General features: G+C 41.9%; 6 protein-coding genes across 10 annotated transcripts in view; 5 read left to right on the forward strand and 1 right to left on the reverse strand.

The window, feature by feature from the left end:
- The first annotated feature begins 7,772 nt into the window (after window positions 1-7,772).
- Window positions 7,773-11,233, forward strand: LOC143109890 (alpha-1,6-mannosyl-glycoprotein 2-beta-N-acetylglucosaminyltransferase). Its single transcript, XM_076272697.1, has 2 exons — window positions 7,773-7,873; window positions 7,991-11,233. The coding sequence occupies exon 2, from the start codon at window positions 8,213-8,215 to the stop codon at window positions 9,479-9,481; it is 1,269 nt and encodes a 422-aa protein (XP_076128812.1). The 5' UTR covers window positions 7,773-7,873; window positions 7,991-8,212; the 3' UTR covers window positions 9,482-11,233.
- Window positions 11,234-12,125: 892 nt separating this feature from the next.
- Window positions 12,126-21,774, forward strand: rnf8 (ring finger protein 8, E3 ubiquitin protein ligase). 5 transcript variants are annotated; one of them, XR_012983993.1, is made up of 10 exons: window positions 12,126-12,331; window positions 12,910-13,038; window positions 13,157-13,882; window positions 14,612-14,674; window positions 15,189-15,269; window positions 15,368-15,475; window positions 17,605-17,809; window positions 18,412-18,716; window positions 18,847-18,886; window positions 21,323-21,773. XR_012983993.1 is itself a non-coding variant. In XM_076272683.1 (9 exons), the coding sequence occupies exons 1-8, from the start codon at window positions 12,158-12,160 to the stop codon at window positions 18,696-18,698; spliced, it is 1,773 nt and encodes a 590-aa protein (XP_076128798.1). In that variant the 5' UTR covers window positions 12,126-12,157; the 3' UTR covers window positions 18,699-18,716; window positions 18,847-19,140. The 5 variants fall into 5 exon arrangements, 3 of the variants coding, with proteins under 3 accessions (XP_076128798.1, XP_076128797.1, XP_076128800.1); XR_012983992.1 differs by having other exon boundaries at window positions 18,412-18,886; window positions 21,323-21,774; XM_076272683.1 differs by lacking the exon at window positions 21,323-21,773 and having other exon boundaries at window positions 18,847-19,140.
- Window positions 21,775-24,494: 2,720 nt separating this feature from the next.
- On the forward strand, window positions 24,495-29,725 carry drc5 (dynein regulatory complex subunit 5). The gene is made up of 4 exons (XM_076272693.1): window positions 24,495-24,934; window positions 26,066-26,634; window positions 27,499-27,948; window positions 29,510-29,725. Exons 1-4 carry the CDS (start codon window positions 24,763-24,765, stop codon window positions 29,675-29,677), a joined length of 1,359 nt encoding a protein of 452 aa, XP_076128808.1. The 5' UTR covers window positions 24,495-24,762; the 3' UTR covers window positions 29,678-29,725.
- Window positions 29,726-35,308: 5,583 nt separating this feature from the next.
- LOC143109884 (transmembrane protein 151B-like) lies at window positions 35,309-43,153 on the reverse strand. The gene is made up of 3 exons (XM_076272691.1): window positions 43,070-43,153; window positions 35,516-36,868; window positions 35,309-35,452 (listed from the first exon to the last, which is right to left on the reverse strand). Exons 1-3 carry the CDS (start codon window positions 43,151-43,153, stop codon window positions 35,309-35,311), a joined length of 1,581 nt encoding a protein of 526 aa, XP_076128806.1.
- A 10,431-nt stretch (window positions 43,154-53,584) lies between these two features.
- Window positions 53,585-64,405, forward strand: nfkbie (nuclear factor of kappa light polypeptide gene enhancer in B-cells inhibitor, epsilon). The gene is made up of 6 exons (XM_076272698.1): window positions 53,585-54,322; window positions 56,532-56,634; window positions 59,218-59,428; window positions 61,463-61,551; window positions 62,696-62,944; window positions 63,472-64,405. The coding sequence occupies exons 1-6, from the start codon at window positions 53,976-53,978 to the stop codon at window positions 63,538-63,540; spliced, it is 1,068 nt and encodes a 355-aa protein (XP_076128813.1). The 5' UTR covers window positions 53,585-53,975; the 3' UTR covers window positions 63,541-64,405.
- Window positions 64,406-66,825: 2,420 nt separating this feature from the next.
- Window positions 66,826-70,896, forward strand: part of LOC143109888 (adenosine 3'-phospho 5'-phosphosulfate transporter 1-like) — an 8,222-nt gene continuing 4,151 nt past the window's right edge. The window contains exons 1-3 of the mRNA XM_076272694.1: window positions 66,826-67,067; window positions 68,700-68,884; window positions 68,983-69,143. Coding sequence (XP_076128809.1) covers window positions 67,048-67,067; window positions 68,700-68,884; window positions 68,983-69,143 — 366 coding nt within the window. The 5' untranslated portion in view covers window positions 66,826-67,047. The remainder of the gene's footprint in view (window positions 67,068-68,699; window positions 68,885-68,982; window positions 69,144-70,896) is intronic.

Below are 70,896 nucleotides of genomic sequence, written 5' to 3' on the forward strand. Positions count from 1 at the left end.
AATGGACATGGGTGAACAACTAACATGAGAGGCCAAGGACAACAGACCCCCCCCCCCCCACCACCACCACCACCACCTGCTGTAATCCCACACAGGCATACACACTTGACAGATTATACGTCTCCTCTCTGCTCAGAGACTTGCTCTCGGACATTCTCGTTTGTGTGCTGGAAGGAGCCAGCATGTCCTTTACAAAGCCAGCTGCTTCCTGAAGGCATGCTCCATCATCTGCTTCTGTTGATACCACGAGAGACATCTGGCCTCTGGGGTCTATCCTGTTGTGTGAGAAAGCAAATCAAGTGAAGTGCACAAAGGCACTCACAATAAGGTAAACACAATAATTTATCTGATTGTGCAGTGTGAAAAAGCACATGTGTATGAGCCAACACCACAACAAGCAGCCTATTGTGATCCTAAAAATTCAAATTTTGACGTGGGTGATGCTTTTTATTATTACATGCTTCTGTAAATTAATTTCCAAGTCATAAAACAAGGTTTCTGAGTAAAGCATATCATGCACATTTTACAATGTAACACTGCAATCAGGAAGACTGCAAAAAACTGCACTTTTATGATGACTGGAAATTCAACAGATCTGGTAGCAATCAGACAAAATGGCTGCCAGTAGGCTTTGGCAAACCCCTAAATGTATTCTACTGCTTGTCTTTAGTGAAATGAAGGGGGTGCGCTCCTGCGTGAAAAATCTATATGCTCACAAACTCCCTGTGTCAGTCCGAGCATATCATCTTATGGAATGCTACTCCCACGGTTATATTTTAAGATCTCCCCCGTTTACATGCTTGTGCATTCCAATGTCTGGCAAATGCATATGCTACTTGTTTTTTTGACATTGCTATGAGAAGTGATAACAACACCTACTCTGTTTTAAAAACAAGCAAAGTTATTACTTGTTTTGTGTATTTGTTTTTTGTTTGTTTAAATCTTTGTAAACATATCCCTTAGGACTGGCGTTTTGGCTCAGAGACTCATGTTAGGGAGCTAGCGTAGCCAGTGAACCTGTGGTCGTTCATCTGCACAGTGACAGTTTGAGGGTACTCCAGGGCCATGCTGTCTGCCTCTCGCCTCGGTGATCGAAACAGCAGAGAGCAAGTTCTTTTTCTAATTGGCCAAACACCCTCAGCGCGTGCTATTGGGTGCGTGTGTTGTAGCCTACATGGTCTCCCCAAAATGCAAGAGGAATGCGAGAGATAAACATTGGCAGGGAGACAAAAAAGCAGAAGTTTGCACTGTTGAAATGATGATGAATGCTGCCTCATACTGGTTTCATTCAAAAACACGAACAATCTGTGAACACGTTTTTCTTGTCTCTTTCCTCTGTCATATAACAACACACATATATGATACCAACCCATGTACAGATCTTTCATCTGACTCATTTAAAAATATATATATATATTAAAAACTCCCTGTGCCATTCTGGGAAGGTTTCCCTCTAAATACGATGGGGCAGTGAGAGAGAAAGGACATCCAAATTGAGCTGGGTCCAGTTGCAACAACAGAAAACCACATGCAGCCCGTAACATTGTGTGCCTCAGTATGTTCCAGCATGTGCTCGGATCTCTGGAGGCAAATTAATCACGCATGTGTCAGCAACAGAGCAGTGTATACAGAGCTGAAGTTTAAAAAGTGACAAGAATTAAGAATGGGGTTGGAACTAAATCTGATGTCCCAAGTCAATAATAGCTGTTGAATTGACTTGGGACATCTCTTGGAGATTACAGCTGTCCTAAAAGAACGTCCTCCTGCTCTAGTGGTTTCTTCTGAAGGAGTTTTCAACAAACTGCCTTCAGTCAATGAAGTCCAACTTTGTAACTGTTTCCAGACCTACTATGAGCTTTGACACTCTTCTTCTTCAGTGCCAGTGTCACTGGCATGGTGTATTGCAAAATAGTGCCTGAGAGCGTCCACAGACCAGACTCTGGTTCATTTTTGTCACCTTATACTACACTACGATTCTGTAAGATGATACTGTAAGCTGCTCTAAATGAAACCATGCCCCAAACCATTGCCACACATTACCACCTGTATTTCTGGTATTTCTCCTTCTCTCTCTTACGGTCTCTTTACATTATGTCAAATGTGTTTAAGGGTGGCTTAAATGTAAAATAAAATAAAAATGAAAAATGAAATAAAGAAAATGAAACATAGAAAATAAAGAATGGGCATTATGAATGCATTAAACACACCCAGGAGATGCAGGTATTAAATGTGGTTTGATTTTGCCCATTTCCTTTTGAGGGGAACGGTATTTCACTGAATGTTTGTGTGGGTTGTGGGCAGCTTTGGGGTTAATATTTTCCCTCACGCATATTTTTGTCCCGGACAGATATCCACACCCAGGCACTAACTCTGCACGGAGACATACTCCTCCCTTGCGTGCTCATACTCACTCTCACTCACACTCACACAAGTGTCTTGTTCTTGTGTAAGTGTCACAGGAGCATGATCGCATAGCTCTGTGCAACACATTCATCTGCATTCAATTGCAGCTGAGGTGACCGAGTCATCATCCTGACGTACGTTCAGCGCCTTTTCGCCGGCTGCCCATGTTTTTTTGTTTTTTTTTGCCCCTGCATTTTTTTTTTTCTTTGAAAGAGGATGTATGACTGTCAAGGCATAGCCTGGGTGTGCTGATTGGAAACAGCTGTCAGAGATGTCGGTGCTGTACCGTTACTTAGCATGAGGTAATATGTAATTACAAGGAGCCTGGTGGAGACATTGTTGCATGTAAGATGATCCGAATAGCTAAGAGTCACATGTCAGAAACAGCATGTTTAACTCCCCAACCAACTCCCCAACCAACCTTCACACTTCGCATTAAAAACGTCATGATGTATGTGTAGTTACACATGCATGGATACAAATGTGTTTTTATAAATATTGTGCTCCCGAAAAACAATAACATTGCTGTTTACGAAAACCAGCCCTACCCAACACAAGCCTTTAGCTTGTGCCAACCAAACTGTCTACAGGCCAAGGATTATTTCACGCCACTGTAACTCACTATGCAATCCGTAGAGACTCTGAGTGATGTGTCGGCCTTTCAAAAGGATCATTTTAGCATTACAGATAAACAAAACAACGCGATGAAATCATGAGGATTAATTTTGAGCATATTATGCTGAGGCGAGGCAGCTCCTCAGGTTTTCCATTTGCTAACTTTACACTTTGTTGGATTGAAGGATGGCTTTGGAACTTTTACAGGAAAGGTTTCACAATGGTAGGATTGGTTGAAGTCTTTTTTCTTTTTTCCCAAGTTCATGTTCTTCATTCTTTCATAGATCTATAAATGCTCTTGAAGCTGCACTAAACATGTGACTCATTTGCTTAAGATCCTTGTGTATATATTGAGTGTCCAAATAAAACAGAGCTATTTAGTGAGCTGGGCTGTGGAAGCTAAGTACAGAGATCTAGGTGAAAAACAATGGCCTGAACTAAGTTCTAAGCTAAACAACTGACTCAAAACTATGCTGGGAAGAGGACAATTCAACATAAAAATATATTAGAATATCGTATGTTGGTGTGTGGCTGAGAGAGAGTAAAGAGAAGAAGAGAATAGAGAGGGAGACAGAGAGATAGAGAGGGAGAGAAGACGGAGTATGCAGTTCATTTGGAATATTCAAAACAATGACTCAGCCATGAGTTATTTCTAGCTGTGTATACAGTGATCTGACACATGCAAAAATGATAAGGCTTTGTTGTTAAAGTCAAGCCTAACATTGCTATTATTATAAAGGGTGTTTTAAAACATAATTATTCAACTTATCCAACATTAAAGGGGTATTACATTTGACAGATTGGTCTCCAGTCTCTTATCGTAGCCAAGTAACCTGGGCCTATCACACACCCATTCTCCCCTGTCTCTGGGTGGAACAACATACTGTTTAGTGCAATCACATTCTGAATTTGTACGTTATTCCAAACACCGTTAAAGACGTAAGATAAATATTTCTGTACAGCTAAGAGAGTTTAGTTCAAGTATACTTGGATGCTTGTGACCTAAAAGGGAAAAAAATGTCTGCTTTCTTCCTCTTGGTAACGAATCCATTGTTTTCAAACATGGACATATGAATTCACTTACATAATCTATTGGGTACTGAGCATGTAGGCTTAAATGAGTTACACTAGGATGGAAGAAATATTACAGAATGCAAACTGAAGTATAAATGAAACATCTGGATCAATCAATTGCAATGGAGGTGGTGATTGTGGAGTCTTGACTTTCCTTCTTTGACTCTCTTAGTAGCACTGAGTCATTTTGTTTTTTCTCTTTCATTCAATTTTATTTGAACGGTGCCATACACAGCCATGTCCTCTAGATCCTGGCTTGACATCAGGGGTTATACACTAGAACTGAACACATAGGACAACTTAACTCTTTGATGAGATGAACAGTTTTTTCCTAAAAACAGCTGCCAGAGTAGAGAACAGGGCTACACTTTAAAGAGAGTCATTATTTTCTCTGTGAAAATGTCCTCCAGTTTCTTCTCCAGACAGTTTACAATATGATTTGTTGCATCACATGCTACAAGTGACTGTCTGGTTAGGGAGGCAGCATACGAGAGGTGCAGACACATCCTTAAGCTGTGGGCCTGAAGCTGCCATTATTCTTGTGGACCCGGGGAAAAGAGGCACTGATTAGATTTTATTGCAACACATTATTCCCTGAAGTATATTGGCTCGCATGAAACACTGCACATGTCAAAATGTTCCAATAAAAATAGAGAATTTTAATCCTATCAGGGAGTTTTCCCACCTTATTTTGTTTAATATGATCTTTTTTTCTTTATTTGCTGCGGTTGGATTTACAGGCCTATACTTTTTCTTTTTTTTTTTGGATTTTTAACTTCATATCTGATATCAAATGTATTTAATACATGCTTTGGCAGTAAAAATGTGTTACTTAATCCATATAAAAATGCATGAATGGATCATATTCACTTGTCCAGGGAGTTGGGATATTTTAAATATGTCTCACTGAGTGCAAACACAATCATAAAATATGATAACATAATTTATTGACTGAGTATGACTTTGAGCTTAAGTTGACATGACTTTTATGTTGTCTGTTTGCAATATGATTCAAAATATCAATATTTAGACTGAACTCTGTTATCAGACAAAACATGTTATAGGAACTATATAAAGAATTTAAAGCATTTTTTGCATCATGATTATCATCACATGCAGAATTCCGGCTTAAATATGCAAAAACAACAACTGAACTAAACAAACTAAAATGATCTTTTCCTCTTAAATAATGTACTTTCTATGGAACAATATCTGATTTGACAAAGAGCACAATCATATTTCACATTGTTCATGTTACAGATTATTGTTACATTGTTACAGATAATTTTAAGCCATATCAGTCAAGATTTAAAACAAATATATATTTAGCTACATTTTAATCAGACTCAATTATACTCCATTCACAGAGGAATAAAAATGGATGCAAGTCTGCACATATGCATGTATTGTATAGGCAACATATGAGAGTGACGTTGATGAAACTTTGAATAGATGTTCCTTTGCTTTTCTTTTACTATGTTTGCACATAAACAAATTGGAGTCAAACAATTAACTCATATTATGATCATGTTTTAGGTGAACTGGATGAAGGTCTTGTTTTGGACCAAATAACTATCAAATATACTGGAATGATATAGCTGGCATCTGTGTACATGGAACAAAATTAATTTGTCAGCCTCCAGTGGTATCAAGATCAAATGATAGTCACTGTCACTTGGCCAACACATTGGCACCTTTATCTGTCATGAAATCAAATCTTTGTGTGCTTATTTGAGTAATTTGTGCTTCCTTTTTGCAAGTCTGTTACAGACATGTTCACATGCTCAAGTGAAGTGTGCTGTTGCCTCAGCAAAGCAAAAGCATGACTGAGGATGCAAAGCCTTGTGCCTACTATGGGACTACTGGGTCTTTATCTCTAGAATATTTGAATTAGGAGTTACAGCAGAAAGCCACCATCATGAATTCAAATGTCATATATTTCTTTAAAAAGTGTTAATTCAGTATTTCATGAAGATATCTTGTAATTATTGCAAATGTCACTGAGCTCACATATGGAGGGGATTTTTTGTTTCGATGTCGAGTTCCAAAGCACTTCCAGTTGAATCATTACTGCTAATTTACTTCAGTCACAGATAAATAAATTGTGTTGAGGCTAAATTTTGTGTCACTATAAGTAAGCTATTCCTTTAGGCCTAGTAGAAATAAACATTTTGGCTGCTCTTGTACACTGATCTTAAAAACTTCAGACACTCAAATGTTTCAAATTTTGCAGTTTAATCTTCAAAATTATCATGTGATCACGTCCAGTTAGTTCAACTCCATACCTGAACAGATCCCTGAAAGAATTATACATTTAATTCTTATTTTTTTATCGACAGCGGTTTTGTTATAGGCTAAGAAAGCTTTTTATCATGTTTGTGACAAACTGCAAAAAACGCTGCTGGAGCACATGTGTTTGTCATTACTGAATCACATTGATCCAGACCGTAAATCATCATAGGGGAAGCAGATCCGAAATATTTTATGTGTGCGCTGAGCAACAAGGCATGCACCTCCTCCAGAGGAAACAGTTCAAGATGGCCTGGAACAACCAGCGACTCCATTCAGCTATGGAAACAGGAACAGTTCATTGTGGCATATTATTATGTAGCCTATGTCATGAGTGGCTCTGCATAAGTGTGACTTCCCCCCCTCATTGTTAGCCACAAGCATGGGGGAGCTATTAGGCTGTTTTTACCTCACTGTTGAGTAACATTTAAGGTGCCAGAGGAAAAAATCACCTCTCAAAATGCTACATTGTCTTTATCTGGCATTTATCACAAATAGTTGGTGCAAATTATGATTTATGATGTGTTTAGGTTGTAATTGCACCCAAGTGCATAGCCTACCACATTTTTTTTGGTCTGATATCAGAGTGTCCTGTACTTGTGACCTACTCTTGCCACCTAGAGGGTAAAAGACGAAGTGCTGTTACCCTCATATACTAGTAGGACATTGTTAGGCCAGATTAGACCAAAAAGAATGATTTGCTATGGCTATTTTCTCTCAAAGGATAAAAAAAACTGCATATATTGGATAATTGTGATGGGATAACTTTCTTATTAATAACTTCATTTTATTATTTGGGGACACAAAGTAGAAGTAACAGTGCAGCTGCATAATAGAATGACTGTAATACGTTCTTTAATTTTTCACATTAAGATCTAGGCTAGCCTACTGTAATCTTTTGTGTCATTATAGGGGAACAGTGCAGAATAGGGTGGTGACAACATGGCCCCGTGGTTGGAGGGCCCATTATTAACTCTCGTGGGAAGCAAGATTTAATTAAATGGGGCCTGGAATAATATCCTTGCAAGCAGAACAGAATTCCTTCCCTTAACCCTTTGAAAGGGTATCGAAGTCTAACTTTGTAACGAGTTGACGGAATATTTAGATAGGCTACAACTGGTTACTTTTGCTTTGTTTCCGCCAAAAATGAGAGCGCCGCGTAAGAGCAGGCATAGACCTATACTTCACTTCAGTGTCCCGAACAGTTTTGAGACGAAAAAAACTTGCAGCCTAGTCGATGGGTTGGGCTGAAACTTCTCTTCCTCGTTCTCTGTAGGCCTATAGACCTCCTGAACGATTCGCGATATCCCTTCTCAAATTACAAGCGCATAGGTAGGTCACTGATTCGTCAACTTTGAGTTTTGTCTGCTCCCGTTGGCTGTAGTTTGTAGTACACGTCAGCAGTCAATTTCTAGTCATCCCCTTGTACACGAACTGTCTTTTTCCTCTTCCTGCTTTTTAGTTTTTTATGACACATGACAATTTCTATAAGGTGAGTGAACTTTAAGATTGTATAGCTACTACAACATAGAAGTAATACGAGTGTTGTACTTTCAAAGTTTGAAATTAAACGGCCTAACGGTGGTTTATTTGTGTTGTTTCATCTCAGGTGCTGCTATACCTAAATGAACGTTAAGCAAATGTCATAGTCTACTTTGACACAAGCGCCGATGATCTCGTCTACAGAACAATGTGTTGAATGCGTATTTGAAGACTTTCTGCAGAAACGGAGTGCGTAATCTAAAACGGACAAGTTTAATAACGCACTTCTAAACCATGAACACGAATGTTTGTCTGTGCTCCCATCTGTAGCCTGCAAGCGAATTCATGAATGTCTGTAGCTCAATGTGACAAAATGAGATTCAGACTTCTCCGACGAAACCTAATTGCCTTCCTGCTCGTCTCCCTAGTTGTGCTAATTTTAATATATACAAAATTAGCTATAGTCTCAGAGAAACCTCCCGAGACCCCACCTCAGGACCCCAACACCCAAGCCACTGTCATAAGCAAGTTTCAGTATGGATCAGTCATGGACATGCGCACATCAGTTTATGACAGTAACTTCAAACAGGTTATTCAGAATGATGACAAGTTCCCAGGTGACCCCGAAGTGGTCATTGTTGTGCAAGTTCACAACAGACCAGCTTACCTCAAGATGTTAATTCAGTCATTGGGAAATGCTGCAGATATTCACAAGTTTTTGATCATCTTCAGTCATGACTATTTTTCCCAGGAAATGGCCGATATAGTTCAAGGGATAACTTTCTGCAAGGTTTTGCAAATTTATTTCCCTTACAGCCGACAGCTCTATCCAAACGAGTTTCCTGGACAGGATCCAAAGGACTGTCCACGGGATATAGCCAAGGCTGAGGCCATCAAATCAGGATGCCTCAATGCTGAGCACCCAGACTCCTATGGTCATTACCGGGAGGCGTCTATCACACAGACTAAACACCATTGGTGGTGGAAACTTCATTTTGTGTGGGAGCGGGTACATGCTCTTCAGGGATTCAGCGGTTTCACCATCTTCATTGAGGAGGACAACTACATCCTCCCTGACTTTTATCAGTTCTTCAAGGGCATGTTGGAGCACAAGAAGTCCGACTGCCCGGACTGCGATATACTGGCCCTTGGCAACCACGATGGTCTTGGCCGCTTTCAGGAATTGTCAGGCAAGCTGGAGACAGCGAGCTGGCTGTCAACGAAACATAACATTGGCATGGGCATCTCCAGGGAGGTCTACTACAAGATGATGGGCTGCAACACCGAGTACTGCACCTACGACGACTACAACTGGGACTGGACCCTGCAGAACCTTTCTGGGACGTGCATCTCCAAACCCCTGAAGGTGCTTTTGGCACGTGGCTCCAGGGTCCTGCATACTGGCGACTGTGGCATGCACAAGAAGGAGGCCTGCCGCCCTGAACAGGCCCAGGTGAAGGTGCAAGAGTCGCTCCAGCTAGCAAAGTCAGCCCTCTTTCCACAGACTCTCGCCGTGACAGACCACGGCTCTGCACAGCACCAGCCGCACATGAAAAATGGGGGGTGGGGGGACATCCGGGACCATGCACTATGCAAAAACTATGCCAAACGTCTCTAAACACCTTTATTGTTTCCCCAAAAAATGTTTGGGGGGTTTTAAAAGTGCCATTAAGATCATTAGAGCAAGAAGTTGCTGGAAAAATATTTTATTTACTGTAATTTACAGTGTCTTCCAAAGATGCACATGGGCAAAAAGAGATAACACGCATCACTTTTTCAGGAATGTAAATTTTAATTTCTCTAAAAAAAATATGATGTGATAAATGTACTTAAATGGTAAGATTTTGCCTGTAATCTCTGAGTAGGTTTGCTTTCCAACCATATAACTGTGGTATTATTGTTCATTATGTGTTTTTTTTTGTATACAGCTTTCTTTTCGGCCATGACTACAAAACAAAAGTGTATTGTGAAGCTAAATCATGGCTGCAAAAGACCATCCAAGTGCCATATTAATTTCTATAATCCGTCCCAGTCTTTCACATTTCAACTTCTGTGAGGACTCTTTGAGCTTCCATTCTATGAATCCATAAACTATTCTGTGACGGAGAGCAAATGCATTCCATATAAGTAGCCTTCCTAAACGTGTAAAGCCTTATTTCTAATTGAGACACATTTTAATCAAGTTAGTGTAAAAAGAATGAATGTCCACCTTTATTCAGGGTCTTTCCATGTGTGCTTTGTTTTATTTTATTTTGAATAAGGGTCAATGTAGTGTTAGTTTGATCATGGTTATCTGGTATCTGTCCGCCATCATTTGCATGGGTGTTTACACAGTTCTGATGGAGGAAACCACATGGAAAACAACTGTTGCTTCACATGCTAGCAAGTTTGGTTCCACAATGTTATATCTCCATTTTAAAAACAATAAATCATATTATTTAATAGTGTATCTCAGGTAATATCAATCCAATTGCAGTTGTGTTGTTTTGATTGAGTAAAGATAAATCAAATAACAATACTCAATGACAGTTCTACTGAAATTACTGGAGAATCAAAATGTAAAAATTCATGAAAATGGAGGATGTAGCATTTTGGAACCAAACTCTTCAATTGTTTTGCTTTTATGGGCATTTCTTGAAATATTGATGACACAACAGGACATTTATTTTTAAATAACAGTGGAAGGAGGCTTTAGTTTAGGCTTATCTGCTCTGCAGTTGTTTCAAAGGTCCCTGTTGTGTTTGTCTTTCTTTGTGAAATGTTGGTTTTGCTGAGCTGGACATCTGTGCTTTCCTCCATGCTGACCTTTGTTCTACAGGAAGGTGTGTTTCCTCTTGGTTAGCGCCTACGAGGTTGCACTATCGCCAGCACCTACCACTGTGATCACACTACTGTTGCAAGTCCTCTAGCTATCACACTGATGTACTGTACGTCATACTTAAAGCATTATCTTTCTTACAAAGAGTGCATGGGGCAAAGTGGGCAGGTTCTCTTTTGTCACACCACTTCTGTTGCCTTAAAGAGATTTGTTTTTTAATCCAGGAGAAATGGGCCAAGGAAATGTTACATATCTGAACACCTCTTCCTTTCCTATAGCTTCCAGACCAATTCAGTAATGAAAGCCATAATCTGAACTCCCTGTGTTTCTATGCATGTCCTATTGTTGTGTTCATTTGGATGTTTTGTATGCGTTTTGACTGTAAAATCCAAAGATGAGTCAGTGGTGGAGGGATAGCAAGACCTAAATGTAAATAATCTTTCGAAAAATATTTAGAGATATTCTAAATGAAGACAGCTGTGGAATATGTGGACAGTGATTTCTCAGACTGCCACTGACTGTAAATAAACATGAAAAATTCCCAGTGCCCTACATTTTCAGTTGATCTGACATTTATTTGAATGGTTATGACAGGAAGAGCATCCATGCGGTAGCCTATTTATAACAACGTTATGCTGCAACATCGATATAAAAAATGTATGTTGAGATTTGGTAGATGTTTAGTTTTCTAGTTCCCCATAGTAGTTTCATGATTCTTCAAAAGTATTTTCACTCACCTTTTAGACCAGGGGTGTCAAACTAGGTAGTGGGTCGGATTTGTTGGAATGAGACCTCGTGGTGGGCCGTCATGGTCATTATCTTTTTCTGCATGGGTTTCAGAGTGTTATTTGATGATATCACTTATGAGCAAACAAGTGGGCCTACAAATAATGTACTGCTGTCATACTGCTCTTTCTCTCGCCCGACTTCCATGTTAGTTTTTCCGCTTCTTCCTTCCTGAGGACGGTTTGTAGTGTTATCAGTTTATGATATCATAGAGATATTTCTTATTACACATTGTTGTAGACAACTGGACCTTTTTTTTTATTTCCCTTCCTACCTAAAACATCTGGGGGGCCGTATAAAACCTGCTGGCGGGCCTGATCTGGCCCCCGGGCCTTATGTTTGACACCCCTGTTTTAGACAAAAGCGCTTATATATTTGGGTTAGCAGAAGTCTGATAATATTGCTCCCCTTGAGGTTAACGAAAATCGTGAAAATGTCTCTGGTTGGCAAATATGGTAAAATATTATTATATATATTAAATATGTAATGATTATTCATAATAACCAAGTAGCCTAGCCTAAACAAAATATTTAATCAAGGATGAAAAAGTTTTGTAGTGAAGAATTATGGGAAATGCGCTCAGTTGAACATCATTGGATCGATCAAAGACGGTGTTCTGTTGACTTTGATTGGACCATTGCCTTGTCTGTCAGTTTGATTGTTAGCGCTGTAACGTTAGCTGGAAACTTCATGCTAAAGAGAAACTCGAAGCCAGCCCTAAATGGCAGATTAGTAATGGAGAGTTCCGCAAATTGTATCTCCCCCTCCACAGAGGACGAGGACGATGTCGCTGATGATGAAATATGGTGTTTACAACGAGTTGGGAGAGAAACAGATTGGCTCCGTTTATTCGAAAATGCGGAGGTAAAGTTAGCAGACTATGATAGCTAGCTTGGACGCCTAGCTCTATGTCAATTAGCTTGGCTAGTGCTTTCGTTTGTTAGGTAAGGTTTATTGGATAGCAACAATTGGTCAGCAACAGTTAGGACATTAAGTGTGTGATTCTGCACACTTAATAGGAATAAGAGGAATTCATACGCATTGTCGTTTAACCCTCAGTCAAGATCAAAACACCTTTCTGGCACAACTTCATACCATACCATAGCATTTAGCTGCATGTTTGCTAAGAAGATGCTAGGTTAACGTTAGTCTGTACAGGAGTCCTCTCTGTTGCTATCAGATTGCTAACGTTAGCAGCTACTAACTCACGCAAACTAATTGTTCCTTCATGTCTTAAGATGAACTAGCCGTAGCTTTCGAAATGGGTTAAGAATAAGAAATAATTAACGTTAGCTTATCATGTCAATTAATGTCGTTAACGCACCATGTTTATCGTTAACGTCATCTAGAAAACTGGTAAGGGACCTGATGTTAGCCAACTGTTAATGTTATCTTATTTGTTTTGACCTCTCGCTGTCACTGTTACTGTTGTGTTCTTACAGGTTACCATTGGACGTGGTATGGATGTTACTCATCGGTTATTATCCGTGACATGTCCTCTCATGATATCTAGGAAGCACTGTATTTTCAAACAAACCACCAGTGGTCAATGGACAGTAACTGACAATATGGTATCTATCTCTTTCTTGTGTTATGTCATCAAGCTGATTTCATCTTAAGTTTCTTTTTTCGTGTATGTTATGCAATGCAATAGGTTCCCTCATTCCGTTCTCTGTGTCTCCCTTGCAGAGTGTAAATGGTGTGTGGGTGAATAAGGAGCGAATACCTGCTGGAGTAGCTCATGTTGTGGAGGAGGGCAACACCATTTGGATTGGGGTGCCCTTGAGTGACTCCCCAGTAGAATATGAATACACGCTGGTTCGCCGGAGCCTGCAGGAGGTGGAAGGCTGCCTGGCCAAGCCACTCTGCCCCGGCATGTACTCTTACAAGGTCATTAAGCACAAAATTGCCAAACGGAAACGTCCCGTGGACGAATCTGAGGTGTGCGCCTCGCCCAGCTCCAAATCGAAGCTGCAACGCAGCTGCGCTTCCAACCAGTCCCCTGCCCAGCGCTCCCCTCTACAGCCCCTGCTGCACCCAGAGAGGACTTCCTGCCCCGCCGGGGCTTCCCAGGAGGCTGGGCCCAGCGAGGTGGCCTCCGCCCCGGGCAAGACTCTTGCAGGGGGTGGCCCAAGCAGCCCCCTGGTCCCGGAGGTGGGCAGCCAGGAGCTGGAGAGCAGCGTGCGGCACTACAGCCATATGCAGGCGCTGAAGGAGCAGGTGGAGGACACGCAGAAGCAGGTGCACGCCCTGGAGGGCCGGCTGCAGCAGGACTCCCAGAGGGAGCAGGAGGTGAGCGGGCTGCGCGCCCAGTTAGAGGTGCTCAGGGGCCAGCTGCGCTGCCAGCAGGAGCAGGCCCTCAGCCGCATGAAGAGCCTGGAGAAGACCTATTGCGACGAGGAGAGGAGACTGGAGGTGAGCCTGTGCTGCCGCAACTCGCTTGCTTGCTTATGCTAGACAGATAAATGGCCAAATTCAGCAGCCGCTCAATTATTAATCATTATGTTTTGTCTAAAATCTACCAGCCACTTTCATATACAGTTAAGAACAAAATGATTCATACCCCTGGCCAATATTGATTTAATGTTGATTTTCTCTTGACCAATGTTTGTTCTGACTGAAAATGACACTGTCACATGCCAAATGCTTGTAAGACAATGTTTTACAGAACTTGGAATCAAAATTTTATCTTTTTTAACATTTTTATGAAAAATGGCTAAGTTATTCAAACCCTTTTTAAACAGTCCCTGGAAACATCTTTATTGGCCATCACAGCTCTCAAAATGGTTCCTACCAATATCTACCAAGCCTCTTCATGTCTCCACAATCATTCTAGACTGCACCTTTTTAGCAGCAATCCAGGTTTTGAGGCAGGAACGATAATTTTCCATCACTCTGGCCTTGTGCTCACTTTTTTTGATGGATTGAGGTCTGGACTCTGGCTCTACCACTCTAAAATGTTGATATTGTATTCTGTTAACCATTTCTTGCCTTGTTTGGCTTTATGTTTTGGATCATTCTGTGGTTTAATGGTCAAACCCGCCTATTGGGACCGGTCTCTCTTGGCACACTGCCTGATATTTTCCTCCGTCTTTTATTTTCTTCTGGGTCTGATTTTTTTCTTTCTTTTATTTTTTGTGGCAGTTGGAAAAAGCCCAGCAGCAGGAGGACGGCTTGCGGAAGCAACTGGAACAAGCTTTACAAGAGGTAAGAGACCTTTAAAATGTGTCCTGTCTGTTTGGGAAAAACATAAATTGTGCCAAACTTTTACATTTATGTGTTTTACTTTTATATTGAACCCAAAGGCATGTTCACTATTCTTAGACCATGTGTATATATACGTAACAGGGTATTTTTAAAACTGATATTTCCCCTCAGTTTAAAAAAATAATAATAATAATTCCGTTCACACCTATGCTAAAACGGCTGGGGAAGGGTGACACGAACCCCTCAAGTGGCCAATCAGAGATTTCAAACAAACGAGGGAACAACATGTCACAATGCAAAAACACTGTTTTCCCCATTTACATGTAATCGTGAAACCAGAGTTTTTTCAAATCTCCACTTTGGCCAGAGTTTTCAGAAATAATCGTTGTACGTGTAAATGGGGCCTTAGACTGCCCGTCACTGCTTCCTGCTGCTATTGTTTGTGTTCAAGTTAGATGCCAGTGAGTGCAGTCATTGAGCTGGTTTTAATCCATTCTTTAATGTTTCATTACAGCACCGAAGAGTCATTGAAGAACTGAAAAACTCTTGCCAAGGTTTCGAGGAGATTCTACAGGCCAAAGACAAAGAGCTAGAGGTACCTTATGATCTGCCTGGGGAAAAAGATGTTTGTCATAAAATTTAATAAAATAAAATTGAAATGAGATGACTGGAGGTGTTTCTGGTTTCTGGCAGGAAGAGAAAGAGAAAGCCAAGGCTCAGAAGGAGGAGGTGGTAACCCAGATGACTGAAGTGCTGGAGAGTGAACTGCAATGCATCATCTGTTCTGAGCTCTTCATCAAGGTGGGACCTTCAGCTTGAGAAATGTTCCCAACATGATGACCCAACTCCATACAGTATTATGTGTAATATATAGCCCCAGTAGGGATGTAACGGTATGAAAATTTAACCTCACGGTGACCAAAATTATCACGGTTTTCGGTATTATCACAGTATTTCTAAAAGTGTGTTCAGAAAGCACTGATAGGCCTACACAAGCTGAAATAGTTTCAAAAAGTGTCCCATTCACTTTTTTCTTCATGTTTAATTGGCTATGTGCTTATAGCTTAACTTACCCTACCATAACTTGGATTTTGCTATTTCTGTTATTTGGATGCAATGAGTGAGACCAAAGTAAGCGTTCAAAATAAAACTTTAGGCTACTGTATTCTCCTGATAACGTGAGGGGAATGGATTTAATGTGGACGCGAACATAAAAAGACGCAGAGTGGCTACATGATACAGTGCACATTTTGCGGTGAAAAAGTTCCGCCTTTTAAAATCAGGAGTAGCCTAATACGAATCGTAGTTAAAACCATCAATTAGACAACAGAATCAGTAGGGTACCAGTTTTGTTTCATTGTACCAGGCCTACTGTATGTCAAAAGCAGGCTCGGATAGGTAGATAGATGATGATGAGATGGATACTTTATTGATCCCCAAGGGGAAATTCAAGGATGAAGCTGGGAAGGATTAAACACAAGGTTTCCACACCGCGGTAATCAACCGTGATAATCATGATATTTGAAATGAAAACGGTCATTGTTATCGTCAACATTTCTATCGCGGTTTACCATTATACCGGTAATCGTTACATCCCTAAGCCCCAGTTACACTTGAAGCGCTTACTAGAGTCAACATTAAGGCGAGGCTTGGTTGTCTTGTTTTTTGGTCAAGTTGAATACGATTTTGCAGTAGGGGTTAGATTTTTCAGCAACATGTGACGCACGCCACAGGAAGTTCGTCATATGCCAGGCGAGCCGCCAATCAGCTGTATCAACAATGGGACCTCAATCGCAATTATAAGGCTTCAAATTTCACACGTAGGAATGAAAACATTTTCTGTATCTCCGATATGATTAATCCATCTTGTGAATCATGATGTCCCTTTGTTAACTGGTGATTGCGTTATCGTTGGATGGGCAGGGTATGCACCTTTTGGTGAGGCACACTTCCTGTGACGTGCGTCACAGGTCGCTGAAAGATCTAACCCCCTCTTTGATTTTGGCCATAGCTGTGCTCACAGTGCATGACTGTACACTGCACACGACAAAAAATTCTGACGTGCCAGAATTTCACTCTGATCGGACCGTAGCTGAAAGGTTGATTTTTTTTTTTTTACCGTATGTCACAGGTCGCTGAAAGATCTAACCCCCTCTTTGATTTTGGCCATAGCTGTGCTCACAGTGCATGACTACACTGCACATGACAAAAAATTCTGACGTGCCAGAATTTCACTCTGATCGGACCGTAGCTGAAAAGGTTGATATTTTTATTTTTTTTTATTTTTTTTACCCTCTAATGGGACATTGTGTGCCTGCTCAAAATAGACAACAGATTGGACAAGAATGTTGGATCTGACTGATTTGTGGCTAAAAGCACGTCAAACAACACGCAGTGCCTGCTTGGCATAAGGGGAACCCATCTGCGTGATGTTGTACAGGTAGTGATGGATGGTGGGGTTGCTGGATGTGCAGATGGGAAGGAAGATTAGGAGAAGCAAGTGGTAATCATTAGAACAGACCAGTGACTGTTTCAGGAAGCAGTTATTTGAAATTTGGTGGGATCTGTTGACATGAAGGAAAAGACAGCCAAGCATAATGTTCCAAATTTCAGGGAGTGGTTGCATTCCTGGCACGTATGAAATGTACTTTGTGTTTGTCTTGTGATGATCTCATGGGGAATTGGGAATGTGTCTATTGTCTTACAGTAATTCATACTGATATGTTTTGTTATATACAGTGTATATATATATATATATATATATATATATATATATGCAGTCTACCTGAGAAATAACGTTTCAGAAGACTTACATTTTCTGATCACTTACCATGTGTGGGGAAAAAATGATGAACTGCTCCTGCCTCCTTTAGCCTCCAGTCCTTTCTGCTGTCCAGTCAACAGTTTCCTCTCACCTTGTCCTCTGACAGGCGGTGACTCTGAACTGCGCCCACAGCTTCTGTCTGCACTGCATCCGTTCGTGGCGGCAGCGCAAGGACGAGTGTCCCATCTGTCGGCAGGCCATCAGCTCCGAGGCACGCTCTCTGGTGCTGGACAACTGCATCGACCGCATGGTGGAACAGCTGAGTGCCGACATGAAACAGCGCCGCCTTGAACTCGTCGCCCAGAGGAAAGGTGAGAGGTGCGTGCTGATGCTGATTTGGACTAAGATAAGACAACTTTATAGCACACACACACTCAAACACATAATATAGTGGACCGTACGTTTTGTGGCAGGACCTTTAATAACGATTGTGTTATTCCCAGTGCCTGTGTGTTTAATATCAGCAATGTTGTCGGTGAATGTTAACTGTTAGGCTATAAGTTAACATTCAAAATCAATGTGTTTACACATAATGTTGCTGCTAGCTCACATTACCTGCATGTTACCTTGTGTGTTTTCCTTGTTTTTGATGAGCATCACAATTCAAATGAAATTATTTTGTTTCCTGATGTTTACCAATCTGTAAAAGTAAAGTTGAGGAAGATCAATAGGCAAACATATGTGACCCTCCACAGTAAAACCAGTCATAAGTCGCAAAGTGCTGTTATGAGATGGAATTTTATTTTGGCATAGTTTCACATTATAGTGTCTGCACTTTCATATTGTGAATGAATTTTGCAGAATTCATACCTTATACCTTATCATTTAAAAATGCCTTTATTGTGTGTGTGTGTGTGTGTGTGTGTGTGTGTGTGTGTGTGTGTGTGTGTGTGTGTGTGTGTGTGTTGAGCAGCCCGCACTCCAGCAACTCCTCCCCGGCGGTCGAAGAACCGCCACAGCAGCCCCCACCACGGCAGCCAGCGCCTCAGCAGCGACGACCCCGACAGCGGCGACGATAGCAGCATCAGCAGCGTCAACAGCAGCATCGGCTTCCCGTTCTTCGGCGCGGAGGACAGCTGGGACAGCAGCCTGTCCTCCTCCTCCTCCTCCTCCTCATCTGGCAGGAGCAGCAGAGACAGCACCTCCTCCCCCATCTTCTCCTCAGATGAGGAGGAGGACGAGGACCGGGATTTGTTTTAACACTTCATTTCCACAACGGTGGGGTTCTTCTGGCACGACTTTACCTCATGATTTTTTGTTTGTATGTTTGTTTGGTTGTTTGTTTGTTTGGTTGTTTGTTTGTTTGGTATGTTTTTCTGTTTTATTTTTGCTTTTTTTTTGTCTCCAGAGTTTTTCTCTGAGAGGACGAATGTTAGCTGAAGCAGAAGGTAAGCCTCAATGAGGAAGAACACATGCATTCAAAACTCATGCATTCACATACAAGTTGAGTATGTGTTGAGTATGTATGCATTCACATACAAGTTGCTTTGAGACCTGTTTTTTTTTTTTTTTTATGTTGATTATTTTCTTATTACAGTGTTAGATTGTCATAAAGATTTTATTTTGGTTGTATGTGTTCATATCACGTTGAATATTGTGTTAGCCGAATAAAGCTACTTATTTATGCCGCTAACTGAGTACAGTATGGTTATGGTTATATGATATAGTGTAACGGATGCCAGCTAGCTTAGCTGTGCTTGTGGAACGTTGGTAAACCTCACTCCCCGACGCCTCAAGAGTGCTGCTGGCATGCGAGCCAGTAGCCTGGGCTATTGGCTCAATTGTTAGCGTGCTCGCCTCCCGATCTGAGGTGCTGCTGTTCGCGGGTTCGAGTCCGGGAGTGTGCAGGGCTGAATCGCGCAGGTTCAACACAACGCAGGTTACAATAGCATATGCTTTTGTCCAAAGCGACTTACAAATAAAAACAATGCAATACTTAAAAATTAACAGTGAACAGTTTTAAAAAGTTGGTAAGACTATAGCAATAATAAACAATAAGGTCAATGTAATATCAATATCAAAAGCAATAGCCTAATGAAAGTAAACAAACACCATAATATACAAACCATAACTCGTAAGAACCACTTAAACAATTAAGTGTATGATGAACAGATATGTCTTAAGGCCCCTCTTGACTCAAAAGACCCAAAAATACCACAGGAACGGAGAGTACTGGGCAACTCATTCCACCAACGAGGAACCACTGCGGAAAAAGAGTATGAGATAAGAATGGGCCTCAAAGGCCACTGTTGAGGTTATTATAGGTTGCTTGACCGTTGCTTGACATTTACTTAGCAGAGATGTGTAGTTGTTGCTGTATAGTACCTCATGCATCAATAACTAAATGAATAGTGTGTCATCTTTGTAATAAACCACAGAGTATTCTTGAGAGTTGCTTGTCCACGGATTTTAGGAAATTTATCCTTATAATCCCAGCAGGGTTGCAAATGTTGAGAGATTGGTGGCGCACAAGGCTGTTTCCAATTACAGCAGTGCAGAACAGGACTGGCTGGATCGTGTTACATAGGTTTGTTTCTTAGAATTTCACAGTGAGGCAATGTTGGACGTGGTCCCCTCTGACATAAATATAGTGAATGTTTCATATGTGGGCAAACAAGCTTTTATATTGGTCTCCTTAGCATCCTGCTTTTAGAAGATACTGAAACTACATGGCATGGGTAACTTGAATGTTGGTGTGTGTTTTGGTATTGGTGATTCTGGTGTTCAAGAGGTCCCCTACTGCTCAAACAACAATTACCTGAATGCTGGAAGAGCTAAAGCCTTATACATTTTTAAGAGTCACATATTTGCACTGTTAGCCTAAATCTATGAAATATTATATTCATTTCAAATTTTCGATTTAGCCAATTGTCTCAAAGTGTTGGTTGTTTGATTACTCAATATGATATGATGGGTCTTTTTTAGGGAAAATAGCATGTACTACACATGGACAGAGGGTGGCACTAAAATCAAACAAATCCCCTTCGTGACAACTACCGGTAAATGCTCTCTAGGCCTGTGCTTTGTATTGTCCTAAAGTCAAATTTATTTGTATAGCACATTATCATACACAATCATCATTGTATGTGCTTTACATAGACAGAACAACATGGAAATGGTCATTACTGCCTGCAGGCTCAACTTAAAGGCCACTATTCCTCTGGCCTTTTTGTTTCTATTTATGTTGAATAGATAGATAGATAGATAGATACTTTATTGATAATACTGTGGCCAAGTACAGTTTACATCCCAAATTATACGTTATTTCTTTAAAAAAAAAAAAAGAAATATCATTAATATAGCTTAAATATCTGAACACATTTCTGGAACATGAAAGGAGTGAATCTCACAGGAAGATGGGTGTTATTGGTTGGGTTTTGGGTGTAGTTGTTTTTACAAAGTGTTACTCAGCATCAAGTGCATGGCATTGCTGTGTTATGTCACGTGCATCTGGTTCCATAGGTTAAAAAGATCCACACGTGATTCTGTAACTTTCAGTACAGACTCCACCCTGAACTTACAGGAACAAAAAAAGAACATCCTTGTGCTGGAATGAAACTCATCTTGTTTCCTGTTGCTGGGTGATTGAAACCACACAGTACATACACATACCTTCCTGGAAGGGATCCTGTTCTCAAAACAACTATTTCTATCATACTTATTGTGTTTACAGGTTCTTATTTTGAGTTTCAGTGCTGAGGCTATTATAATAATAATCAGCAATAATAATGAATATAATTTATGTAGCTATTTTTGTAAAACATCCTCTGGTTTGTTTGTTTATAACATCTGGTTTGTCTGTCCATTTGTCTGTCTGTGCACAGGATTATGCAAAAACTACTGGCCCAATTTTCATGGAACTTCGTGGAAAGGTGTAGCTTTGTCCGAGGATGAACTCATAACATGTTGGAGCAGACCCGACTCTCACCCTTGTGCCACATGGCATTCACACCTGGTTTATCCTCTTGTATTCAAACCAAGGAAATGTCTTTCTTGATGGTTCGTTAGCATACGAACCGCACCAGAGTTCTATCTGTTCCAAAACCAGGAAATAAACTGCCGTTTTTGTTTGCTATGTCTACAAAAGTCAATTGCACGCTGATATCTCAGGTTTGATTTGCATACACCAGAGCTAAATGACCTTGGCGGAGATCTGTTTTCTGAATGTCCTAATTTCATCTGTGCGAAGAACCAGCTTGATGTCTGATGTGAAATGAGGGCTGTGAAGGGTTAATTGGGTTATTGATTACCACCCACACTTCATCCTCCATCACATAGCAGCACAGGGTCACTGGTGTCATTTTCTATAATGTTCTCTTAATTAACTGCATTTGCAAAGTGCAACCAATTAATCTCATGTTCTATAGAACAAAAGCAGAAGACCTGAATTTTCACTACTAAAGAATTCTCTTTGGTTTTTGAATTTAGAAAAGCCTTTCATTTCTCTCTAAGATGTCTCCTACAACGTTTCATGGTAGACAATTGCTTGCTGGGGGCTAGTGTTGTTGTTTTTGCGACCTGAGAAGGGAAAGTTCACGTCCGAATACTTCGCAGTATACGCAGCCGCGCACGTAAACATGCCATGTCGCATGTGTGTGAAATGGGGAGATTTTAGGCCGATTTCAGCTGTGTGTGCAGGAGCAGCTGCGTATATCTCTGCAAATGATTCACCCCGCTGGGCCTGTGTGAAAGGTGTACTTCCCCGACAGCTTCTGGAACTCTCCCTCTGTGTCCCTAAGCAAGGGGAAAGGTGGTGGGGGCGTCCTGTGTCATGGCTGTCCATTAGCTGGCAGAGAACAGCATGGAAGGCAGAGTGAAGCATGTCTGTCAGGTGCAGTTGCGCTGGTGTGACAGTGATGGATGGCCTTAGGCCACGGCCAGAGTCCAGCCTCTCTCCAGCCTCTCCTCATCGAGCATCCATGATGATGAATCATCAAAAGAACAATGACAGCGATGGTTTCCACCCCTTTGTCTTTCCCTCTGCCCCCCCTCCCTCTCTCTTTTTTCTTTGACTCTCTCTCTCTTTTTTCTTTGTATCTCTCTCCTTTCTCCCTCCTCCAGGTCCACGTGATAATATGTCTGAATCACTTTTATCCAGGCTCTGCTTATTACATAATGCCATTAATAAGCCAAGGTTTGTCTAGGGAATGTGACATGTCACAGTGCATGGTGCACGTTTTGTGCTTGTGAACTTTTAGCTCTGCTTGTGCTTTCAACACATTTGCACTGAATGGGCCTTTTGTAGACACAAAAACAAATCAAGCGTTTAAGGCTTGTCTACAGCCAGAGACCAAGACCCTGAGACTATGGTAGCTATGAGCTATGACACCACTGTAGTGTACACACACAAACACACACACAGACCATTGAGCAAATAAACTTGGCCACTGAGACATTGCGCATGCAGACTCGCAGAAGCTGCCTGGAAGGGAACCACGGAATGCTTGCACGCTGCTGCTCGCGCTCATGCTGCTGCTCATGCTGGCCCCTGGCCTGGCTGATGAGCTACGCCTGCGCTGTAGACCCCTGGGGCACATGCTCTCTGTGTCTCTCCCCTGGCTGGAACTGTATGATAAGGCCCCTGAAGCTTCAGCTCCTGCTTACAGCGCCCGTCTGCTGCTATTGTGCTGGGTGGAGTGAGGGGGGATTGTGCTGTGGCATTGTGCAGTGTGGTTAAAGCTGATTGATACAGCTTTTGTTCAGACTAGTGTTTGCTGCTTTAAATATAACTATGGTTAAATGGGCTAAATTTGGACACAAAATGGCTATTTATTTGACAGGTTATATGGATGTGCTTTTAAGAGACATTTATGTGGAGAAATCATGAGGCCTTTTCGTATGTTCTTATTTACCATTTTGGAGAGTTTATTTACAGTGATTAGGGTACTTAGCCTACATTTCGGTTAGAAGCTGTGTTATTGTTGGTATCCCAACCATCACCAATGCTGTTTTTGGCATGCTAGTTCTGCTAAGGATCTTTTCCAACTGCATACTTTCTAAGCCAGAAAACCATCTGCCAGAGGCTACATCTTTCACACACATGGTCCTCCCAGCAGGATGAAGCCATGGTTATCTCTCGTGCAACTCTTGACATCATCTGCCGTCCTCCTCGACATTGTTGTCACAAGTGTAGTCCAGCTGCAGTTCTTTCTGTCCCTTGTTGCATTCATTGGCAGATTTATATATACATGTGCTGGCCTAGTTTTGCCTACCCCCATGCTGAGCAATTGAAGTTGAGACTTTATACCATGGCACATCCCTTTTTTGCTCACATTTGCATTTGTTTGAAGTGTAATTAAATGGTTTTATAAGCCAGGGATGTTGCCTACTATGGTCATTTTTTTCCTATAAAATATAAAATAATGGAGCTCCCAGTTGGGCCCATATTTCATAAACATAAAAGGGTTTGGAAATAACTTAACATTTCTCCTTTTTTTGCTATACACCATTTAGGCTAAATAATGTTGGTCTCTGTTGAAAAAAGACTCTAAAACTCCTCAACTGGTCTTCTAGTTCTCAAAGTGTGGTCCGCGAGCAGACCTGGTAAAATATAATATCATGAGTTGTTTGCAATATTGAACCAACTTATATAAATCCAAACAGTTCTTCAACACTGCCTAACTAATTTCCCTCACGGGATCAAAAAAGTATATAAAAGTACTTAACTATGCCAGTTTAAAATGAATCCGACAATAAGCAAGGTGGTTCATTGAGTAGTACATTTATTTATTTATTTATTTATTTATTTATTTATCCACAAGTTACTACTACAAGGCTACTAAAAACCGCAGCTTAGTTCTACATGGTTAAAATCTTTGCTTACCAACTTTCACTTGCCGCAAGACGTGACGTAGGCAGGGCCGCCCGTAACCAGGGAGATTGTCAACTTCTGGAAGGAAAGCTAAGAGGGAAACTGAGGAAGTCACATTTACGTTAGCTACATTAACTGCTACTGTATTCTCCTTTGTAATAAAACTGAGATTCGCCAATAGCGTGGTGTTATCCGGATAGAATAACATTATAATGTTAGGTAATTTACGAGATTAGTTGTCTGCATCAATGTCGTGACGCGGGTCTGCCAATGCAGTTGTCTACTTGAGCTAGAAGCTATGCAATAAATTGCCAGCCTAACGTTATTGCTGGCTAGCTATCTTTCATTTATTTTTGTTACCAGGACAGAGTTGATGTAGATGACGTTTTTTAAGGAATAAAGTTCAGATGAGAGTTTAGCCTAGGCCTACCTGAAAATATTTTAGAAACGTCAATGGCTGAGACTGTTGGAGCGATTCTCATGGACCCTCCAGTAATAAGACGCAACCTCGCCGCTGATCCCAGGAAAATGAGGCGGATAATTGCGGAGGATCCTGAGTGGTCTCTCGCTGTGGTACCTCTTTTGACCAACCTGTGCTTGGAACACATTGTTAGTAACTTCGAAGGTAAAGTTATGACATGCATTTTCTTTTGATACACTCATACATTAGCCTACATTACAGCCTAGGCCTACAGGGGTGGCCAAAAGTTTTGGCAGTGACACATTTTGTGCTTACAATCACTGCTTCGGCAAACCTATTTTCGATTATTTTTCACATGCATAGGCTACTGGCTAACCATTGCTAAAACAAAAATACATAATTTTAAGCATTTCTTCCCTTCATTTATAGCAAGCAGTCTGCTCTTATAATTCAGTCTGGTAGAGTGATTTCTACGGTGGTGCATTGCATTCACATCACAAAAAAAAAATCAGGTTATCTCATAATTACGAGATAATTATCTCTTTATGAGATAAGGATAGGATCCGTGCTGAGGATCTAAACAGCCTTTCAATAAAAGCAAGCACATATTTCCTACTGATTTCCTGCCTTGAATGACTTTCGTAGGCTACTTTGAGAGATTAACATGTCTTTAAGACAAGTGGCATGAAAAATAAGCCTGTCAAATAGCCAACAACCCTGCTTAGTTTTACAGTGAATTCTGCTACAAGTCTGCTTAGTTTTACAGTGAATCCTAAGTAAAGGTTTGAAAGGAACTTAACTTCAGACTTTCTCTTGGGAAGCTGTTAGGTGTATCTTCTCTAATGTAGCTAGCTAGACCATGTCATTGCCACACACAAGTGGGGGCAGAATTGGAAATGTGTCATAAATCATTGTATGTGTCATGTAATTATGAGTTAATTATCTCGTAATTATGAGATAATTATGAGTTACTATCTCGTAATTATGAGATAATAATCTCATAATTATGACATACTATCTCGTAATTATGAGATAACCTGATGTTTTTATTTTTTTTGTGATGTGAATGCAATGCGCTACCGTAGATTTCAGCTGACTTAGGCCCTAAATCGTTCACACTTTCCCCTGTGCTGATGGTGATACTGAAATGACATTAGCTGATCATTTGTGCCAGGGCCAAAATACATTAAAATGTGTTTTGTGTGTGTGTGTGTGTGTGTGCATCTGATCACTCGACACAATAATCACCACTACAAAAACGGAAAATGTGTGTCACAGTCAAAACTTTTAGCCACGACTGTACTTTTAACAGTTAACTATACACTTTTATTACAGTACAACCAATGCTTCATGATCTCCTGCCCAGTCATAAGGCATACGTGCTGGAGAAACTGCCTCCATCCTTGCCACTGGAGGTGACAGCCAATTTGATCAGTGATGAAGGCTACTGGAAGAAATGCTGTGTGGAGCGCTGGGGCCTGGGGGATGTCACAGCCTATGGGAACAGCTGGAAACGTATGTTCTTCGAACGGCACCTGGAGAAAATCATTGAGCTCTTTATCCCCGATGTCACTGATCCCAAGACGGTTCTGGACATGGTTCCACTCTGCAAGAACTATGTAAAGAAACTGAACATCTCCCAGCTCCTGCCTCCCATCAAGGCTCCTCAGAAGGCAGATGACAACGACTCCTCAGACACAGGGAGTGACTCGGGCTTTGACGGGCCCTCTATGGACCACTTTGACTTTGGTATCTTACTGGACAAACTTATCTACCTAGAGGAGCTGCATTTAGTGTATGGGGTCAAAGGGTGTGGCATGAACTTTGAGTGGAACCTTTTCGAGTTCACATTCCGAGACTGTGAATCGCTGGCAAAAGCTCTTAAACAATGCAAGACCCTAAGGGTAAGATGTAGTTTTGAACCCATCATTTTCCTTTGACATAAATTATATGAACACTGGCAATAGCATCCATTCCTCATCTTCAAAGAAGACTTAACAGTCTATATTTATAGTAGAATCCATACACTCTTAAACGAATGTGTTGTCCCTATCTGGACACAGAGATGTGTTAAGAAACAACGCAAGATGTGTTGTTTTCAACATATTCGTTTTAAGATTGTAAGCATTAAAGGCATCCTATGCAAGTTTGTTACCTTAATATAAGTAATTTTGATGGTAAACTAACTTGAAATAGGAAAAATAGCACACCTTCTGCAGCCGTATCTTATCCGTCTACAAAGAACCTGCCATGCAACTTCGCTCTCCCCCGACCCAGGGAATCATGAATTACTTTATGGCATATGTGCAATAATTGTATATTTGTATGAAATTGTGTAATATTACCTTGTCAGTCGACATGGCTCTTCGGAGATTATCTTTGCCGGTTTGTAAACAAATCCACATGAACCATGTCGAGGGGAAAGGTGCAAGCCATGAGTGGTATTTACACAGTGTGTACACAAGAGCCCAGTAGCAAAAAAAAAAAAAAATGATGCCTTTAAATGAGCAGCAGACAGCAGGTATGATTTGAATTTAGATCGGGTGCTCACACACAGTGTGCTTTTGTGGTGCCTTGTCCTTGAAATGATTTCACAGAGCCACACTTTCTCTCACTGTCAATTGTGTCTTGCTCATTTCTATATTTAGAAACTGTAAAGGGTAGTTCTTTCATTGTGCACTGCTAATGGTGTAAAATTGCCTTAGGTTCCTGGCATCAGGCCGTTATCTGGCCTTCCCTGAAGGGGACATTTTCTGCTGTTTTTACAGGTGCTCAGAATACATCAGAGTAAAGTGGACAACGAAAAGTGTCGCCTGCTGGTGAGCTACCTCCTTGATCACCCATCCCTGCAAGACCTTGACCTCTCCCACAACCTCATCAGCGACAGGGGCGCCCGGGCCGTCGGCAAGCTCCTCAACCGGAGCCGGCTGCGCTCGCTGAACGTCTACGACAACCAGATCCGCGGAGCCGGTGCCGAAGCGCTGGCCTACGCCCTGGCCAAGAACACCAGCCTGCTGACCCTCAACCTGCGACTGAACCGTCTGGGGGACGAGGGCGGACAGGCCATCGCTCAGGCCCTGACCAAAAACCAGACCCTGGTCAACCTCCATCTAGGTGCCAACCAGCTGACCGAGCCCACGGCCATAGCTCTCTCCCAGGCTCTGGTGCAGAACAACACCCTGAAGAGCATCAACCTTTCCTGCAATCGGCTCGGAGTGGTGAGTTAAGCCAAGGAAATTCACTAATAGCACCAATTGATTGATTGATGATTGATTGTTTCATTGAATCTCTGAAACTGTCATGTCATCTAAAAATTATTAAGAGCAATGCTATTTGTTTGCTACGTTCGTGCCATAAAAATAATTGTTTGTGCTGTTAAGGATTTTAAGTGATATTGGTACAAATAACGACACAAATCAGCCAAAATACAGTACAAATGATTGAGACTATTTTGGGCAGATTTGGACGGCGAAGTATGGAGGAAGTATGAAGTATGGAGGAAACAAACAAACGGCAGTGCTCTTAATATTTTTTTTTACGATGACGGGGGGGTCCAGCTTCATGGAGATGTAACATCTGTACTTCCAAAAACACAAATCTATGAATATATGAATGTGAATATGAATATGAATATCTATGAATAGCACCCTTCAGAAAGTACACACATCTGAGCATGGGCACACGTGTTGGTAGAAAGAGAAGGAGCCTAATATGCACAATGAGGAGCTATGATGATATGCCATGATATGTTGGCAGAGTTGGCAAACATTTTAATGCTCACATGATCCCGTTAGTCATGGCACAGAAAGTCCTCCTGTGTCAAACCATCTCCCCAGCACATTACACATTCATCAGATTCACACATGACTGACTTTTAAAAAGTGATCGCGTGAGGATTAGGTCATGTGCCGCTGTCTTGTGTGTACAAGGTGGCTGTGTCATCTTGACTCATCCAGGCAAAGTGGTACAGTCAGCTGCTAAATTATATCTTGGCACACACTGTAAACTAAAAAAAGATGATCTTAACTTGACAATACACAGTGACCTAACTCAAGTCATAGCAACAAGATGAGCTGACTGGGTTATGTTGAGAGGACTAATATTTACGTACAGCATACAGTAAGTATTTGTTTTTGTTGCTGTGCTTTGCATCCATCAGAAAGTTTGCGCTCTCTGGTAAGTGCTCAGCTTCCTTGAGAAAAGCACAAGGGTCGGACTGTTTCCTTTCCCACGCCTGTTTGATGCACTTTGAATTATTCATCAAGCAGGGGAATGATGGAAGTGCAGCCTAATGGACAAGTAGGGTTTTCCAGTGGGAGGGAGGGCACCGCTCCATGCAGTTTGGAGCTTTGATCGATCATCACCCTACGCCCACACCAGACTGCCATTAGATAGCTGATGTGAATTGCTCAGTCCTTAAGAAAAACAAGCTGAAAATGGGATGAGACCCTAATTTGCCTGTGTGGCAAAATACGATATGCAAGGTAACCTGTCCTTGGTGGCTATATACAGCAGTCTCATCATTCCAAAGTAGGCTGGCACATAACTGTGGGCGGACAGGAGGTCATTGCAGCTTGGGTTACAACAGCACAATGTGTGAGCTCACAAAACTTGACAAAAATCTTTTTTTTTTTTCATCTTTAGTGTCATTATTGTGTTTCAAATCAATTGTTTCCTATTTTTGTGAAGAGGGAAAGACAAAACAAGAGGTGATACAGTGACACCAGATACTGAATACATTTTATAAAAGTCTTTTTTTTGTATTGCTTGTGTATCTAGGATGGGGGCAAAGTTCTGGAGGAGGGCATGTCACATAACGACACCGTAGTGGACTGTGATGTCCGACTCACGAGCATCGAGCAAGAGAGTGAGGTCTGCATCAGCCAGATCTTGCGCACCAACCAGAGCAAGACTCGCAGGAAACATACACAAGAACCCATAAAATGATCCCCAGAGCACCTGTGTAATATTTAGTATCCACAGCTACTCATTAAAAAGCACACATCATATTTCACCTGAGTCTTCTCCAGCAGTCTTAGGTCTGTATGTAGGTCTGTATGTGTGTATGTGTGTGTGTGTGTGTGTGTGTGTGTGTGTGTGCGTGTGTGTGTGTGTGTGTGTGTGTGTGTGTGTGTGTGTGTGTGTGCGTGCGTGCGTGCGTGCGTGTGTGTGTGTGGGGTGTGGGGGTAGTGGCGCAGGGTTTGCGGGCTTAAGTGAGCTGTCGGGTCCAGTATTGAATGGCTCCTGAGGGAGAGATTCATTAACGTCTGATAAATTAGCCTTTCCTCGAAAAAGGTCAGTGACTGCAGAGAGTAGGGGGGAGCTGACCAGAGGTTTTGGTATGCCAGAGGGAGGGAGGTGTGTGGGTGTGTGTGGGTTGTGCTAATGAGATTAGGTCCTCGTAGCATGATGGAGGACTGGGCTTTGAACTGTTAAAAGACATCTCCAGGCCGAGGTAGTAATTATCGGTGCAGCACTTTACCTCAGACACAACTGGGTTGGGTTGGGGTGAGTCTTGCGTTACTGAGAATCAGGCGTTCCAAATGCAATATGCCCTTTTTATAGTCAAATTACTATAATGGTTGAAACACTGACAGCGTGTTGATACAAATGCTCAGGGCTGAATGATTGTAACAAAACAGCAGACAAAAAGGATCACAATCAGCTAAGAATCCATAGGAATATGGTGTATAGCGGTTTCTTTTTCATGATTCTGATCTTATTACATCATTATTGTTGGTCTACGTGTATTTTTATCTTTCGACAAAAATGTCAGACTCTACATTTAAGCACACAGTATGGTTGCAGGTGTCGTAGAGTTCCTCAAATAACTGAAACCTGTCTTTTGCTTATTAGGTTTCGTAATACTCTTCCAATAAACTGTAAGTAAAGGATAAAGCACATAAATAGACAGCAACATTTACTGTAAACTTCATTCAACAGTAAAGACACAGACTTCTTTTATTAGATTTGCCATAAGTGACTTGAACACACAGATTTGGTTTTCAGTTGTTTTACTGGTATACTGTATGTAACAGACGGCAAAGGCAACATTGTGTTGAAAGTGTTGACATACATACAGACTTGTCATTTTTATTCCAACACATTTATTATTGAGCAATCCATAAACACCTACCAGTGAAAGAGTTAATCTAGTAAAAAATGTCTGTTGCTGTCAGGAATGGCTGCATTTGAGCCAGGCTTTGCGCACACAACTTCAGAATAAGGAAGTAGAAAAAACATGGCTGAAAGAAAAGGAAACAGTGACCTCCATTTTTATCTAATTGATCTTGACACAAAGAAATCCTGAATGGTTAACATGCCATTACACTTGACTTTGTCATCATTACAGTGTGTGTGTATTATAAAAGAGAGCTTGGCATCATTCGCACTGCACCAGTTCTGTCATGTCCAAGGAAACAGATGTCAAGCTGAAATAAAAAAGTGCAATTTCTTTCAGCTGAATATTTTGCCCTTAAAGCATAAGATGTTCTAGGCTTCATGGTCTGTTTTCATATACAGTATACAAACACACATCTACCGTCAGTTATCCAAATTTGACCCCCTTTTCAAGGAGATTATTAGGCTGTATTGAATGGTTTAATCATTGTATATACACACATATAGTCTTATCCAATCACAAATCCTCTACATTTAGCTTTAAACCAAACTCAAACAAATGATGTGCTGTTCAAGTGTGGCACATTCAACAAAACAAACAATACCACACAAAACATTTTCACACCTCTATTCTATGTACATTAACAAAACCTGTCTCTCCTTGAAAGCCTCAAAATTGTATACAACCTCATAAAAAGAGATTCACTAAGGTGACCGCAAGGTGAGAAACAGAAGAAAATGACATCTTGTCTTGTGATAAAGGGTTTGATGTTAACAGTCAAAATGAGGTCAATCTTGCCCCGACTCTGCTTTCCTGGAATTGTTCTTGTGACTCAAAGACAAAAACATTCACCTAATGCCTGAGCAGCTACCTCACATGAAACCACAATAAAATATAAGAGTAAAACATGACCCGTCAACTGCTCCGTTTTAAAATCTAATGAAATAAACATGGGCTGTATAGGAACATGAGGCCGATCATAGGCCTGCCTGGTGAAGAAATATTGTGTGCTCTATTAATAATAAGCCTCTTGAATACCTCAGAGAGTGGTAATTAGGAATTAAGACAAGGGGGAAAAAATCCTTCCTGATGTAGGACTCATTACGACAAACAGACCCCCCTTTTGTAAAACACCAAAGCCTTAATTGGTGCAATTTACACATCACAAGGAAATTAGCTCAACGTGTGTGGAGGGCTCACCATACTCTCAATAGCATGAAAACATGATCTGCCTATCCCTCTTCAACCGACACATAAGAGTGTCATAAGATACTCAGAAAAGAAAGGATTATGGAAGAAAATATGGCAGAAAGAAGGAATTAAGGAAGGAAAGAATGAGTGGTCCAACCTGGCAAGTGCTTTCATTAGGTGTTGCATAGCTGTGAATCCATGGGGGAGGTACGTGATAACGCAGCACAGAAGACTTTTGGCCTCAGCACAGGCAGACTTCATGGCCCCTATAGTGTGTGTTTGTTTTTTGGTACCTTGAAAATGCTTTTTTTTTTTTTGTGGAAATACGCAGAATATCACAGAAAAGAAAAGGTTTGGAACAGGAAGATGTATTGTAAGAGAGCAATCCCATGCACCACACCATTTCAGTAACGGACCAGTTATATACTGTATGTATACAACATTCATATGACCTTAATTTTCCACAGGGCAAGGTCATCATATCATTCAAAAACCGTTACCCCCTCAGCTCAACCTGCATCTTTGTGATATGGACTCTATAAAAGGGAGGGAGGTCATAAACATGGTGTATAGTGCTGATGGGGAGCAAAAGCAGTGAGCTTCTCAGAGCTGAAGGTCACAGTCAAACAGATAGCACAGATATAAACAGATATATAGCAGGAGTCTGCACACCGCTAACCTCCCCCCTCCAGTCATGCGTTTAGAAGGAGCTAATAGAGTACAGAGTCACCTCAGGGGAGGCTATGAGTGGGCAGGTCGGCCAGCTGATCTCAGGTCAGTTGCTGGATTAGTATGAGCGTGTGTCGCGCTGTGGTCGTATTGCGGTGGGTATAGCCTATGGGCCAAAGGTGACGTCCAGCCAGCCAGCTTACATTCAATGTAGCATTTATAGGAAGTCCCCCTAGTCATGGCCTATTTCCTCTGTGAATGCACTTACTCATGAGCTACTATGCTATACAGGTTCCTGATGATCAGGTCTTGTGGCTGACTGGGTCATGTGGTGGAAGAAGTGAAGGTGGTTAGGGGAAATCCAGAAGAGAATAACCCTGCATTTCTATAAAGACGATTACCTGTGCATTAGCAATACTGTGGGGCTTCATTTTATTGTCAAACCCGCATGATGAAAGACTATATGGCTCTGTCATTTATCTGTCAGTGTTCTGATATTGATATTGGTTCTCTGCTATCATCACTGCTTTTGTAGTCGTTTAAATCTGTTAAAAAAATATATTAAACTGAACTGTGGCAGCCTTGACACAGCATTCTCTTTCTCTCTGATCCCTCTCTGTATCTAAATTGAACATCTAGACTTCCTAAATGAACGTGAAGCCTGCGGCGACACAGATATGTGGACTATTTTTGACCAAGGGCTCTCTCTTTCTCTCTCGCTTCCCACTTTCATTGGGATCTCTCTTTCTTTCTCACTCATCCCCCTCTCTTTCTCTTTCAGGTGTCAGCAGCACAGCGGCAGGGTGTCAGGTTTGTTATCCAGCCCTTTTGTCTCCTGACTGTCTGCCTGGACAAGGCCTTACGAAGCTCAAATAGCGAAAGCTGCTCCAGTCGGAGAGGGATTCTGCAAAAAGGAATTTTATGTTCTTATGTGACACGGCAAGGGCATCTTAAAAAAAAAAGAAGCTCAAATTAAAAAGCCCAAATTAAACTGAATGTCCAATTTTCCTGGAATTTTATACTCTTGCAGTAGGTCATGATTCGTTGTGGCACAAAAATGTCAGATTATTACGAATGGAAGATTACTGTTCCGTGACACGAGTGTTCTGCACCCTTTACTGACTTCCAAAACTGGTCTGGCAGCTATATACTTAGCCTTCCATTTTCAGTTGTTTTTCCAAGTTTCCAGGGAAAACTACATTATTATCATTAGAACATAAGAATCCCCACACGTTTTGTGTGTGTGTGTGTCTATGTACAGTATGTGTGCGAGGCAGACAGCAAGCAACATCTCTCAACACCCTCTTCATTCATCATTCATTTCTCATCATGTATTACTTGGTCCTTAAATCAGGGCTTGAAACATATCCTGCCTCCTCTATTACTAAAAAAAATCCTACTTTTCCTTCTGTAGCTGATCTCAGTCACAAAGGACTAAGGATCTGAGCATTTTGAGGCTACATCAGCATCAGGCACTTAACAGATTACAAAAAAAGAGGTAGTTCTAAGAAACCAAAATGACATGTTGAGTATGTCAGGGCCTTTTTGCAACCAGAGCAAGAGATGCGGGAAGTGAACTGTGCCCTGTTTGCAATTTTACAGTATTAGCTGTAGCATGTTATCATCTCTGTTGTTATTACTTTGAATCACTTTCTGGAAGTTGCTGCAATACACATAAGCCCTACTCTATGACTATTCAAAAATGGTTGATTGTTGTAATAGGTGTAATAAGGTGTAATGATGCGGACTAATAATAATAATAATAATAATAATAATAATAATAATAATAATAATACAATTAATAATGTGGCCACTCACATACATCTAAACCTAACAAATTGCACAACAGCCTATATTGTGCTCCTCCATTTTAGAGAAAAACTAACCAAATGCCACAAGCACAGCTTTGGTTAGCCTTGGGATTGAAAGGCCGTTCATGTAATATTCATTAGTGTGAAATGGCAATGTTAAGAAATATAGGTCTACTCATCGCCATATCTAAAAAAAATCTTGACCCACATTTAACAGTGTTTCTGCAGCATATGACTGCTGTGGTGTTGTTAATTGTCAGTCAAGTTTTCTACGCTAGATCCATTTTAGTTCCTGTAAGCACTGCCTACTCTTTCACATTTCATTTCTTGAAATCCCATGGTATGGTTGGAATAATTTAATAATTCCCGCGTGTAACAAATCTGACAATAAAATTGAGATGGAGTGAGTAAAAACCAAAACAGGTCATTTTGAAAGAGGAGTGTGCTTTGAGCCTGTTGTGATAGTTCCCTTTCGGCATTACGATAAATGACAGCTGGCTAAAAGCTGAACAGACCACTACTCCCTTCACAAACACATAGGCTGAATATATCACAATACCTTCATTTTCATTTCATTATTTGACATGTAACTAGACAGGACTTTTGCATGAAGAGAGAGAGAGAAAGAAAGAGAGAAACGTCAACCACAGGAATTCCCAAAGCAGCATACCTGTCTAGGGAAAGTAAACATTCCTCTCTTAAACCCTCGGATTACTCTTCCTCCTCTACATTCTTCCAAACGTATCCTTAGTTATTCACCCTCCCTCAGCATGTCCGCTTGTGGCGTCATAAGGAAGTCTCCACACAGGAGCCGTTGCGGTGCAGCGAGCGGTGGTCGTGGTTGAGGCAGCCCTCGTTGCGGTGCACGATGAGCACGGGGAAGTAGAGGGCGTCCTGGTAAGAGGGCGGAGCCGGCGTCTGCTGCTGCTGCTGCTGCGCGGCGTCTTCGCCGGGAACGCCGACGCCGGTGGTAGTGGCGCCGGAGGAGAGCGCCGGTTCGGCCAGGCAGCGCGTGCTCTCGGTCGGGCAGCCGTGGTCGCCGAGGCTGCCGCCGCTGTGGCTCCGCCAGAGGCAGCTGCGGCGAGAGCCGTACAGGCGGCTGAGGGAGAAGCGGCTGGCGCTGAAGGGCAGGCGTGGACCGCCGCCGCCGCCAGCGCAGATGCTGAGCGCGCTCCGCGAGAAGATGGACGAGCTGCTGATGGCCCGGTGGCACCGCTCGCAGTTCTGCCGGTAGCCGCCGAAGCTCCCGATCCTCATGCCGCCGACCGCGCCGCACGAAGCGTAGGTGTTGCTGCCGCCGCCGCCGGCGTTGCCCAGTGCCAGGTCCATGAGCACGGCCTCGGAGTAGCTGGGCACCAGCTGCTGGTTGGAGCGGATATGCCACTCCAGCTCGGTGCTGTCGATGGTGTTGACCCGCGGGATGTGGCGGCAGAAGGGCGGCCGCTCCTCGCACGCCGGCGTGACGGGCACGTAGTCGAAGCCGAACAGCTTCTCCACGTGGTAGTGCGCCGACGCCGTGCTGTACTCGGTGAGCACGCGCAGCGGCCACGAGAACGTGAGCGCCGCCGCCGCCCAGAAGACGCCGTGCGACGCGTACCACGGCAGCCGCGTCGGGTCGGCGAACGCCACCACGTGCTCCTTGAAGTCGACGTTCTTCAGGTGCATGCCCTCGCGCGCCTCCATGTAGTCGTCCAGGCCCTCGTTTTCGGTGAAGAAGCGCGCGCGCTGCGTCAGGTACGAGTTCTCCGACTCCACGTTGGCGAAGCTGAAGCACTTGGTGAAGCGCAGGCGCGTGACGGGGAAGCCCTCGAGGCCCGTCAGCCGCTTCGAGATGTCCTTGACGCCGCAGTTGCCGTAGTCAAATTCCGCCTCGGCCACGTGCGTGTTGACGCGCTCGTGGTACACCTGCGTGGTGGTGTACGCGTCGCCGTTGCGGTAGCGCGTCACCTGCCGCGTGCGCCGCACGTAATGGTAGCTGATGGCCTTCCACCAGATGCACGGTGTGGCCTGCTGCATGCGCCCGATGCGCTCCGACACGCTGTCCACGTCCACCTTGAACTGCAGCTCGTTGCGGCTGTAGCAGTGCCAGCACTCCACCAGGTAGACCACGTAGAGCATGGCCAGGAAGGCCAGGGGGATGTAGATGTAGCCGTTGGCGCACGGGCTGTCGTGGTACATCATGGACTTGCCCTTGTAGGCGCTGTCGAAGGACAGCCGCGTCACCTTGGTCACCAGGCACCAGGCCATGGCGCCCACGCAGCAGTACATGAGCAGTGACAGCACCAGGCATTTCCAGTGGGACTCCCGGCACAGCGACTTGCTCAGGGACTGCTTCACGGCCCGCTGCTGTGGAACACAGACAGACAGACAAACCAAACTGTCAGCAGTGACTCCACTTACAGTACGTGCTAACAGACACTGTGCTCAAATAAGTACTGTACAGGAAGGCGTTTCATGTAGATTGTTGCTAAAGATATGAGAATGAATTTTATGGGGGTGGCATGTCTGGAAGGAAATCTCAACATGACCTGACTGTCACGTATATGTATCGTATGGTGGTGCATTGTGTCACATATATGTATCGTATGGTGGTGCATTGTGTCACGTATAGACCCTTTCAACAATAAAAACAAAAACAATGCTTGAACGTTCTATTTGGGCCCCAATCTACTTCCTCTGCATTAAGATAACATATGGAATGTTAAAAAGGAAGCCTTGTGGGGCCAACTATGATGCTGATAATGGAACTCTCTTGAAAGGGTCCATATGTATCGTGTTGTGGTGCATTGTGTCACGTATATGTATCGTGTTGTGGTGCATTGTGTCACGTATATATGTATCGTATGGTGGTGCATTGTGTCACGTATATGTATCGTGTTGTGGTGCATTGTGTCACATACAGTATATGTGTCGTGTGGTGGTGCATTGTGTCATGTATATGTATCGTGTGGTGGTGCATTGTGTCATGTATATGTATCGTGTGGTGGTGCATTGTGTCATGTATATGTATCGTGTGGTGGTGCATTGTGTCACATATGTATCGTGTGGTGGTGCATTGTGTCACGTATGTGTCGTGTAGTGGTGCATTGTGTCACGTATGTGTCGTGTAGTGGTGCATTGTGTCACGTATATGTATCGTTTGGTGGTGCATTGTGTCACGTACAGTATAAGTATAAGTATATATACTCTTTTGATCCCGTGAGGGAAATTTGGTCTCTGCATTTATCCCAATCCGTGAATTAGTGAAACACACTGCACACAGTGAACACACAGTGAGGTGAAGCACACACTAATCTCGGTGCAATGAGCTGTCTGCAACAACAGCGGCGCTTGGGGAGCAGTGAGGGGTTAGGTGCCTTGCTCAAGGGCACTTCAGCCGTGCCTACTGGTCGGGGTTCAAACCGGCAACCCCGAAGTGCTAACCAGTAGGCCACGGCTGCCACCAGTATATGTATCGTGTGGTGGTGCATTGTGCGTCAGTTGATGCAAAACAGAGAGACACTAAACTATTCATGCATCATCAATCGTATGTGCTAAGAGACTCCAGAGGAGTTGACCATTGCCTGGGACTTCCCCATCATAACTGGCTATTCATATTGGCTGGCTTGTGCTTTGCATAGTACTGTATAGCATGTCTGACTATGCACAGATAGTAGATATCAACAGTATATAAAAGTGGAGCTCTACTGTAAACTCCAAGATCACTCTAAACGAGAGCTGCTCAATTATGGCAAAAATTATCATTATCCATTAACCATTATCAAGGTTATTTTGTTCAATATTGATATCACGATTATTAAACACAAGTACTGTGATTTTGGATTTTTTAGATCCAATCCAGGAGGGACAAACATGAAACAGAGGGATATCTCCGGAAAGATCCTGTCCACATTGGCTGATGACATGTTGAGCCTTGTCAATGGTGAAAGAACAGTTTTATTTGATTTGACAACATGCCAGATAAGTTTGTATCACATCGCTGCTTATTTATTGGTGGTATTAGTGTGCTCATTCAATCCTGCGCCGATTCTAATCAATTTAGTCCCTAATCAAAGTTTGGACCTTAACGATCTAAAACGAATAGACATAATAGAAAAAGAGACAGTATACTTGAGACTAAGTAGACTGCTGCCTGAAAAGTAAAGACAGGGAAAGTGTGTCCTTATACAGCATGCTCAGTGACCGGCGCTGCCAGCTGGTCATTCAACCATATGGTCAAAAACAACAACAGGAAGCAGCACATCCTCCTTCGGAGCCTGAAAACACATGCAAGAGGCTTCTGACCCCAGCCCTGGCTTTCTCCTGAGCTTACAATGTTATTATTGGCAGACGACTGAATCAGCAAAGCACTGACATTGCTGAAGAAAAAGAGAGAGAGAGAGAGAGAGAGAGAGAGACAGCCTGGCAGCCGTTGCTGTTTCTGGTCCTGTGACAGCAGGGCAGCATCAGCACCACTGCCGTTAGTGGTGCTGGAGGGTCAGGTCACCCTATTTCACTGTAAAGCACTTTGTGTGCCCCTAAATACAGCACTGTTTTAATGTAATGTGTTGTTGATGTTGTTTGAAAGTTAACAAATCTCTGGATGAAAGCTCTTTACTGTTACAACCTAATCAGCAGTGGACAGTTGATTGCCGGAATAGCTTAATTATGGACAACAGATAGAGGCTTACGTGTGTGAGTGTGTTGGTGTGGGTGTTTGTGTATTGTGTGTGTGTGTGTGGGGGGGGTGTTGTGCTGGGGAGGAGAGAAGAAAGGCAGGCATGGGATGGCATGGGTGCTTGCCAACTTTGCCAACAACCAACTTTGGCCTTTTTTTTTTAATCAAAGGTGGCCTTTCTTTGCCCAGGTATAAGTTGTCTTAAGTTGTCTCAGTTACCAAGTGAAAAAGAATTAAAAGGATGTGCTGGATCTGAATCTGTGCATTCTACTAATATGCTTCGCATCTGCTGTTTTTTTTACCTCCCATCTGCTTGTCCATTGATAGAATGTGCAATAGCACTGGTAGGATTTCTTATTGAGTTTGTCTAATGCACCACAGAGGCACCGTAATGTTCACTTAGAGAGGCACGCCTTCCATTTAACACAGAAGACAACCTCGCCGAGCACAAGGCAGATAGCATCTCTGCTGCTCGTGTACTCTTCCCATATTGTCATCCGATCTGCAGTTACACACATCATCCTTTTTCAACCATCCACCACCATCCTGGTTCAACATTCTTTGAGGCTGAACTCTGGTAGCCTTTACAGCGAGTGAAATATTAAACGGGAGAAGTTGATTTGTAAGTGCTGCAGCATGCCTTATGCATGACTACAGTGCAGAACGCTCGTATCTGTGCTCGTCAAAATCAAACATCCAACGTACGCTTCAGCCCTAACTGACATATTTTAGAGTGTATTTTTTCCAGAGACTCATCTCCAAAGAGTCACCACGTATCAGGCACGGACAGGGGATGCTTCCTGAATTTTAGCAAGGAAAATTGGTTTGTGCGCGACACAATTTTAACAGGGGAAGTCATGCACGCATTCAACCAAAGTATCTTTGAACTCACACACAACCTCCAGGCATCGTTAACTACCAGCAGACCACATCAATGGCCTGCCACGCACCAGGGGACCATGCGCAGGCCTAGGGCCACTCTCAGGAGAGGACGAGTGGATCAGTACTCACTACATTAACATATGTCCGTGAGCTGTCAGTTTTACCAGTTCTAAGTATGTGAAGAGCAATACTACCAAGTTCCTCAGGATCCTACACTAATGTACCCTGTAATTCCAATTAAAAGAAAATCTGTTGTTAATTTGAAGTCGTTGTGGAGTAGTGGATGCTCAGTCACTGTTATTTGGCTAACTGCTCTTGTGGAGAGTTACTGAGAGTTTGTTTTGCGTTTTTGTGCCAGTGTATGTGCCAGTGTCTGTGCCAGTGTCTGTGCCGTGATGGCGTGGCGCTGGTTGAGCATGAGGGCACATGACGGGGGTGGTGCTTTTAACATGGCAGCAGCCAGTAAATAATAGATGTGGCTTTTCCATAATTATCCTCCCCACCTTGTCACATGGTTCTCCCTGAAGCCCACCCTGCCATAACTCCCAAAGGGTAGGGAGGAAAAAGAGGAGGAGAGACAGGGAGAGAGGGAGAGGGAGGGAGAGAGAGAGGGAGAGACAGGGAGAGAGAGTGGGGGGGAGAGAGAGAGGGAGAGGGAGGGAGAGAGAGTGGGGGGGAGAAGGAGATAGAGAGAGACCTTTTCCACTAAATCAATAGATGTTAGATTACTCTCTGATGACTATTATGTTACATGTTCACTTTAGATGTATTATTTGTCCAGCTGACAAAACTACAATGCTGTCCAAGCAGTATCCTTAGCACAATGTAGGGTTTTTATAAACAAGTATGTGTATTAGATATTTTATGAAACTTTTAATCCTCCATCGTCTTGAATGTCAAGACTTTCTTTGTTATGTATTTCCTCCTATAAGTACAATGCACAACATTAGTTGCACTATTTCTTCTGCCCACTTTCACATTGCAACTATGTGTGATATGACACCCATGAGCATTTTCAGAACAAATCATTCTAACATATTAAAGGCCACATCCAAAAATGAGGGGTTTTAGTTGAAGTAAACTGAAAGGTTGACTATTTTATAAAAAAATAAAACAAACCCATCAAGTTCCACATTAAATATGTGGTTCTCATCCAGTGGTTTTTATTTCAGCTTTTGCTGACCGCAATGAGATAATGCTCTTGTTCTTCTCTTTCCCACTTCCTGGTCTTGGCCTCCCTTAAGATGGCACATTAGTGCAGTGAAACATCCCCTGGGTAATAGAACACTGAGCTATAAAATGGACCAGTATCATGTTATGAGCTTTAGTGGAGATCAGCAAATGTGCGTTGTTTCATGGAGCTAAGAACTGCGTGTTTAAAGATGTCTCATTTTAAAAGATTAAGAGAAGCTCTTTGTGAGTGAGGGATGTGTGAGCACATACTGCCTCTCCTTTACACTGGTAGGCAGATAGGCAAACCCACATAATTAACACTCACACTGAAACTCACAGTGTTCATTAACTTCATAGCTGGATGTGCATGTTCAATAGTCTATTTATAGTTTCAGTGGACCATATTATGTGACCTCTATCAGGCCTATAAAAGCAGTGACTCAGGACCGTGCAGCCTTTGGAGGGGGAAAACACTGATAAAAATGAATAATCCATCTCTACATTTGAAATTTGGAAAAATAAAGTTCTGGTGACAAATATATACAATGTTAAGCTTTTGTGGCATAAATAAGGATACATTTTGTATATCCTTGCTGGGAGTGAAGGATAGCTATACACCCTGCAGGAACAAACAAGGCCTGTGCTCTTAATAATTAGTTTTATGATCCCAGATTCATCAATTTATATGTTCTTGAAATACTGACATTCACCCAATATATACACAAAAAGAGTTTCTACTGACAGTAATTCCCTCTGTAATATCTCATGTCGCTATAACATGTTGTGACAGTACTCTCCCATGGCCCCAATATCTTTTCCATTCATCTTCATGTAAAAATCGGCCAGCCACTATAACTTATGCAATCCCAGCAAGCCCTGTCAGCACTAGTCTTGTACTGTAGCCCTTCAGAATTCATTCACAAGTCACTGAAAGACCCTTGTGTCACGCTCACACTGCACTACATTCATCCTAAATCAAATAGTGTCTGTGCTTATTAACAATGTAGAAATTAAATGGTAAACGATGCCTATTCCACATTCTCATCAAGTAGGCTGTTCATTTCAAAACACTATAATAAAAGTTATTATATTGATATTATATTTATGTAAAGTAGCTCTACTTCTCTCACAATAATTATGTCATTTTTATCATGTGATAAGGCATGGAAGATGAAGAGAGAATGTAATTATATAGCAAGCCAGCGAATCTGAATTTTGCTGGCTGAAAGAGTGGCAAAACTTGAAATAAATGAGCACACATATGGTCAAATGGGATGAACACACTGCCTGAGAACGAAAGCATGCCCTGTCATTGCAATATTTCATGGCTCCTTGAAGAGGTGCTAGTCGGAGACAGAGAGATGCCAATCAATTTGATACCCACCAGGGAGCAGGCATTTAAAAGGGATGGTGGTGGTGGGGGTTGCATTTCAGAGGCTTGAGGGGAGACAAACAGACGGCACACATACACACACTACACACTTGCTGCGCGCGCACACATGCTCACACACACACACATATACACACGCGCGCGCGCACACACAGACACAAACACACACACAAACGCGCGCAAACAAACAAACACTTGGATGCACTTATACACACAGCAAAACGAGCACTGGCGAACCCAAAACCAACAGAAACTGATATAAAAAAATTGGCTATCATACCCATCCATCCTAATTCTTATAGACCTGTGACAGGATTAATGTGCTTCCTGGTGATTTGCACCTTCATCCTAATAAGACGTTCTGATTACAATTACACATAAAGAATTGAAATATATGAATGGAAGACGTTTTGCATATGTGTAGTTTGATAATGTGTGTTTTCACCTCCTCTCGGGGGCTCTCCGCGTCCTCCTCGGGAACGGTGGTGGTGCTGCTTTCACTCGCTGTCGCAGCCGATGCCAGGGACATGTTGATATTGGTAATAGTAAAAGCTCATGGATCACTTTAAGACCAGGCTCCAAATAGCAACGTAACATAAACTCGCCATGCATCATCCAGGATGGGTGACTGTTGATTCCAAAATCCTTAAATCGTTCAGCGCACAGCGTCTAAAATTTCTCCACGCGAAAAACATCTCTGACAGACAGAAGCACAAACCTGACCGTAGTCCATTCACGTAGCCAGCATCATGAGCCCTTTCATATACATCATCGCCTCCAAGCTCGTGAATGAAGAAAAATCCAAACAGCTGAGTAGCAGGTGCATCAACAACGGCTTTTCTTCACACCGAAAAAAATGGGCGACAGATAAAAAAAAAAATCCCTGACAGAACAGTGTAGCCCTACGAAGAACAATGGGCAGGCATGTAAATAACGAGACAGCGAGCGGGGAATAAACGAATTAGCACTAGGTGAACGATGGCGTCGTGGGCACGCATTGAAGCCACATCCTCTTCAGGTAACAGCGGGAAGGAGTTGGGGGAAGGAGTTGAGCCGCTCGTTTACGTTCATCTCCTACGGGAGAGGAACGTGACCTTGTCCATGCGCCCTGGGTTACGCACCTCTCTGTAGCTGGAGGAGATGTGATGCTGACTTGCAGATAGGTCAGGCCCCAGTTGTGTGGAATACATATAGGCACATTTACTATATATGTAAGTCTATACATTTTCAAGCAGGATGTTACTGGCAGTATAAGCGGTGCAACTCATAATAATTTAAAACGGATGAAACGCGCACCTTGCGACAACTATCACACAATTTAAAGTTTAAAAAGTGTTTTTTCTTACCATGCATATGTGTTCAGAACTTTGACGATAAAGGCAAAGGGATTGATGCCTGTTCTTCTACAGTGCACTTTATCACTGAGGCATGATGTGACAATGCTGCCACACCCACTTGCTCTGCCTGTGTTCCTGATCTGTTGTGATCCTGATTCATTTGATGCAAGATACATATTAGTAATAGTAGATGCCAACGTAATGCCAAAAGTAATGACCAGTTCAGAGAAGACATCTACTCCGTTCAGTGCACAACACCATGATGACCTGTGTGAAACAACTTTTTATCTCTAATTCTGCACCAGATTCATCATATTAAATGTGCACTGAACATTATATTGTACAAACACCATCACTGTCCACTTTTAAGCCCCTCCAGAGACTGGGGGAAAAAGTCATGGACCACAAAGGGCACCGCTAATGTTACGCATCCACCAAGAGGATGCAGCAGCAACCCACCAGATTATTCTCTCCACACTGACTGGCAGTGAGCTAAGATAAGCAGACAGGAAAACCCCCAACAAACCCATCAGCTTCCACCTAGACCACTTGTCAACTGTTTGCAAGAACTTAAAAACTGGATGACCTCTATAATCTTCTCAAACTGAATAGCAATAAAACTGAGCTCATGGTGGTGGCTTCTAAGCCATTGCTCAAGAAGGTTGGGGGATCTTCTCCTGGACGTGGATGGCTGTTCCATTGCCCCATCCCCTGAAGTCCGCAACCTGGGCATCATCCTGGACCCTACCCTGTTATTCCAATCCCACATTAAAGACATCACAAAATCTGCATTCTATCACTTGAAAAACATCTTAAGTCTCCTGAGCTGGAGCAGTCTCTGGAGCTAGGTGAACTGCTATCAGTCGTTTGCATAGAGTTTGACTGTCTTATATCAGGGGATCTAAACTTGCATGTGGATAATCCTGAAAACAATTATGCCAAGGAATTCATTGCACTAATCGATACTTTCTCCTTAACACAGCATGTACAGGGGCCAACACAATGTTTCGGCCATACCCTCGACCTTGTTATCACAAAGGGTCTCGATGTCTCTACAGCTGTTAAAGACCTGGCCTTATCTGATCATTTCTGCGTGTTCTTTGATGTGTCTATGTCCCCACACACTCAAAACACAGCTATGATGGTAAAAAGGAGAATCATAAATGATCAGACAAGTGCTCTCTTTGAGCAAGCACTTTCACTAAAGTTAAGTCAACTGTCAGACTCTGTAGAAGACTTATTTGATCACTTTAATGCAAAAATGGCAAACATTATGGATGACATTGCTCCATTACAATTTAAGAAAGTTAAGGACAAACAGAAAGCACCATGGAGGCAAAATCCAGCAGTTAAACTTCTAAAAAAAGAGTGTAGGAAGACTGAAAGAAAATGGCGTAAATACAAACTTCAGATCCACTATGAAATCCATAAAGAGATGACAGTCTTTCTTTTCTAACATTATCAATAGAAGTTCAAATAACACTCATATTTTCAACTGTTGATAAGTTAACAAACCTCATAGCAGCGGATGTCCTTCCAATTGTAAATGTATCACTGCTGTCTGGCACTTTTCCTAAGTCACTGAAAACAGCTGTTGTAAAGCCACTTCTCAAGAAGAATAACCTGGATGCCTCCATGCTAAACAATTACAGGCCCATATCCAATCTACCTTTTATTGACAAAATTATTGAAAAAGTCTTTAATCAATTAACCACCTTCCTCACATCAAATGGGTATTTTGATTACTTTCTGTCTGGTTTTCGGGCAAATCACAGCACTGAAACAGCTCTCATTAAAGTGTCCAATGACATACTGTACGCCTCAACACAGATTCAGTCCTAGTGCTACTGGACCTTAGTGCAGCATTTGACACTGTTGATCACAATATTTTACTACACAGACTAGAACACTGGGTTGGATTTACAGGCATAGTTATCAGCTGGCTAAAATCATATCTACAAGAAAGGAGCTTCTTTGTTGCCATCGGAAACTGTACCTCAACACCAACGTTCTTGACCTGTGGTGTTCCCCAGGGGTCGATCTTGGGGCCACTATTATTTAACCTCTATATGCTCCCACTTGGACAAATCATCCAAAATAATTTGATTTCATATCATAGCTATGCAGATGACACACAAATGTACTTAGCTCTGTCACCAAACGACTATGGTCCTCTTGAATCTATGTGTCAGTGTAGAACAAATCAACACCTGGATGTCTCAAAGTTTTCTTTAGCTGAACAAAGAAAAAACTGAAGTAATTATATTTGGTAAAAAGGAGGAAAGACTTAGGGTTGCCACTCTCCTTGACACAAAAGGGTTGAAGGCAAAGGATACAGTTAAAAATCTTGGTGTATTAATTGACAGTGATCTAAATTTCAACAGCCACATGAAAGCGATAACTAAATCAGCTTTTTACCACCTCAAACATATTGCCAAACCAAGGCCGTAGTCATGATGTCAACATTGGGGGGGACCAAATCTGTGGTGGGGTCTGAGGGACCCCCAAACAGAATTTCAATACATTTCCTACCATGCAAAAATATGATTAAAAATCACAAACAAGTCGTTAGTTAGGTCAGTCAATTAGGGTATTCCAAACTTTTGACGGACATAGGCATGGGATGGATGGATTATGAAACCCTGGGCACAGATGCCCCCCCCCCCCCTTCAGATAGAGGGGTCCTGAGGCATTCTCCCACGGAAGATTTTTTTATTTTTAAAAAAATGACCCACCAGATGACTTCTGGTGAGTTTTGTGAAAAGAGAAGGGTGGAGAAGAAGCAACTTCACACAGAGGCTTGGGCTTCAGGGCCCCCTGAGCTCTTGGGCCCAGTAAGCCCATTCAGTAATCCATCCCTGGACCCGTGACTCCATTTGTGTTCAAAATGTATACTTTAAAAGAAATTACAAACTAGAGTATCTTATGATAACCTCTATATTACACAGAATGTGGTTCTTTGACTTATTACTTACACCTGAAGATTAAACTAAGGCTTAGACTCATAGGTTTGGCCTAATAAGATTTTGTCTTTTAATTTAGATTGTATTATGCTGGCGGCTAACACACAATTTTAACAGTTTGAAAGGGACAGGATTCAGGAATAGGCTACTAAGACAGGCCCCTCTTCTGTCTGACTCACTTCATGTTACCCCTGTATGCATTATAGACTGGCTTCTGACAGAAATTACTTTTTGTGCCAATATGTAGAAACACTAGGCCTACTACAGCCTTTAATTGGTGAATGGAGGTGCAAATTCCTTTCTTTGGTTATTGTCCGCGATTCACATTAACTGTAGGCTATCATCACATTGTAAACGTTTTTTCCAACTTGTGTGCTGTCGCCACATTTGATCATGTTTTGCCTGCATGGATGCGCGATTGAGTGCTCATCTAAATAATATGCAAGATGCAACAATCATTTCTAAGAGGCCTATAAACGGTAATTTCTGGCATTACTACTAGCAGGGCCGTAGTCACCATAGACATTGAGGGGGACGTGTCCCCCCCAATATTCAAATATGACAAAAATGTCCCCCCCAATATTCGGAAAAATAAAGAAAGAATAAAGCCTTATCCTAGGCCTACAGGAAACCAACACGTATCTGAAATGTAATCAAACGTAAATAACGCACAAACCTATGGTTCCAGAGTAGCCTACACCCCTGAGTGGTTTGTCCTGGTGATTTTCCGTTTTTCGTTAATGGCGTGCGCTATCAAAAGCTTCCATTTACTGCACCCTACTGCGGTGAGTTAGTGCTGTCAACAATATCGCAAAAGCTACCGGAACACTTTTCACAAAACTTCTTGGAAAGGTGTAGCACAGGCTAAGGATTCATTCATATGCTAGTAGTAATGCCAGAAATTACAGTGTATAGGCCTCTTAGAAATGATTGTTGCATCTTGCATATTATATTTAGATGCGCACTCAATCGCGCATCCATGCAGGCAAAACGTGATCAAATGTGGCGACGTTTACAATACGTGATAGCCTAGTTAATGTGAATCGCGGACAATAACCAAAGAAAGGAATTTGCACCTCCATTCACCAATTAGGCTGTAGTAGGCTTAGTGTTTCTACATGTTGGCACAAAACGTCCTTTCTGTCAAAAGCCAGTCGATAATGCATACAGGGGTAACATGAGGTGAGTCAGACAGAAGAGGGGCCTGTCTTAGTAGCCTATTCCTGAATCCTGTCAAACTAAGTTAAAATTGTGTGATTAGCCGCCAGCATAATAAAAATCTAAATTAAAAGACAAAATCTTATTAGGCTCCAACCTATGAGTCTAAGCCTTAGTTTAAAAAAATCTTCAGGTGTAAGTAATAAGTCAAAGAACCACATTCTGTGTAATATAGAGGTTATCAAAAGATACTCTCTGGAGTCACGGGTCCAGGGATGGACCAGTGAAGTTGCTTCTTCTCCACCCTTCTCTTTTCACGGGGGGGGCGCATTCTGTTTGGGGGTCCCTCAGACCCCACCACAGATTTGGTCCCCCCCAATGTTGACATCATGACTATGGCCTTGACTACTAGCATATGAATGCATTATTTATGTTGAAAGACGTGAAAGAAATGACACAGGCTTGCACAAATTCATCATTTAAAATAAAACGTTTCACTTTCGCTATCATTACGAGAATAGGCTACAATATGGAAAATGTTCCCTTTCAGTCTGATCGGCTCCAAAAATGTATGGGATTTCCTTAGCCTGTGCTACACCTTTCCAATAAGTTTTGTGAAAATTGTACCGGTAGCTTTTGCGATATTGTTGACAGCCCTAGCTACCTCACCGCAGTAGGGTGCAGTAAATGGAAGCTTTTGATAGCGCACGCCACTAACGAAAAACGGAAAATCACCAGGACAAACCACTCAGGGATGTAGGGTACTCTGGAACCATAGGTCACTAATTTGTGCGTTACTTTTGATTACATTTCTGATCCTGTAGGCCTAGTATAGCGCTTTATTCTTTCTTTCTTTTTCTATGTACGTATATATTGGGGGGGACATTTTGGTCATATTTGAATATTGGGGGGACACGTCCCCCTCAATGTCTATGGTGACTACGGCCCTGTGCCAAACTCAGATGGCTGATGTCAAAACATGACTTAGAAAAACTCATTCATGCATTTATCTCCAGCAGGGTTGATTACTGCAATGGACTGTTCACATGCCTTCCTAAAAAGACTAGTAAACAGCTTCAGGTGATACAAAATGCAGCAGCTAGGATTGTAACAAAAACAAAAAGAACTGACCACATTACTCCAATTATTAAATCCTTGCACTGGCTTCCAGTAAGTCACAGAATTGACTTTAAAGCACTATTGCTTGTTTATAAATCAGTAAATGGAGCAGGACCTAAATACCTGTCAGACATGCTTCAGCAGTACTCACCTTCTTGTGCTCTCAGGTTCCAGGTGAAAAACCTGCTAGTAAAACCTAGCCTACTGTTAGAACTAAACATGGTGAAGCAGCTTTTAGCTGCTATGCGGCTCAGCTGTGGAACCAACTTTCGGACGACATCAAAAAGGCCCCAACTGTAGCCAGTTTTAAATCCAGACTTAAGACCAAACTGTTCTCAGATGCTTTCTGCTAACTGTGCCGAGTTACAAATTCTGAATCTGCCTTGATAATTATTCTACCTTGTCTATTACTTTTTTTTACTACTTTTGCCTTTGTTTTTGCTTACTAATTATTCTTTATTTTTAAATGATTTTACCTTGTGTTTTATGTTTTCTTTTTATTATGATCGATCTTTACCTTTTAACTATTCTTTGACTATATTGCCCTTCTATGCTTTTATTTGTTATTATTGTTTGGTTTTGTTTATGTAAAGCACATTGAGTGACCTCTGTGTATGAAATGCGCTATATAAATAAACTTGACTTGACTTGACTTGACTTAAGACTTCGACCCTCCCTATCCGACTCAGTAACCAAAACCCTCATCCACTGCTTCATCTCCACCCATCTGGAAAATCCTGATTCTCACCTACAAGGCCCTCCATGCTCTGGCCCCTAAATACCTTTCTGACTTACTCCACCACCACACCCCTCTGCGATCCCTCCGGTCCTCCAGCAAGGACCAGCTGGCTATACCCCGCACCAGACTTTTGGGGACAGGGCCTTCTGTGTGTCCGCCCCAACTCTTTGGAACCAGCTCTACCTCCATCCGCTGTGCCTCTTCTGTGGTCCTGTTCAAAAAACACCTCAAAAAACATCTTTTCACTGAGGCCTGAGGCCTCTAATCCCCTCACCATCCCCCCCAGCTCTCCTGTGCGCACACACACACACATGCACACACACTTACTACCACCCTTTCTTGTAAAGCGACCTTTATTATTATTATTATTATTATTATTATTATTATTATAACTGTACAGTGGTAGAGTAGGAAGGCCAGCTAGGTCAGTTCCCCCAAGGCACAGGCTGAGTTTGTCGTACGTGGGCCCCGTTTAAAATGTGTGAAATTTGGAAAAGAGAGAGACCATGGTGCATTTTAGTGTGCACTTGTTCTGCCTCTGATTGAGAAGGAGCAACAGAAAGCTGTGTGTATTCTCATTAAAGGTGCTCTAAGCGATGGCACACGTTTTTTAGGGCTAAAACATTTTATGTCACTGCAAACATCACCTAACCATCCGCTAGCTGTCTGTGTCCTGAATACACTGTAAAAAAACGCAATCTCTGTGGACAGCCCAGGCTCCAAAAACGGCAACAAAAACAACCTGGGCAACCCTAGCCCATAAAAACATAACAAACTGTTCCAGCAAATCACAGACGAGATGCGCGTTTAGGAGAGTTTCAATTGTACGGGAGCCGCACAGGAGGGAGGGGGAGGAAGTAGCGAGCTGTTTTGTTTGAAAGTCAACAGAAGTGACGTTACCCAGCATCGCTTAGAGCACCTTTAAGCCAATCTTAAAAGAACAGTCCAGGATTCAAATCCTGTAGATTTTTTGTCATGTTCAGCAAATTGGTCCTTACAGTCCTCTACCTGTCCTTTCTTTGTGTGCACATTTTGGGAAAGGTTGTTGATGTGTGAGGTCAACAGACAATCAAATACCTCCCTCACCTTGTGCACTCCTGAAGCATGATGCTGATTGGTTGAGAATGTTAAATGTTAATCGAATAGCCTGAACAAGCAGCGAATAAGCAGCGAGAGAAGCATGAGTTGCTGACTATGACAAAGTGTATGGGATTAGAATCTCCATCATGATAACAGCCGACCCTGGATCAGGTTTAGCCCAGGGGCTGATTCCAAGTACAGAGTTTAGTGATGAGTCTGGGTAAGTTAAGTCAGAATAATTGGTAAACCTCCAAAAAAAGAGCCCAAATGCTTTGTTTTTTTTTAGGAGCATGAAGCCATAGGCTTTTATTAGCCAGGTTCAGTACCGGAGTGGTAATTGGGAGAGTTGGCAGAATGCTCGGTTGGCGGGAAATGTTTTGAAGTCTTAAAAAGGGCATGGCATCGTTGTTTGCATAAGTTCTTTGCTGTGCCCTCCAACAGTGTAATCACAGTCCCTCACTCTCACTCCCCTCCCCTTACAGCCCTGGAAATAATGTGGTAACAGCTGTGATGACCTCACATACAGGTTATGAGATGCATATGAGATGGGTAGAGACTACTGAAGATTTTAGATGTTTTAAGTAGCCCTGGATTCCCCCCCTAAAATAGGAATCAGGCCAAATTGGGTCATAGGCTACTCCCATCAATGCCACTGGAGGTTGACATCTCTCGATAATATTAGCAGCGTCCCACTCCGCCCTGGACGGGTTTATGACTAAATTATGTACTTGGAATCCACCCCAGCTTTGGTCCATAGTTGTGATCTGAGTAGTCCCTTTCTATCTCCTCCCTCAGATTTGCAGCGTCACTCAACAAGTCAAGTTCAAGTTCAATTTATTTCTTTGTCCCAAATGGGCAATTTGATTGCAGACAGGATCATGTACCACACAACAATAGACACAACACACTACAATACAGACAGATATGCACAAAATAATAATTTAGTTGTGATAAATAGGTCTGACGATGCCTAAAAAGATGAGTCAGTAAAACCAAGATAAAACTTTATATAAAAAAGTTAGATATAACAGGAGGAAGTGAATGGGGGGGGGGGGTCACTAAATGGACAAATCTATCCTTTCCTGTTGTGTGCATTTAGTACTTTGCTATCGCTTTGTTGAACACCTGCTTATTAAAATATTCGGTGAGACTAACAAACTTCACTCCCACTATCTTACTGGCCACATTTACAATCTTGGAAAGTGCATTTTTGTCTCTGATGGTGACATTTCCATAAAAAATGTCCTCCTCCATTTAACCATGTTGTTTAAATGCAAATGATACACTTTTTAGACACTACCAGTCTGTAGGTGTGTTGGAGTGGAGTGGACATCTGAGACAATATAGTGTTTATTATTGTTCCTTCTGTCAACATGATTTATGCTAGACTGGTTAGGTAAATTGCATCATCATATATATTCACTTCACTTCACACTGGTGAAAACAGCATGTTGAGGTATGACCCTGTGCAGGGGCACTGCTAGAAAATTTGAGCCCTATGACAGACAATAATTCTGGGCCCCCGGATAATATATATTATTATTGGAGGGGGGGCTCTGGGGGCCCCCTGTCAGTGCTGGGCCCTTAGAATCGTCCTAACCCACCCACAACCCCCCCCCCCCCCCCCCACCAGCAGCAGCGCGCTGTCCCTCTGAATAAAGCTGTTTTTTTGCCTTTGTCTCGAGTGTATGAAAGGAGGATGTCATACATGTGTTATGAGCATGATGTGAGGTTATGTTCTGCTCTTTAGTGGGTATGTTTTGCCAATTTCACAATTAGGGCATTAGTGCCTCTTCTGCCCTGAGTAAGATTGAGAAGAGTCCTAGTTCTATCATAAGTTAGCATGCAGATTAGTATTGGCCATGGTTCATATGATGTGTTGAGGTGATGTTTTTTTTTAAAATGAAACGTCAATTTGAGGATGGAAATGGTGTTTGATTTGAAATTATAGCCTATGTGTTTTGTGCCAACAAATTATATTTTGTGCACTTCTTTTCAATTGTCAATAGGTATTGTTATTAATAATAACATACAATTATCCGACATAATCACATGTGCTACACAGTCAAAGACATATAATGCCAAGCGCATTTGTGTAATCATAGGCTGAGTCATCTTTTTTCAAAGCTGTAGTCGGTCTATCTATGGCTCTGATCTTTTTATGTGTATATTGCCCTCGTGTGGTGAACAGGAAGTACGACCCGCGCAAGGCAACATTTTAAATCGAAACTGTTTTTAATCTTCATCTTTAGTCTGAACTGCGTATAGTTAAGTTAGCCTACATATTTGTATGCATTCAAATAGTAATATGTTGTTGAAGATAATAGGCCTATGCCCTCTTTTTTTCCCCCACATATTTAATTCGTTTCTAATTTTATTGCCTAATTTTGGAATATCATGTTAGAATTCAAGCTAAAAGTTGCTGTGAATTACCCCAGGTCAAGTGATCTGGTGAAGCCAGGGACACTCCAAAGTGCAAAGGAACTGGAATAGGCTTATAATAACATGCCACTCCCTTTGGGGAATCCCCCCAACAAAAACAGCTCAGGCCTACAGACTTGCGCGTCAACCAAATCGTTCACATGGCGTTTCCCTCTCCTGTGAATAGCACTCTACAATAGCGCTCTGAGCTAGGTAGACATAAAACAAGTTTAGGGCTCCAAAATTGTTTGACGTCAGGATTCACCTAATGCGGCAACTTTAAGTAGCCGTATGCTTAGCCTACAACAACAGAAGTTTTCGGCGAGTTTGAATATGAGAGAAGAGTTTCTCTTTTTTTGGACCGTGGTAAAAGCGAAGCTATCGGTGGTGGCATGAAACTCAACAATTTCTCGACCCTTTGGTTTCACGACGGAACGGCTGTTTTTCAGGTGAGATTGACTTCTTCATCTCTTTGGAGCGGGCCCACTCCAAAGCGCCGGGCACACTGTCGGGAGCAGGTCATCTGACTGCATTATGGCGAGCGGCGACGAGGAGAAGGGGAAAGTGGATCTCTTGGAGGATAACCGAATTGACTCCGGTATTGATTCTTTCAAGTCGCTCACTAAAGACGAGCATTACTCCAAGCCTGTACATGAACTGAGTCCTCCTGAGGATGGAGAGGTTAAAGACAAACTCGACAGCGTGACCGAGGAACGCCATGACTCTGCTTACATTTCATCCTCTATCACAGTCGACAACATTACTGACATTTTAAAGACTTGCTCGGCAGGCTCTCAGGACACGGAGAGCGCAGAGACCCCTGATCACAATGAACAGGAAGTCAAGAATCTTCTAACCACCATTACAGATGATGGAGACACGTATGTATTTTTAGTTATTGCAAAACTCAAGGATGATTTAGCATTTTTGCAAAAGAACATGTTCAGGAGGATGGCTAAATAATGTTACAGTGTTGACAACTGTCTTGCATTCCTTCCATTACAGTGTTGCAATCAGTGCATGCAAGCAGAATTGGGTAGGCCTAGTCTTGAAAATCTGGAGGTATTGTGGTCTAGGCTTATTTGATAGTCTATATTTAGACCCAGGGGTACATCTTTTTTGTATTTTGTATGTCCATCATAGCCTTACTTAATTTCAGTTTACAAAACTACAAAACAAAAGCAAGTTGGTTAAAGAGAGCAACATCATTTAAATTCAACTAACAAAAGTTAATGTGTTCCCTTTGTACACACCATACTGCTACTCGCATGGATAAGCACATCTCTTAACCACCACCCACCTCAACTAGTTGGTTTCAACATTTTACATGAATTTCCTCATTCTACTAAGCTTAGTGCAATCTGATAGGCCTTAGGCCTCTTATAATAATAATAATAATAATAATAATAATTAAAAACACAACAATCGTCTAGGTTTTGTGTTTCTAGATTAAGGAGAGCTGTTATTAAGTATGCACTATAATATACCTTTTATATTAAATAATATTTAATAGGCTATATGCTATTTGCTCTTGTGAGTAGGAACTTAAAGCTGTCTGCCTCAGTCTACTGCTGTCACAGAAAGCAGAAGTGTAGAATGATGGAATTTCCCTTGCTGGGCTGGACACGTTCTGATACCCTTCTCTGGCCTCCAGATAAATCTCTCTCTCACACACACACACACACACACACACACACACACACAAAGACACGCATATGCACACACCTGCAGACATAGGAGAGCATGTTAAGAAGCCGAGTGCACACCCCATATGCGAAATGACTTGCTTTTGCTTTACATGTGCATGCATGCTTCACTGACAAGGCTTTATAATTCAAGATATTTGTGTCACTCAAACACTTACTCTTATAGCCATAGCCATCGGTCATCTCTTACACATTTCCCATCAGACAGGTTTATTTCAGTTTCTGTTATAGTCTAGTTCATTCATTTTTGACAATGGCTTGTTTCTCTTTCACAACTTAATTGTCTGACAGTTTGATGTCTGAGTCTCAAGGAAACTTTATTGTGCTTACAACAAAAACAGCTTAAATATATTGTACAGTTTGCAGTCTGGGCCCAGCCATTAATTGCATTCACTTAGCTGACTGACTGAGGGCCAAACTTGACATGGACACAGGTGTTTACATGCAGAGATTGTCCAATTGTTAATGTCTCAATTACCCTGTCTGTCTAAATCCTAATACATAACAGAAGCAATTGTGATGTTGTTTGAGCTTGAGTTGCACTTTAAAAAGTAAAGGGTTGTTTGCCTGAAGTGCTCTTTTACCAGGAAATGGAACGACCCATTTGAAGGTGAAAGCCTGAACCCTTCACTGGCAACAGTGGTTCTTTAAGACTGAACAGAATTTGAAGTGGAATTTTTACGGTCTTTTAGGCACAACATTTGTTCTGACTAGGAACATTAAGCCCTACAGTCTTAGAATAGTATTGGAAATCAATTTCAGCAGGAAAATAATATTTTTAGGCTTGCTTCCAAAATAAATACTCCTCTCGATGTTACAGAATGAAAGTGCTGCCTTGCACGTGTTTACATTGTTAGGAACATCCTAGGAACCTTATGTGTGGTTGCCTTTTAAGTGCTGGACATTTGAAAAACATATGGTACCATTTGGTGGAACATTTTCTTGTTTTTTTACCCGTGTACCCTGTAACTTTTTTGAATTAAGAATACAAGTATTTAATGCATATTCTCACTTGCATGTTAAGTGAAATGTGATGATCATCACATCACTGCATTACGGAGAACTTGTAGAGCTTCAAAGCCTTGGAAAGACTTTGCACGTTGATTTCAAGGCTGTGGCCAAAGTACTAAAGTTCCAGTGTTGCGCAACATCAACCACCGTGTTTTGACAGCCTTCCACTACCTGTGTGCCTGTTGATGCTGATCTTTTGCTCAGACGTTTCTCAGTATTTCTTGCCACATTTTCCCCCTGCTCTCTTTTTATTTTCCTTTGACACTGTTCTCTTTTTGAGTTGGATGAACAATGGTACACCTACATTCATTCATGCTCAATTGGTACATGGATTCTGAACATTTACCGGAAACCTCTCTTTGTCTTTGTCCAGAATCCTGCACCTAGCCGTAATCCATGAGGCCGTACAGTTTGCAGATTGGTTGATTGAGCTGTTTCCCAAGCAGGTTCTGGACCTTCAGAACAACTTGTATCAGGTAACCACGGCAACGTGCTTCATGACTACTGTGCGTACTGTGGCTTTTGTCGTTGTTTGTTTGTTTTGTTTCCCCCAGGTGAATTTGTGTCCCCTAGCCTCATGATCTAAATCCAGCTCATGGCTTTCTATCTGTGTACCGTCTCAGGTGCTTTCATAAGGAAGTGCGTGTGGTGGAACTCCCCTTTCATTGACTAAAAATATGTCACCATTGAGAAAGTAGGTTAGGTTATGTTCTTTTGGGGCAAGGTGTGAGAACGCTTACATGTTAGATAGATACTTTATTATCCCGAGGGGAATTTTAAAAGCACATTCTAACATCATCATATATACACATATTAATACTGTAATGTTACTGGAAAGCTACAGGTCTTGTTTTGTAATCCTTCTTAGAACTGGTAGCAGCATCACACTTTTAAATGCACAATTTAATCTTGTAGTTTGTTACTTTTGGTATCTGTATAGATCGATCCTACAGTGATATGACGTGAAACGAAAACGAAAGATAGAAATTAAAAACAAATGGAAAGATAACACCTGGGTGGGTACTTCCCTGAAATTGTTATCTAACCTTTGTTACGCTTTACGTTTCTCGTTAAGCAACAACATGGATATGTAGCTCTTATACAAAGACCATCCACCACTCGAAAAAAAAAAGCCATGTTTAGTCCACAGGCAGAAGCTGATACTAGTGACAGTCAGCGTTTTAGATGACTCATGGAACACTGTTTTTCTCTTGAGTCAAAGAAGTTACCATAAGCCACGCAAACAATAAGTCCAACACATTAGCCGCGTTGCTCACCGGTTTCCTCTTGGTGGTCAGTATATGTTCCGGTATTGAGTAAGCACCAAAATCATCACCCCACAGCCACAGCCTGGGGTGAAAACTCTCTTGTTTCTCAATGAAAACTAGCTCATCATAAACACTTTGTGTGCAATCACTGATTCATGTGCCTCCCACATGCTGGTTAGTCCCCACACACGGGTGGCGCCGCTTCCCCCTGCAAATCGCCTCATCACAAGCCTCCACTTCTGTCTGACGGTGCCCTTTTACCAGTTGGCACCTAGACTCGGACACTTCCTCTCCCTGATTCCATATGATATTCACTCTTAAAACTAATGTGTTGTCCCTATCTGGACACAAATGTGTTAAAAAAAAACAACGCAAGTTGTGTTGTGTGCTTTCAATGCAAGTTGTGTTGCTTTCAATGCAAGTTGTGTTGCTTTCAATGCAAGTTGTGTAACAAGTACAACACAAACTGTGTTGTCCCTATCTGGACACAGAGATGTGTTAAAAACAACACAAGTTGTGTTGTTTTAAACACATTCGTTTTAAGAGTGTTGTTAGTCTATCCTCTCACAGATCTCATGTCAAATTTCCCTCTCTTCATGCCATTCACCACTGTCTTTTGCTGAAGTTCAGTCTCCAAATTCAGCACCACAAATGCAGTCTGTCACCCCCTCCCTTCCAAGCTACACCATTGCAGCCATCCAGCCTTTGTTGTTGTCCGGCTGTGTTGAGATATTGCTAATTGGTGAGACTCCCACTGTCTGAAGGATTCCTCCCTCACAGTCTGTTGTCTTTTATCTGCTGTTGCTTCTTAATCTTCCTTGCTTTTGTAGATTTGTGGCGCTACAGTGACTTCATTGTGCCTTTTGTATATTTTACTACATGAGATTTTATGTTATAAAATAAATGTATTATATTTATTTTACTTAAGTTGTGTTAGTCTACCGGTCAACATACATTTTGATTGGATGAATTCTTTCTTCTTGGAACACTTAACATTTTCACACATCTCTGTGTTACACAGTAAGAGTCGTTAAAAACCAACACAAGCAGGGGGAAAACCCAATAAAGCAACTTCTTTTTTTGTGATTAACTTTTTATTGAAGGTTTCACAACATAAACAAAACTACACTAACACTCAAAAACTGACCGTCACCACAGTAAAAGCAAAACCAAGGAAAACAGTTGTACACCACTTAATACAAGTAACATAAAAGACAAACAAGAAGATGGGCCCATCAAATAAAAAAGTAAAACAAATAAACAGCATTTTACAAACGCGCATGCGATTGGCCAAATAAAGTCAGCAAAATACCCTCCAGTTTATATAAGTATATATAGTATATATAAGTATATTATACTCTTTTGATCCTGTGAGCGAAATTTGGTCTCTGCATTTAACCCAATCCGTGAATTAGTGAAACACACACCGCACACAGTGTACACACAGTGAGGTGAAGCACACACTAATCCCGACGCAGTGAGCTGCATCAACAGCGGCGCTCGGCGAGCAGTGAGGGGTTAGGTGCCTTGCTCAAGGGCACTTCAGCCGTGCCTACTGGTTCGGGCTTCGAACCGGCAACCCTCCGGTTACACGTCTGAAGCGCTAACCAGTAGGCCACGGCTGCGATGTATACTACTTTTTTACTTTTCAATAGTTATACTGCACACCATCAGCACCTGGAGGAAGAAGGGCTGTGCACAGGGATTTTGAAACCTTGACACATGCTATTGGTCTGTAAGGAGCTCATTCAGAATAAAGCAACTTCTTTGCTTTCGATTTGATTCTTGCAGACGCCATTACACCTGGCTACGTACCTGGACCTCCCGGCGGTGGTGCGGAGGCTGGTGGAAGGGGGAGCCGGCCTGGCGCTGCAGGACCACGATGGGAACACCCCACTGCATGTAGCCTGTGAGCAGGGGCGCGGGGATTGCGCCAGCGAGATGACGCGGGACATCCCACCCAGCCAGCTCACCCCAGTACTAGAGGCACAGAACTGGAGAGGTGGGTGTCACCTGGGCTGTGTGGTCACTATGTGGAGATGCATTATAGGAAATATATGGGAAAGGGTTCTCACCCAGTAGTGGTGGTTAGTATACAGTGGGCTCTCATCCACAGTTCTTTTACCAGCTGAACAAACTTTCATATAAAATGTCTGCATGTCACCCATGGCAGCTCAATCCATCAAAATCTCTCTGCATTACTCTCTCTCTCTGTGAATGTTGTTTGTCCAAACAACATAGTTTCTCAGAGAAAACACACATCATCATAAATCATTAATCATGTAACTCACTCATGTGAAATTTGAAGTTGGCCTACAGCTGAAGAATTTTGGCTCATCACCAGCAGTTGTGCAAATTTACTGATTAAAACATTAACAAATATACCAAAATAGTTTTTACACAAGGGTTGACATGTCTGATGCATAAATTGGGAGAAATTAAACAATTTATATAAAACAATAGAATCCTGAGCAATCATGTGGATATACTACTGTAGAACACAATCTATTGCTATTGTTTAGTTAGAGGGCTAGAATGTAAGGTGAAATCCTGATTGCTGCTTCTAAGCCAGTGAATGATGGAATGTATTGATTGGCCCATTTGCAAAGCTAGGACCACAAAGGGAAAGCGTTATAAAGACACACTAGAAGCATATATCTTAACTGATATGGATATATAAGCTGATATGGATAATATGTCTATTTTATTAGCTATCTCCACCTATTATGGTGAGCTATGCTAATGGAGATGTATCTCTGTTGGTAGCCTACCAAGTTTGCAGATGTTCTAGTTTGAAGAGTGTATCTTGGAAAGACATAGTGCTGGCAATGTTGATCCGCTATTAAAGAAAGAAAATTCACTGTCTGCACAAGAGGAGTTAAATATTAACTATAAATAATTACGGCAGTTCTCATTTTAGTCCTCCAGAACAACTGTTGGTTAAATAATCCAAGTATTTAAATATGAGGCAAGATAGGGCTACTTAAAGAAGCCCTATGCAGGGCTGGTTATTCTTTCGCTGTTTCTGTGTTTTCGCCGGATTTGGGATCGCATTTTTCACGACATAGCTCCCCCTGCAGCTTCGGTAGCAAGTGACTGCTACGCTAAACCCCCACTAGCTAGCGAGCTAGCCATCAAGAAACCAAGCTAAACACATACAGGGCTCACAATAAAACGTCGAGCAAACACATTGTTCAAGAGACTATCAAACCACATTACAAAAAAGTTCACCCAAGGGTAGGCTACTTACAATTTCAACAGCAACAAAGCCAAGTCGGCGTCGTTTTGCAGTCTTCTTAGAAACTACAATCTGACTACATTTTCGAGGCGCGATTGGATACTTCCGCTGAGTCACATCCAGATTTACCCGGTCCGGGTTTAGAAAGTTGCATATTCAGTTTTTCAGTGGAGAAGCGATAGGGGGAGACGAAGCACCCACCAAACGACCCAGAAAGTGTTGTAGAACCACCAGAACGACTCTCAACCTGCATAATTAAGGTCATTTTTGCTAAAATTGTTGCATAGGGCTTCTTTAACATGAAACACATACTTTATATGGTATAGACTTTTGTTGACCTATGAAGTGCTTATTTACTGTATGCATGTATCCTCAACAGACTTTTTCATTGATACAGTATTTTGATGATGGTATGGCTAAAGGCGTAGTGTAGTGTGGATGATGTCTGCATTTTTGTGATTTTAATCAACAATAATATTATTAAATATGTGTGGAAAAGTGCAACCACTGAAACAAATCAGGCCATTATAGAGATGTCTTGGGCTGCATGCGGTATATTATGCCATCAGACTTGTTACAGCTCTATCAAGCAATTGTTTTCATTACTGTCACTATTGAAACACTCACAGACCAATTTGCTGGAAAAGTCAATGTCTCAGTATTTCGTGTTTACTGTCAAGTGGCAAAGCTTCACTTTCCCAGTTTCCAAATGGAAGCCCATTCACTATTGATGAGTCTCACTGTTCAGATGGTCTTGAATATTGATTTTCTTAGTTACCTGTGCATACCTGCTTTCAGGTGTCACCTGCCTCCACCTGGCTACGTTGCACAGACGCCATCGGCTCATGAAGCTCCTGATAAAGAAGGGTGCCAACCTGAATGTGCAGGTGAGCTTGGAATTGTGTGCTGTGATGCGGTATATGGCAGTAATTCATACTTCTAACTGGAGCTGAGCTCTGATGTACTGAGAGCTATAGTGTCTTCCTTGTCACCTTGTCACTTCACTTGTGCACTTTTGGCATAATGCATTTTATTGCAAGGCCACTAGACTATGTGGTGGTTCTTTTTTATATTTCTGATCAGTTTACTCGTCTTAAAACATGAAATTGATTGCATTAGAGCTACTCTTCTCATTAGAGGTACTCTAGTAGCTATCATGACTTCACCAAGTTCAAGAATTCAGGGCTCAGAGCTGAGGTGATTTGAGCTAGTTGACTGGATCTTGTAAGAGATTCATGAGGCTGTAACTGGAGTTGGGACATTAAAAGGTTCAGGCCCAGAGGGCTGACGTGCAAGGACTTTTTCTGGAGTCCCCCTGCTTCTGCCAGGCCTCTCATATGACCACAAGAAGAGCTCAGCAACAACGGCCATTTCAGATTCACAACGTTATAAAGGGGTCACAGGACACAGGGACAATGCTGAGCTTATTGCCAAGCTGCAGAAAAAAACCTCAAAACTCTTTTTTAAACCACAGACTAAAGTTTACATTGTCTGAAACTTAAGTGTATTAATGAATGCTGTCTTAAGGAAAGATTTGGTGCTAGAGCTGTAATTTTTTTTTCCGGCTCTCATGGGGGGTGAAGTGTTAACTTGTTACTGTATGGTGGCCAGAAAGCTTGGATTTCTTCATATTGTGTGTCATTTCACACCCCTTTCTCACACTTGATTTCCTATTTTTATCACAAGTCCTGTGGGCCTCATGATCTCTCTCCTAGCAGACACAGCTTATGTTCGCTCTCTTCTTCCTTTCTTTTGTTTTAGTCAATTGGGTCTGAAAGCAAGGGCATTATTTATATTTTACAGAGCAATGTTTTGTAAGTGTTAAAGTAATAGTAATAGTAGGCCTACTTTGTACTGAAGTATTTTTGACAGATTACTTTCCAGATGATGTTCAAATAATTGTAGTGAATTTTAGTGGCAATCTTCATCTTCCGCTTCGTTTGAGCCTGCTAATAGTTCACTATAAATCTGTGGTCATCATCAGCATGTGTCTGTTTTTTTGACAAACATTCTCTTTTGCCTGTGCACCAGGAAGGGACTAGTGGCAAGAGCCCGCTGCACATGGCTGTGGAGCTCCATGACGTGTCAGCCGTGACGTTGCTGCTGAACAAGGGGGCGAACGTCGACGCCGCCATGTTCAACGGCTGCACGCCTCTACACTTGGCAGTGGGCAGGCAGGATGCCACCATCGCCAACCTGCTTTGCCAGTCAGGAGCAGACCAGATGATCAGGAACATGGAGGATGAGACGGCGCTAGACCTCGCCGATGGCAATGATGACGTAAGTCACAATCTCTTTGACATACTACTGACCGTTATGGGTCACTTAAAGCATACAAACATTTTTAGTATAAGTATATATACTCTTTTGATCCCGGGAGGGAAATTTGGTCTCTGCATTTATCCCAATCCGTGAATTAGTGAAACACACTCAGCACACAGTGAACACACAGTGAGGTGAAGCACACACTAATCCCGGCGCAGTGAGCTGCCTGCAACTACAGCGGCGCTCGGGGAGCAGTGAGAGGTTAAGTGCCTTGCTCAAGGGCACTTCAGCCGTGCCTACTGGTCGGGGTTCGAACCGGCAACCCTCCGGTTTCAAATCCGAAGCGCTAACCAGTAGGCCACGGCTAACATACCTAGTAATCACACTGGTTAGTGCTTCGGACTAGTGCAAGACGGTGTCGGCTATAGCTCTATTTGCTCGTATGCCTTTATCTAACTTGTTTTTGTCAGGGTCATCTGAGTTGTAGTCTATTCTTAACAATTATGTGTGTGAAATGTGACTTCTTCTTTCTTGTCCTACAGATCCTTGCCCTTTTCCCATTTGATGACATTCAGATCTCTGGAAGATCTGTGGTAGGGGTGAATTTCTAAATCAAAGAGCAAGACAAGGCATGCTCACAGAACAAGCCATAATGCCTTTCATTCACTGGGAACCTCATAGTATCTGCAGCTATTTATGTATGTATAGAAAACAACAGTATCTCTCTCAAAAGTAACTAATGCTTCAAGTGCTTTAAGGAGTGAAGTAAATATCTTATGAATTTTCATCATCATGGCTTGAAGAAGTTTTACATCATTAAAGGTACCAATATTTAAAGACATGTCTGTTAAGTTTATTATAATAGTCAAACTCAAGGTGGGGAATAGTTCGTTATTAGCTGATCTAATCGGGCTATTTCTCTCTTTTCTTGAGATAGATGATGCATTATAGGCCTTTCTGCATCTTAGTATGGATATGATAAAGTCTTGCTGTGTATGATTTTATAGTAATGTTATAAGAAATGAGCCATGCTTTCAACCACTTGTACCCAGCAAGATTGTGTTAAATCATGTTTACCTAATTCTGATGGCATGATTGTCTATTTCCACAACAGTTTGAATTGCTCTTGCATCTTCTTCATGATCTCAGATTAGTCACTGGGGAAAATAAATATTGGAATATGCCCTCCATTGTCAGTTGAATCCATAGGCTATATTTTTCACACAGACCCATCACAGTAAACTATGTGTAAGACACTGGTGTGTGAAACGTTCTCTATACTCTTTATTTAAATGATCTGGCGCTAAGAGTGGACAAGTTGGTGGCCTGTTTAGTCCATGACACTTGTACAAATAAGTTGTTAATTTTCTTTGTCTTGAATATTCTTAGTGGTTAAAGCTTTAACCAGTTTGGCTCAGTTATTTTCTGCAAATGTACAACAGTAGTCTATGTTTTTTAATAAAAAAATTAAAATGATCTAATCTGTTTTCTTTGTTAATCATTTGCTTTCCCATGTGGGAGAGAAGATACTACTGGGTGTTGTTTTGCCATTGCAGCCTCTAAATCTTCAGTAATGTAGATTGTAATTCAGCAATAGGTCATCAATCAATTATTCATACATGCCATTGTTTTAAAAATACACAAACTGCCACCTCTTTACCAGACTTTGCCCCTACTTGGCATGTATGACTTGACAGTTTTTGCCTATTGCTTACACACCTTTTGCAGAATTTGGCTCATTATGTCAAAACTCTTCACACAGCCATATAAGACATAGCACATGGAGATGAACAACTTACATGCCAAAATGAAACACTACAATTAAAACTCAACAATCCTAACTAAAAATGTAATTATTGCAATAAAACTATACACACATGCACCGTTTGAATTACTCTTTCAAATTAGCAGCAACACAATGATGTGTTTTAAAACACTGCAGTCTTTGTGTTTCTATTTTTATTGTCATTTTCTCAGACTCCAACCTAAAAGAGATTTTCTACTTTTTTTGCAACAAAAGTTTTTTACAAAAAACAAAAGAAAAGTAGAATCACACTTATCAGTGCAATACTGTAAGTGAATGGACTCTAAACAAATAAAAAATGTAGCAACAAAACAAAAGTAACAGAAAAAAAATACAATTACTGGAGAAATTGCTGTCGAAAAAAACATGTATTTTTTTACTTGTGTGTGTAGGTGGTGGGGGCTAGATCCTGCCTTCTGTTCAGATCTGGCCACAAGTCCTCGTCGAAGTCGCAGGTGATGTCCTCTCGGGCTAGGCAACGGGGAAAATATCACCTTGTGTGCCATATGCACCCTTGAACTGACCCCATCTCAATATCTCTGCATGCCCCTTCCATTGCTTGCAAAAGAGGCATGCATGTATGTGGTTTGTGGTCATACTTTTCATTGGCCCACTGAAAATAATTCTTTGATAGGTTTTAAAAATGGGGAGTAAAGGGGCAAATACAGAACTGAAAACGTGTACTCAATGTAAATGTACATACTTGAACAGGTATTGTACACAATAACTTACCTGTAGTCTATTTGTAGTGCTAAGCCTCAGACTAATTGGTGTTCAGTTTTCTCTGTAAGTGTTTTCAGGTATGTGTGTGGGTTGTGTATTGTCTAATGTAAGAAATCGTGTGTAGTGTTTCTCAATAAGTGTGTTGCAGATTATTGCAAACAATGGGCAAAGCTATGGTTAAACAGTGTTTAAAGTATGCTACAAGAAGTTTAAGTATTGAGGCTTTGGTCTAAGCATTCGATTTTAATGTGTAAGCAATGGGCAAAAACTGAAATTAGCTGAGGCTCGTCTCGGGTCAAAATGACTATTATAAATTCTTTATTCTAACTTTTTGAGATAGCCTTCTGGATTTTTGATTCCCATGAGCTGTAAACCATAATCATCAAGATTAGAATAATCAAGATTAAAACAAAACAAGCTTGACATATTTAACTTTAGATGTAATGAATCTAGATTATATGAAAGTTTTACTTTTTGACATAAATGACAGGAGAAAATTTACTTTTCCCATACTATTCTAATTTTTGAGATGCACATGTGTACTATGTTATCACTGTAATAAACTGAGCATGCTTTGATTTATTTTATGGAGAGTGGAGATTATCTGTTGACTGAGTTGCCTACTTTCTCATCTCATCTTTAGCGGCTATTGCCTTAACATTGCACCCTGGTCTATGTGTAATTACAGCCAATGACAATGCTAACTCACTTTCAACACATAACTTCCTTGCTGAGCAGCAGCCCTATTTCCTGTAAATTGTGTGTCTGTAAGAGATACTATCTACTATCTTCCTTCTTGCAGTCTTGCTCTTGTCTATTGAACACAATGGTTCTACAAGCAGGCCTATAGCGTATGCCTATTCATTACCTCCCATTCTCATTGTTCATCAGCTCAGCATGCAAACTACTAGGCAGAATGTTTTGAAACTTGGTGGAGGGTTGGGCATGGGCCAAAAATGAAGTAAATCTAGACAGATAATTTAACTGATGTTTATAGATTATCTTCAAATACTGTGTTATTTTATATGCAAGGTAAGCCATTTATCATTTTGACGGTGCCAGACAAGACAGGCCTAATAATAATATTCTTTTGAATTAGTTATTGCAGCTATTACAGAGTAGACCCTAGTTGCCCAACACAGTAGGCCTGAAATGTTAAGTGGCTCACACAATGAGCAGTTCGTGTTGCTCTTGAAAGTGGGATAGACACCCACATAGAAACGTTATTGTGTTTTAGTGTAGAATGGAGTTGGTAGTCCTCCCTTCCAAGTGGTGTCAGTGTTGGTCCCGAATAGGTCCATAGTCTGTCATGGTGGTTTCGGGTTTCAGCACTCCGTTGGCAGTGACAAGGGAGGAGATTTATTCTGATTTGCATACTGAAGGAAACCCTACGTTTCGCCAACTGTCCAGATGAGAGCAGTGTGTGGAGACAAGTTCAAAATAATAATCTCTGCTGCCAACGTAACTTTAATATTGCTTATCTTATTTAAAATCGATTCTCTGCAGTTCATGCTTGGTCTCAACGAAGGTGGTACAGTGTGCGGCGTCTCTGAAACGCCAGTGTTCAGAGCTCGAGAAGAGTTGAGAGAAAATGCCTTCTTTTTCATGGAGGTAAGTGGTTAGCACTTTACATATGTGTCGGTCCTTTTAATATCGCATACCTCTGGAGAAGTTTAACTGTCTTGGCTGCTTTAACATTTTTGGTCATCTCTGTGGTGGCTAGGGCAGTCATCAACAGTTTCAACTGCTTGGTGTCTTGGTAACGTTAGCCAGCTAACAGCCATTTAGCATTCATAAGTGAACTGATTGAGCTAGCTATCTTTTTAGAGAAATGTATCTAGCATCTAATACAATCTCCAAGACCTTTTTAACCTGTTTTCTTCTTAGCTTCTGAGGTTTCATGGTGATTAACCCGTTTAGTTGACGTTGTGCAGAAAAACGACTTAGCATGCACTCGCTGTTATTACCTCCTTTGGTCTAACGTTAGCTAAGGATAAAATATTGGCTAGCTAGTCTACCCCATAGACAGTTAACTACCCACAAAGTCATCTGCAAGGCAACGTCAACTAAGTTAAGGTTAAACGTTACTATCAGTGACGTTAAAACGTCTTTGGTTAGTATTGACAAGTAGGCTAATGTTACAAAGCAGTAGTGAACATGCTATCATGGCTTACTAGGTCCTAGCATTAATTTATCTTAATCTGACGTAAACGTTACTTTAGAAAACGCGAGGGTGCCTTCATTCTCACATAATGTTTCTAGTCATGCCCCTAAATCAACTATTATATCGTAATGCAACCATCATCTTATGTACCTGTGTTCTTTGTTGTAAAGGGAGGTCGGGGTCTTATCATAAAAGTTTGTTTGTTAGTGAATCTCTTATTTACTCAAAAAACAACAAGAAGAATATTGTTTTATTGAGCCCAAGCATCCGATTGTAGACTAAATAACTTTCTGGCTATTGCCTTGTATGTGCACAGGGTCATGTTGGTTATTCCCAACTCAGAACACGAACAAACTCGGATTTTTTCCGCCAAGAGATGGCATGCGTCTCTGTGGTCAGTCACCAACCTATCATAGATGCATTAGGCCACGCTGGCAGAATATTTGAACAGGAAAATAGCTGTCAAGCTTTCCCTGCTCAACAGCAGCAATCATATCCTGGAGGATTTAATCGCAATCCTTCTGAATACAGGCGCGCCCACCCTGTCTATTCATACACAAATGAGACAATACTGAAACTTTCTTAGGCGACATAAAATATCTGTTGACATTCCTTTCATTTAGCATTTAAGAAACAGGTGGGAAAGCCCGTCACCCGTTCAGTCATCAGGTGAGCTTATGTTTCCAAATGTCTTAGCAAAGGAAGGCATTCAATTCCTTCTTTCATGAACTGCCTGCTCAAAAGACCAGGTTGTTCCACGGTGGGCCTGTGCTGGTCCTGTCATTGGCCTGGATGCCGTAGGGCTTTGACACAAAGAGGCTCTGTTAGGGCTCTGGCCTCTGGGAGGAGGCCTATTTGAAGAATCTCTCTCACACACACACATACACAGAGCGCTGTATATGAAAGGAATCATGTCAAAGCTTCTGAAATGACCTTTTTTTATCATAGAATCCTAAAAATGTTTTAGCCTTATAGCTCTTAGCTAACTTTTGTTTCACTACTTTACCCTATTGTGTTCTCGACTAGTGAAGGTAATTTGGGGCCTGACTGAGACTCCCTTTTCCACCTGTGTTCCCCAGGCTGTTTCTCATGCTTGGCACTTTGCCCCTGGCTCTTGCTGAGTCAGATGAGTCCTCTTTACTGGATGGCTGGCAAGATATGTGGGTCTTCAAGTTCCTCCTCAATGTCCTCGGCTATTCCACCATCATCATCCCCGGCTATTTTCTCATCAGCTACTTCAAGAGGATCAACTACTTAGAGACAGGTGAGGGGTTAACCATTTTGCTCATTTTTTATCTTTCTGATCGTTTTGATAAATGCTTCATCAAGCACATTATTAAATATACCCCCCCCCCTCCCCAGGTCGAGGCCTTTGCTTCCCAGTAATAAAGGCCTGTGTGTTTGGGAATGAGGCAAAGGCTGGTCTGTTGGATGATGCACCGACACCGTCCAGGAGTGACACAGAGTTGTCTTCCTCAACAAGCCAGGCATTTAAGTTGATATTCTGTGCTGCAGGACTTCAGGTGAGATTATGCCATTGTGTGATTGAATTGTTCAAACCTCATACCAAGAACACAATATTTTACAGCACTTTCCATTCATTGGACCGGGGTCAGAGCAGGGTTATTTGAATCATGCTTAAGATGGATGGATGGATAGATAGATAGATAGATAGATAGATAGATACTTTCATCCCGAGGGAAATTTTAGGCATCCAGTAGCTTAGACAACCATAACACAACAAACACACATATATCTCACATACATAAAAATCACTCACAGAAATTTAGAGGTAGAAATTTGTGAAGTGATTACAAAGGTCTGGTATGGTCGTGTGATCCAATAACCATGACAAGGTGCTATGGTAGAGTGTGTGCAATGGTGGTAGTGCAAAAGTGAACAGTGCAGGGATTGAACAGTGCTATAGCTTTTCACTTAACTATTCTTTTGTCAATTCAAACTAAGCCAGTCAGAATTGTTATTATCAGGTTGTGGCAATTCAGATGGGACCTGGGTTATCACGTGGGAGGGAAGCATCAATCATAACAGTATACAGTTGGTTGGGAGTTGTGGGAATGATATTTTTGCTGGTTTTACAGGTAGTTAATTGAGATTTATCTGGAAGAACCAGAAGTATCGACCTCTGGCACGCAATGTTGAGGCTGTGCTGTATCTTTAGAGTTATCTCTAAAGTTGTCATATCATTCAAGAGATGAACAGACTCTACAATGATCACAAATTCTATTTATAAGCACCTTTCAAGTTACCCAAGCACACTGAACAATTGACCTGTCGCTATGCCCCATGCCTTGATGATGTAGTAAGAATATAGTAGTTGGCTAATGAGCATTTTTATCTTGGGATTTAACAGGGAACCTGGTTACTGTGCCCACGTTGTTGGCTTAGTAGCCTACAGTACTTTGAGCTGTTGCAAATGCGAAAGACGTCCTGTAGGCTATTGTTAATGAAATATACCCCCGTTTTCTAGCTTCTCGTGTGTGTGTGCGTGTGTGCGAGCGCGTGCACGCACTGCATAAGGAGTGACTGCACGTGATTGGTGAGATGATACAGAAATAAAGGAAAGTGGATAGTGTTGTGTTAGGAGGCAAAAGGGGAAAGCTATTCTGAACAGATGTGTTTTTCAGCATGGTTTTGAAGGTGTATAGTGCTATGCATTTGCACACTGCCAGTGGCAGGGCATTCCAGAGTTTAGGCCCAGCCACACTGAAGGCCCTGTCACCCATGAAGCGAAGCTTGGGGGGGGGGGGGGGGGTGAATAGGAGATGGGCATCTGTAGAGTGAGTGTGGGAACGTGTGTATGGGGTTAGGAGATTTGATAGATAGATAGGGACTAGATTGTGGAGCCACCACAATCCCTTCCAGAGCACTACGGTCAGTTGACCAACTGCTGTTAGAAGTGCCCATGTCCAGGCTAAAAACCAAGGGGGAACAAAGCCTTCGCAGTAGCAGCCCCTAGACTCTGGAACTGCCTCCCCCTCCACATCCGTGCAGCCCATTCTCTTGCCTTTGATTAGTGTCTCCTTTTTTAAGTGTCGGTGCATAGTGTAGTGCTACCTTTTTAAATGTTCTCTTTTTTTGCATTATTTTAACTCCTACTGTCATTGTCTTGTTGCCCTTTTCGTTTTTCTTTCTTTCTGCCTTTGGTCATTCCTTTGTTTATTGCACTTAGCACTTTATTGTGAAGCACTTTGGTTCGGCTCAGCCGTCTGTAAATGTGCTATAGAAATAAAATTTGACTTGACTTGACTACACTGA

The sequence above is a fragment of the Alosa pseudoharengus genome, unplaced genomic scaffold (assembly GCF_046254945.1).
Source record: "Alosa pseudoharengus isolate Yale_2024_CS ecotype anadromous, Long Island Sound unplaced genomic scaffold, YU_APseudo_1.1 YU_APseudo_1.1_scf_7, whole genome shotgun sequence".
Classification (NCBI taxonomy): domain Eukaryota; kingdom Metazoa; phylum Chordata; class Actinopteri; order Clupeiformes; family Clupeidae; genus Alosa; species Alosa pseudoharengus.

Bases quoted from the DNA above. Each gene is read 5' to 3' on its own strand.
- LOC143109890 (XM_076272697.1), top strand. From the start codon at position 8,213: ATGTCTGTAGCTCAATGTGACAAAATGAGATTCAGACTTCTCCGACGA.
- rnf8 (XM_076272682.1), top strand. From the start codon at position 12,158: ATGCTAAAGAGAAACTCGAAGCCAGCCCTAAATGGCAGATTAGTAATG. The intron at 15,270-15,367 runs GTACCTTATGAT...GGTTTCTGGCAG, and splicing joins CCAAAGACAAAGAGCTAGAG to GAAGAGAAAGAGAAAGCCAA. The intron at 17,810-18,411 runs GTGAGAGGTGCG...TGTGTTGAGCAG, and splicing joins ACTCGTCGCCCAGAGGAAAG to CCCGCACTCCAGCAACTCCT.
- drc5 (XM_076272693.1), top strand. From the start codon at position 24,763: ATGGCTGAGACTGTTGGAGCGATTCTCATGGACCCTCCAGTAATAAGA. The intron at 24,935-26,065 runs GTAAAGTTATGA...CTTTTATTACAG, and splicing joins CATTGTTAGTAACTTCGAAG to TACAACCAATGCTTCATGAT. The intron at 27,949-29,509 runs GTGAGTTAAGCC...TTGTGTATCTAG, and splicing joins CCTGCAATCGGCTCGGAGTG to GATGGGGGCAAAGTTCTGGA.
- LOC143109884 (XM_076272691.1), bottom strand. From the start codon at position 43,153: ATGTCCCTGGCATCGGCTGCGACAGCGAGTGAAAGCAGCACCACCACC. The intron at 36,869-43,069 runs GTGAAAACACAC...TGTGTTCCACAG, and splicing joins CGGAGAGCCCCCGAGAGGAG to CAGCGGGCCGTGAAGCAGTC. The intron at 35,453-35,515 runs GCGCTCTCCTCC...GCCGCGCAGCAG, and splicing joins CGCGCTGCCTGGCCGAACCG to CAGCAGCAGCAGACGCCGGC.
- nfkbie (XM_076272698.1), top strand. From the start codon at position 53,976: ATGGCGAGCGGCGACGAGGAGAAGGGGAAAGTGGATCTCTTGGAGGAT. The intron at 56,635-59,217 runs GTAACCACGGCA...TGATTCTTGCAG, and splicing joins TTCAGAACAACTTGTATCAG to ACGCCATTACACCTGGCTAC. The intron at 62,945-63,471 runs GTAAGTCACAAT...CTTGTCCTACAG, and splicing joins TCGCCGATGGCAATGATGAC to ATCCTTGCCCTTTTCCCATT.